The sequence below is a fragment of the Podarcis cretensis genome (assembly GCF_951804945.1).
Source record: "Podarcis cretensis genome assembly, chromosome: 5".
Classification (NCBI taxonomy): Eukaryota; Metazoa; Chordata; class Lepidosauria; order Squamata; family Lacertidae; genus Podarcis; species Podarcis cretensis.
In genome coordinates this window covers 76,148,698-76,220,786 of record NC_137174.1, presented here as the reverse complement: position 1 = coordinate 76,220,786, position 72,089 = coordinate 76,148,698, and the positions used below count along the sequence as shown (strand labels likewise).

The following is a 72,089-nucleotide window of genomic DNA, read 5'->3' as shown; positions in this document are numbered from 1 at the left end:
CAGCAATGGGATAGGACAGCCAATCATTGCATAAGAAGTAGTGTTGCAATTGGAGGGACAGGTGGACTGTTGGAGGGATAGGTTGACTGTGACGTCCTGATTTGCATCAGAGAACAAAGCGCTGCATCATCCAGCTGGATGGGGCAACACAAACAAGAGCAAAAGATGGAAGTGTAATAAGGGTAATAGCTTAGTGGTAGAACCTCTGTTTTGCATGCAGAGGGTCCCTGGCTCAATCTTCAGCATCTCCAGGTAGGCCTGGGAGAGGCGCCTTTCTGAAATGCTGGATAGCCACTGCCAATCACAGTGTTCTTCTACCTTAGGTTCCCCAGATGTTGTTGAACTACAATTCCCATCATCCCCAATCAGCTTAGCTAATAGTCAGAGTCACATCAACATCCGGAGACCTAAGGTTGAAGAACACTGTTGTAGACAATATATGGCAGCTTCCTATGTTCCTAAAGTATAATGAAATGGCAGGACCGTCTTGTATGGAAATTCCTCCTTTGGCTGGCATTCACCAGCTTTTGGAAGGATTCAGTGGCCTAGATGAGCACTCTGCTCCAGCATTGGTGTGGTCATTGTCCCATCAGGTTTCATCCTGCATACCATCTAGATCAACGCACGTTCATGTAGTTTCACTCTTAGGGTTCTATGAACGAGATTTGGTTGTGCTCAGCTTTATGGATCTAGCGAGTGGAATGTGTACCTACCTACCACAAATACCTGAAAATCTAGGCATATTGTCCTCCCTGTCAGAGCCGTACATCAGTGGGACAGATTGGAATTCCTTTCCTTGATGGTCTTCAGTGAAAGCTTAGAGGAATGCATCAATAGATTTTGTGATGGAAGCGCAGCATCTGCTGCTGGGGAAATTGTACTGCTTTAAAAGAAGGAAACTATGCAGCCTGATAGGGATCCTCAGGACTGAAAAGTGGAAAATGGAATGGCAAGATGTTCTAGGAGGCACTGTGAAGTTTAGTGGCAGGATGGCTAAAGGGAGGTGGCACAACCCTATACATATACTTCCTAGATGCAGTGTTTGGAGAGGCCCTCAGTGTGTTATGATAAAGTTGTCAGACATTCCTGTGAAGAATTATAATGCAAAGAACATAATGTGCCAACTTGATGCACATATAAAATTTGCTTTTCTGCAGCCATCTTTAATTTATGGTAGATTTGTACCTGTCAAAACCAGAGTTATAATAAATTGTCTGATGCTCTGAGTGCTTAAAATGTGCCACTGCATCAAGAAAAACATTTATGTCTGAGATAGGGATGGAGGAAAAAATTGATTCAGTTTTCATTTAAAGGTAAACCTACCTAAACCACATTTTCCAAAGCAGTACACAAACTGAAACAAAGCCATGCTTTCCAAATTGACTTCTCAGAATTTTGCGATACCAATCCCTACCCAAGCAATGTGAGCAAAAATGGAAACATATATATATATATGAATGAGAGATAACATACACAAATGTATTATACTTGGGGAAATTGCATTGCAAAAATATGTAAATTAAGCACCCAGTGACCTATGACTGACTGGCATTTGAAGCCTGGTCTCTCAGATCTTAGTCCAACACTTTAACCACTACTCCACATTTTCTCTCTGCTGTTTCAAGGGGAGAAAGAGACTGCTCTCTACATGTTCCTGTTCATCAAAGCACATAATTAACTTTATTAGATATTATATAGAGATCTAGCAGAATACTGGCTTTTCCTTAAAAGCCATTCCACTAGAGGGGGTAAGTGGAAATGTGTAGAACTGAACTTATGGTTGGAAAATTGAGAATCCGACAAGTTTGTCCATCCTAAGTCTAAGGTCACCTATGTTGGCAAGATCTGTTTCTACTTAAAGCTGCAATACATAGGAAAGTGGACATTTGCCAGCTACATATCTAGTAGGCACCTCCAGTTTCTCAGCTCCTTAAAATCAATTACTATCCTAAGGAACATTCCCCCCTTTGATGTTAACACACACACAGTAAAGCTGACTAAGATATAGAAAGTAAATGGCAACATCACTTATCATTACTTTTTCTCTCTTTTTACACTACTGTGGTACCTCAGGTTACAGACGCTTCAGGTTACAGACTCCGCTAACCCAAAAATAGTACCTCGGGTTAAGAACTTTGCTTCAGGATGAGAACAGAAATTGCGTGGTGGCAGCGGGAGGCCCCATTAGCTAAAGTGGTACCTCAGGTTAAGAACAGTTTCAGGTTAAGAATGGACTTCCAGAATGAATTAAGTTCTTAACCTGAGGTACCACTATGGTAATAAAAGAAAGACCTGGTGATATATCTTTTATTAGGCAATGTCATCCAATCTAGCTTTAGTCAAATAGACTAGGAAAGTTTTCAAATCATGAATTTCAGAGAGGAAGACTGGCAAAATTCTAGGGTTGCACATATTTTGTTGTTGTTGTTTAGTCGTTTAGTCATGTCCAACTCTTTGTGACCCCATGGACCAGAGCACGCCAGGCACTCCTGTCTTCCACTGTCTCCCTCAGTTTGGTCAAACTCATTTTAGTAGCTTCAAGAACACTGTCCAACCATCTTGTCCTCTGTCGTCACCTTCTCCTTGTGCCCTCAATCTTTCCCAACATCAGGGTCTTTTCCAGTGAGTGTTCTCTTCTCATGAGGTGGCCAAAGTATTGGAGCCTCAGCTTCAGGGCCTGTCCTTCCAGTGAGGACTCAGGGCTGATTTCCTTCAGAATGGATAGGTTTGATCTTCTTGCAGTCCATGGGACGCTCAAGAGTCTCCTCCAGCACCATAATTTCAAAGCATCAATTCTTTGGCGATCAGCCTTCTTTATGGTCCAGCTCTCACTTCTATACATCACTACTGGGAAGACCATAGATTTAACTATACAGACCTTTGTCGGCAAGGTGATGTCTCTGCTTTAGCTTCAGGTAAATAAAGCCAAAATGACATTTAAAGTGGCTTACAGTGAAAATAACATCAAGAACAATAGTATATTCCAAATATTGCTCTTCACTGTATCCCCAGCAAAGCAGTTTCTGGGACTCAAATTCCCCTTAAGGATCACCCAAAGTGTTACTTTCTCTTTGGCATCTCCCTGAACAGAACCATTTTCCAGGTCTCTGCTCTTCTTATCTGTGACTCCTTCAGGCTGCTCTGGACAACAGTCTCTATGATAGTTCTAAATGCCGGTTGATCACCCCATAACCTTCTGAAGCTCCTTGAGAGTGTAACAAACATAGAGACAGAGGTGAACCAGGTCACATTGGATTCTTAGACTTTCAAAACGTTTCAGCTAACGTACCACACCAAATATCTTATGGATCTGGAATGTGACCATCTGTCTATCAGCTGGTCTTTGCCACCAGAAGGCGACTCCAGCAAGGCCTCTCTTTTTTGCCAGCCTGACAAGCTTCTTGTGGTATGAGAAGAAGAGCAAGAGTGGGATCCTTTAATTAATGCCTTTAATTTCTCTCTCTTGATATCCTGTATTTGATGCATCACAGACCTTAAAGGCAGGGAGGCATAATACCAAAATAGTCCCCCTGCCTCCATTTTATATGCGTAAGCTGTCTGGAATGAAACCTTGTCTATTAAACTGGTTTCTCTTTTGTCAGTTCCTAGAAGCAGGGCTCTTTGAGTAAGCAGCAGCAAACAGTTGGCCATATGAAGTCACACAGGTGCTTGGTTCATCTGATGTACTTGTCTGTTGTTAAAGAAGAAGCAGGAAATTCAAATACAATATAGCTGTCATTATGATAAATGCTGTGGTAAAACGCTATTGAGTAGCAGAGGACACTAGGTGCTATTATGGCCTATTGTTGCTATGAATAGAATCACCCAGACACCAATTAATGTCTTACTGCTATGATTATTGCTGGCTTATCTGCTCCGCTGATCATGCTTGCACCTTTTGAGTCCACATTTTGATTTTTAAAAGTTATAGACAAGAGATTACGTTTAGCTCAAATGGAAATTAATGTGAAGCTTAGGAAGCTAATTAAGTTTTTAAGCCACCGAGAATAACATTTAAAAAGAAAATTGAATTGCTTAGTTTGGAGGAAAATATTTAAGGAAGCATTTGTAGAATATGCATAAAAGATGTGGGATTTCCCCCCCCCAAATGGTCTCAGAAGTAAATAACACTCTGTTTATATTTTTCTATGTATGCCCATCATGCATACTTTTTAAGTATAATGTCTCGTACAAGGGAGATGCATTTCATAAGCAAAGCTTTAGGAAGAAAGCAAACAGCACTGCTCAGGTTATTTATACAGAACTGATGTGGTATGGGTGACTTGTAGCACAATCCTATTCTGAGAAGTGAGTCATTTGCAATTAAATGGGGTTTGATGGAGCCGCATGACCACTGGGTGCCCCAGTGCTCACAATGGTCAAGGCACCCAGTGAAAAGGCCTAGATCACATGATGGCAGCAGGCTCACCACAGGATCTAGTAGACCCTTTACTAGCCCAATGTCTTCTCTCCCTGCCCTCAACCCCCAGATAAGTCATTTGGGGAGGGTTATTACAAGCTATGGTTTTCCCAGTAGTGATGTATGGAAATGAGAGCTGGACCATAAAGCTGGCTGATCGCTGAAGAATTGATGCTTTTGAATTATGGTGCTGGAAGAGAACATGCTCAGTCTTTTCATGAAACAGGCTAAATATGATTAAACGACAAAACCAATTCCATCCAATCCATTTAATTTAATCAGGAGGTGCTGGAGGAGACTCTTGAGAGTCCCATGGACTACAAGAAGATCAAACCTATCCATTCTTAAGGAAATCAGCCCTGAGTGCTCACTGGAAGGACAGATCCTGAAGCTGAGACTCCAATACTTTGGCCACCTCATGAGAAGACTCCCTGGGAAAGACCCTGATGTTGGGAAAGATGGAGGGCACAAGGAGAAGGGGATGACAGAGGATGAGATGGTTGGAGAGTGTTCTCAAAGCTACCAGCATGAGTTTGACCAAACTGCGGGAGGCAGTGGAAGACAGGAGTGCCTGGCGTGCTCTAGTCCATGGGGTCACGAAGTCGGACACAACTAAACGACTAAACAACAACAATTACAAGCATGGGTAACATCAGCAGCCCCCCACCTGGTCTTTGGGTGTATGCATTGGGTGCACCTTGTCAGTGGGTTTTCCTCAATGATAGTACAGCTCCCCAATCATGGAGGCAAGCAGAGCATTTGTTTCTTTAAAAGCATTTCTAAGCTGCTTAATATTTTAAAACTTTCCAAATGCTGTATGCTGTGTACAGTATTACAGTATTAAAAACATCATCGGTTAAAACAAAAAGACAACCTAAAGTCAATAAAACAATATAAAACATACAAAAGCCTGCAAAATAGACATTTGGGGGATTCATATATGTAAATCAGGGTCCAATCTTATGAGCCTGGGAAATTGGGCAAAAGAGATGCATCTTTTGAAAACATCTGAAGCATCTGATGGTTGCTGCCCCATGCATGGCAGAGGGAAGGCAGGGCATTCCACAAAACAGGAGCAACAGCAAAAAAAATAATATGCCCACTTTGGGGTCACAAACACAATCTAAGTGATATTACAGGTAACCTGTAATATCAGGTAACCTGGCCCATGAACATGGTCTGGTAGCTGATCGGCAGCTGGTGTGATTCTCTCAGCACAGGTGTAATATACACCTGGCCAGGTGTTCCAGTCAACAACCTGGCCAGGTTTCTGTACCAGTGACAGCTTCCAGACCAATCATCAGGGAGCTGCTTATAGAGCATATTTCATAAGCAAAGCTGGTTGATGCATATATCACAGTGGCTAAGATAAACCTAGGATGATAACCTAAGCTCCTTATCACAGAGGTCACCTGAGAATCCAGTGACAGATATCACAGAAAACCAAATGAAATGTTGTGTGAAATCCCATGCCATGTGATTCTTCCTTTCCTGGAGTAATCCATTCCTGAATTAATCCATCCCGTGTTTCTGATATAGAACATATGGGCAAATCCTGTGGTCACTGGGTCAGTAATGAAGATATACTTTACAATATGTTTATTGTCAGAAAGGGTACCCAACAGGCGCTGTATGTCCTGGGAGATGCAGTGCTATTTTTCTAGAAAAAGAGGTGCCGGAACTTACCATGAATGCCTTCCTTGTTCTCTTATAATGGCAATGATGCCCACCTGAGAGTTCCAGCTGAAAGAAAGCCCTGGGGAGATGTTTTGCTGATTTCAATGAAATGCCGATTTTTGCCCATTGTCTCTAATAAGTGCCCTTTGGTGTGACTAAATGTGGAAGATAAGGGATAGAATTAAACCCTGCACTCTTCCAGTTGTTTTGTCTGTGAAAGCTTGCCCCATGGAAAGTTGTCTTCTGTCCTCCCTCTGAACACTGTCTTGGGGGTTCCTCTGCTTGATCTCCTCCCCCCCAGCCAATGTGGGGAGGACATGCAAGACGAAGCCCAATTACATAAGCAGAAATCCTTGTGCAAGGCTTCCATTCACAGAACTGATTAGGTGAATCCCACCCATGATTCTTGTTCCAAAAATTAGATTTGTAACAATTAAGCTCTTTGTGATATTGCAATTAATCCCCAGTGTTACTTCTTAAATCCATACCTCTTACGTGAGGAAGAAAAGCACTTAACTTGGAGCTATGATATAGAAATAATCTTTGTATATAGAAGCTGACAGGTTTGCTGGATTAGTGTTTATAGCACTTATTGATATCCCATGATAGCTTTCCATAGCTGAACAGAGTTTTAGATTGACTCTGGAGTATTAGTACTTGATGAAGGTAATCTGTTTTCTTGGCTGAGGCTCACAAACAAAGCTGTTAAATCCCCATTACAAATGGCTAAACTGGGACCCATTAAACTTCTTATAGCCCTCTCCTCGTTTCTATAGCCCCTGCAACATTTATAAAGGGCAATGTTAAAAATTTACAGAACCTTGTAATAATTCTTTAAGCGGAGGCTGTGTGTGTGTACACGTGTGTGTGTGTGCAGAATCTAATCTTTCTTCAAAGTGTAAGGACATTTCCCAAGGTTTAAAATAAAATAAAATGTTAAAAATCAGGATTAAAATAATGGTCTAACATGGTTTTAGATGTACAGTTAATTGCTTTCATTTTGTGCAAGTTGCTTTAAAAGTGTTGTAGTATATTAACTAAGTGTGAGAGATCTTAATTTAGATTTCAGTGCTGGTACAAATGTGTTTGTTATTATAATCCACTTCATTCAAGAGATTATTTCTTCTTCCCCTTTGTTTACACAAGGAAATCACTTTGGAAATTGTTGGGGCTGAATTTGTGATGGAAATGTCGATATAGGATGTATCCCTTTAATAAGGCATTCATGACACATATTATTTTAATGATTGTGCTGGCATCAGACTATAGGAACCAGATAGTTATTATTTTAATGAGAAAAGCCTTATAGGCCTAAAATAATTTGGGGTGGGGGGTGGGGGAGAAATCATTAAGGCTCTCTCATTATAGCATAACACTTTCCAAATGCTAATGACAGATTTCAACTCCCCCCCCCCCCCGGAGTGTTGCAAGGACGACCAAAAAAAAAAAAAAAATGGTCCCAATGAATGGTTGAGAAGTCATCAATGTTGTTACATTGCTGAAGCCAAGTAATGTGGATCTTAGAGATGCAGTGGCGTAGCGTGGGTTGTCAGCACCTGGGGCAAGGCAAGTAATTTGCGCCCCCTAACCCGTGAGCCTAACCCGTGAGCCAGGTAGGGGCAGAGAGCTGCTGCCCCCCCCAGATGTTGCGCCCGGTGCGGCCGGCCCCCCCTGCACCCCCCATGCTACGCCACTGTAGAGATGCTTCAATGGGACATCACTGGGAGCTTCATGTTAGGTCTGGAGCTTTCTAGAGTATGACATAAGCATAATATAAATAAATAAGATTTAGGCACAGACAGTGCTGCACCAAGACATTTTGCTGCCTGAAGCAGAGCACCAAATGGTGTGCCTCCTCCCGCCCCAAAATGATAGGACCAGTGCTTAGAAAATTCTCCCTGTGACCTACTCCCCTTGTGTTATTTTCCTGTATGAAAGACCCAGGCTTGGACCCAGATAATGACCTGAAGACATGTGACACAGTGCTTTGATTGACCATTTGGGAACTATGGATGCAGGGCTGGCATCAAGGTGGTCAAGCACATACCAAAGCCCAACACCTGAGCAAGTTGTCAGTGGGAAGGGACCCCTGGACCTACACCACCACTGCGAATTGCAGTGTTCACCTGCTGCTCACTCTGCCCCAGAGGAAAAGAGCAAGCAACCAACAGTGGGGGTGGTTGATTTATATTTTGATAAGGAATTGGAAAGAAACTGGAGTATAAACATGATAACCATATTCATAACACTAGCCACCACAGCAAAATGTCAACTTGTTGTCCCTTCACAGTGTAATTGCCTTATGGAAGATATATGTTGCATACCCTCCAACATTTCTCCAATGAAAAAAAGGGACATCCCATTCCATAATGATAATTTCACTATTTATACCCAAAAACATCTTACTGGGTTGCCCCAGCCACTCTGGGCAGGTTCCAACATATATAAAAACATAATAAAACATTTAAATAAACTTCCCTGTACAGGATTGCCTTCAGACAGTTCGGGGGTTGGATAACTGCATGCCCTCCAACATTTCTCCAATGAAAATAGGGACATCCTAAGGAAAACTGGGGCATTCCAGGATCAAATCAGAAACCGGGACGGCTTCTCTAAATCAGGGACGCCCCTGGAAAATAGGGACACTTGGAGGGTCTGCATTTGTATACTTAAGTACTCTTGATTGCTATTCCTAATTCCTAGAAAGTCCAATCATTTCCAGTTGGTGCTTTTGAGGTGTGTCTGTGAGTCTGAAAAATAGTTTTGCTAGAAAAAGTATAAAGCAAATTCCATCATTGGCTACTGAAAACTCAATAAACTGGAATCTTACCATCCTTTCCAATGTTGCTTTCCCCCCACTTTTCTCACTTCTTGATTCAACAAACAGAAGCATGAAACTGTATTTTTTTCTTTGATTGATCCAGAAAATATATGCTAACTCATCTGTCCCATCTGCAGGAGAAAAGTGAGGGCCTCAGCTGCACAAGCAAAGAGTATGTCCTGGGAGAGTTAATATTTTATATGAACTGGAGCTAAACTACTTTCTCTCAAACCCTTAATAAGATTCATGGTCATTGCCGAAACCCATTTATGTATGTGCCTTTTCATATTGTTGTGGTTTTTTTTTTTGGGGGGGGGGGAGGAATGCAGAATCTGTTTCCCAAGTATCTCAATTAAGTTGTGTACAATCTCTCAGTTGATCCCATCTCTAAGAAATGCAGGTGGTCACATTCTACTCCTCAATGGAAGTTGCTGTAGATTTTGGTGGTGGTTGGCACTCTTGGAAGAAACTGATTATTTTGGCTCATTCCTGCCTGGTTTGAGGCCTGGTTTTGGTACGAAATCAACCTTGGCCACTCGGATTTATGACCTTTATTTCAAGAAGAATGGAGGATTGGGGTACAACCCTGAAGAAACTGTGTTGAACTCTCTGCAACCGGTCCTTGCTCCTGCCAACCTAGCAGTTTGAAAGCACGTCAAAGTGCAAGTAGATCAGTAGGTACCACTCCAGCGGGAAGGTAAACGGCGTTTCTGTGCACAGCTCTGGTTCGCCAGAAGCGGCTTAGTCATGTTGGCCACATGACCCAGAAGCTGTACGCCGGCTCCCTCGGCCAGTAAAGCGAGATGAGTGCCGCGACCCCAGAGTCGTCCGCGACTGGACCTAACGGTCAGGGGTCCCTTTACCTTTACCTTTACAGTGGTAGCTTGCTGTATCAGCTCTGAGGATTAGGAGTGGGAGGCACTGTGTTTCAGTAGTTTGCCTCCTTCTTACAAGACTGATTCAAGAAACTGGCACTGGGAGACTGCCTTACAGTTATGCCATGGAGTGCCACAGATTTCCAAATTGTCTCCAGTACTATTTATCACCCATATGAAGCCATTGGGAGTGGCCACTGGGCTATCTGGAGTGAGATGTCACCAATAAGAGAAGGGCACTTGATTATATTTCACTGTAACATATGAGTCCAATGAAGCTGTGCAGGTCCTAAACTGGTGCTTGGATGCAGTATTGGGCAGGATGAGGGCAAACTGAAAATGAAGCCTAGTTAGATGGAGGACTTACGGCTGAGTGATTCCAGGTCTGGGAATCAGGCAGGGTGCCTGTTCTGGATGGTGTTGCCCTCCCTCTGAAGGAGTTATGTAGTCTGTGAGTTCTCCTGGATTCATCATTCTTACTGGTGGTGTGTGAGAGAGAGAGGGTTTCAATCCTGTCACACCTAGTTTGGCCCTTAGCTGGTGACCTGAGTGAGTTGCTTATTTTTTCTAAGTTTAAAGGGTTGTGTCTGACTGGCAAAGCAACCCAGACTGCTTCTACACTGAGGAGGAGGAGGAGGAGAAGATGAAGAAGAAGAAGAAGAAGTGGAGGAGGAGGAAGAGGAGGAGTTTGGATTTGATAATCCGCCTTTCACTCCCCTTCAGGAGTCTCAAAGCGGCTAACATTCTCCTTTCCCTTCCTCCCCCACAACAAACACTCTGTGAGGTGAGTGGGGCTGAGAGACTTCAAAGAAGTGTGACTGGCCCAAGGTCACCCAGCAGCTGCATGTGGAGGAGCGGAGACGCGAACCCGGTTCCCCAGATTACAAGACTACCGCTCTTAACCACTACACCACACTGGCTCTCCTGGAGGGGCAGGGTGGATTGAGTAGAGGTGTCCCTCCACCAGCCCTATCTTCCTCTGTTGGCCTCCCATTGGCCGCCACCTGATGACCAGTGCCACTGTCATTCCACTGAAGTTCCCCCTTCCGCCCAACAAATGTGTGGATGGGAAGAAGTTGATGCCGTCAGGCTTCTGCAACTAAGCTGGCCTGGGATTTGTTGGTTCCCAAGCTGGCCTCACTGCCATCCCATCATGGCAGCAGGTTCCATTCAGCCATGATCATTGTGCCAGTTCCATGACTACCTGAAGTCCAGTTTTTTCCCCCCATGGCTGTTTTCTATGTCTACTTTGAATACAGCCCAAAGTGCTTTTTAAAGCATATTTAATGTCAATATCTAAATACTGAAGCACCAGTTTCATGCGCATGTTTGTCAATCTCTTTCCATTCATCATTCCACTAAGAGGTTTGACACTGAGGAATTGTTTAAAATGGGAACGTTTTGCAAAGCGGAGGTGACTAATTGTATTGCTACGAAATACAAGGTGGCTGTTCTTAGACTATAATACCTATTTGCATGAGAATTATGGCTGCCTTTGGCAGACTTGCTAAATATTACAGCTTAAATCTATTACTGGGAAGCACAATTTTCTGTAATTTAATTTACTAAGCTTAATGAACCTAGTAAATTTGTTCTCATGTCTTCCCAAGTTAATATGTTAAATCCAATTTATTTGGCAAAAAAGGGACAAATTTACTCTTAATTGAATTAATCTAGAAATGAAAATACATGTATTGTTATAGAAATCTGTGATTTATAATTCACAGATGTGGAAGTCCTTCATTGTTGGTTTAACGTCAACTTCAAGGTAGCTGCCTGAATTGGTTTGCTTCCTAGCACCTTTGAAAAGTTTGTTAAAAGGTTTGGTGCTATGTTTTAAGTGTTCCATGCTTTTATGAAATCTTGTAACCCAAATGACTAATGTGATCTTTCCTTCTGATGATGATGCATCACATTCTATTACACGGTACAAATTTAATACAGCTCTATAGCACAGGGCTTTCTGTTTACTCTTAACAGGCTATTGATCTGCCTCCCCCTCCCCTCTTGAAAACTGTATCAAGTGCAATAACAGTCTTAAAACCTCATCCATGGAGCTCAAAAATAGAGTTTATGACTGTTTCAAATGGAAACAAATGAAGTAAGATTCTATTATTCTAACCCAGTTAAAATGATCATAGGTTAGAGGTCTGGAAAAGTTTACCAGCTCCATCTGGTACGCAGGCTGAGACCCTAACTGCCCGCAGACTGTCTTGCCAGAGTGGCATATGCTCTGGTTATCTCTCGCTTGGACTACTGCAATGCACTCTATGTGGGGCTACCTTTGCAGGTGACCGGGAAACTACAACTAATCCAGAATGCGGCAGCTAGACTGGTGACTGGGAGCGGCCGCCGAGACCATATAACACCGGTCTTGAAAGACCTACATTGGCTCCCTGTATGTTTCCGAGCACAATTCAAAGTGCTGGTGCTGACCTTTAAAGCCCCAAACAGCCTCGGTCCAGTATACCTGAAGGAGCATCTCCACCCTCATCGTTCTGCCCGGACACTGAGGTCCAGTGCCGAGGTCCTTCTGGCAGTTCGCACTCTGCGAGAAGCCAAGTTACAGGGAACCAAGCAGAGGGGCTTCTCAGTAGTGGCACCCGCCCCGTGGAACGCCCTCCGCCCAGATGTCAAAGAGAACAACAACTACCAGACTTTTAGAAGACATCTGAAGGCAGCCCTGTTTAGGGAAGCTTTTAATGTTTGACAGACTATTGTATTTTAATATTTTGTTGGAAGCTGCCCAGAGTGGCTGGGGAAATCCAGCCAGATGGGCTGGGTATAAATAAATTATTATTATTATTATTATTATTATTATTATTATTATTATTATTATTACTATTACTATTAGAGAGCTAGTGTTGAATCAGGCTGATAGCCCATCTAGTCCATCATCCTGTTCTCCCAGTGGCCAACCAGATGCCCAGGGGATGCCTGCAAGCAGGACCTGGTTGCAACCAGCACTGGATTTAGGGTGGTGGAGGTTGTTCCTCCCAACAGGGCACTGAGCAGAGGGGGCACAAAAGTACAAAGCCCCATAATTGAGAAATTCCATTTGGAAGTGCCAAATTTTGGCCTCACAAGGGTGCCATATTGCTAAATATGCAATATTGCAATATTTGCAATATATGCAATATTGCAAAAGATTACTAAAGTCCTCTCCTGGTGCAGTAGCAATTTCCCCTCCTGTGGTTTCCAGGAACTAGTGTTGAATGGAGGTAGAACATATCCATCGATCAGCTTATCTTCCATGAATTTAGCTAATCCTTTTTTAAAGCTGTCCACGTTGGGGGCTGTCACTGCCTCTTGTTAGGGCAAATTCAATAGTTTGACTGTGCACTGTGTAAAGAAAGCCTTTCTTTTGTCTGTCCTGAATCTTCAAACATTCAGCTTCATTGGATAAACATGAGTTTTAGTTCTATAAGAGAAGGAGAAAAACTATTCTCTATTCACTTCATCCATGGCATGCATAATTTTATACTCTTCTATCATGTTTCCTCTTAGTCACCTTTTATCTGAACTAAAAAGTCCCCAAGTGCTGCAGCCTTTCCTCCCAGGGGAGGTTTTCCATTCCCTTGATCATTCTGGTTGCCCTTTTTCTCAACACTTTCCAACATCATAATATTCTTTTTGAGGTGAAGCAACAAAGGTCCGTATAGTAAAAACTATGGTTTTCCCAGTAGTGATGTATGGAAGTGAGAACTGGACCATAAAGAAGGCTGATCGCCGAAGAATTGATGCTTTTGAATTATGGTGCTGGAGGAGACTCTTGAGAGTCCCATGGACTGCAAGAAGATCAAACCGATCCATTCTTAAGGAAATCAGCCCTGAGTGTTCAGATCCTGAAGGACAGATCCTGAAGATGAGGCTCCAATACTTTGGCCACCTCATGAAAAGAGAAGACTCCCTGGAAAAAACCCTGATGTTGGGAAAGATGGAGGGCGCAAGGAGAAGGGGACGACAGAGGACGAGATGGTTGGATAATGTTCTTGAAGCTACCAGCATGAGTTTGACCAAACTGCGGGAGGCAGTGGAAGACAGGAGTGCCTGGCGTGCTCTGGTCCATGGGGTCACAAAGAGTTGGACATGACTAAACGACTAAACAACAACAACAACAAAATATGTGCAACCCTAGAATTTTGCCAGTCTTCCTCTCTGTAATTCATGACTAAATGACTAAACAACAACAAGAAGACATGACTAAATGACTAAACAAAAAGAAGAAGAACAATACACAGTATTAAAAGCGAGGTCATGCCATAAATTTGTACCATGACATTATTACATTGGAAGTTTTATTGTCAATTCCTTTCCTAATGGTCCCAAGCATGGAATTTGCCATTTCCACAACTGACACACACTGGGTTGACATCATCATCAAGCTATCTACTACAGTCCCATGATCTTGCTCCTGGTTAGTCTCTGCTCATTCAGATCCCCCGAGCATATATTTGAAATTAAGATGTTTTTGCCCCAACACTTACTACTTGTTTACATTGAATTGATTTTGCCATTTTGCCACCTGATCCACTCATCCTGTAGAGGCCCTTTTGAAGCTCTTCACAATCATTTTTGTTTTAATGACCCTAAACAGTTTAGTATCAGCAGCAGACCCTAATTCATAAATGAGATCAAGCAATAAATAAATAAATAAATAAATAAATAAATAAATAAAGTGCTATACAGACATGCCCTTCGGAAAAAAAGGACACAACCTTCTCCCATGTCACACTATTTGTACATTTAGCACAGTTCCACAGTTCTGGCTCATCTGACTGCAGTAGATGCTGACTAGGGAAATTGAAAGTGTTGGTGCTGACCTTTAAAGCCCTAATTATAGGTAGGTAGCCGTGTTGGTCTGCCATAGTTGAAGCAAAATAAAAAAATTCCTTCCAGTAGCACCTTAGAGACCAACTAAGTTTGTCATTGGTATGAGCTTTCATGTGCATGCACACTTCTTCGATACCATCTGCACACTTCTTCAGATACCATCTGGAGAAGTGTGCATGCACACGAAAGCTCATACCAATAACAAACTTAGTTGGTCTCTAAGGTGCTACTGGAAGGAATTTTTTTATTTTGTTTTGACTTTAAAGCCCTAAACGGCTTCAGCTCTGTATACCTGAAGGAGCATCTCCACCCCTATGGTTCAGCCTTGATACTGAAGTCCAGCTCCAAGAGCCTTCTGACAGTTCCCTCACTGCTAGAAATGAAATTACAGGGAACCAGGAAAAGGGCCTTCTCAGTAGTGGCACCCACCCTGTGAAGGCCCTCACATCAGATGTCAATGAGATAAAGAACTACACAACTTTTAGAACACATCTGAAGGCAGCCCTGTAGAGGTAGGTTTTTAGTGTTTTATGTTTTGGTGTATTCCTTTATACTTTGCTGGAAGACACCCAAAGTGGCTGGGGCAACCCAGTCAGATGGGTGGGGTACAACAAATGTTGTTGTTGTTGTGGTGGTGGTGGTTGTGGTTGTTTTACTGCAGTGGAGGCTGGTCCATTAGGTGGATTCTCCTTCCTTGGAGGTTTTTAAATAGAGGTTGTATGGCCACCTGTCATGTATGATCTAACTGAGGTTCTACATTGCAGAGTTTGGGCTAGATGACTCTTCCAACTCTCAAAACAAAATAAAAAAATTCGTTCCAGTAGCACCTTAAAGACCAACTAAGTTAGTTCTTGGTATGAGCTTTTGTGTGCATGCACACTTCTTCAGATACACTGAAACAGAAGTCACCAGACCCTTCTATATAGTGAGAAGGTGGGGAGGGGTATTACTCAGAAGGGTGGTGGGATTGGGTGATTGGCAGATAGCTGTGATGAGCCTGTTGACTACTCTTAACGACTGCAATAGGTCTTACAGGAAAAAGCAAGGGGTGAGAAGGTGAAAAATGGCTTTGTCATGTATAATGAGATAAGAATCCAATGTCTTTGTTCAGACCAGGTCTCTCCATGGTTTTAAGTTTGGTAATAAGTTGCAATTCAGCAGCTTCTCTTTCCAGTCTATTTCTGAAATTCCTTTGTAATACAACAGCTACTTTGAGATCTTGTATAGAATTTCCTGGGAGATTGAAGTGTTCTCCTACTGGTTTCTCTGTCTTGTGATTCCTGATGTCTGATTTATGTCCGTTTATTCTTTGGCGTAAAGTTTGGCCTGTTTGTCCAATATAGAGAGCTGAAGGACACTGTTGGCATTTGATGGCATACACAATGTTAGACGATGAGCAATTAAATAGTCCCGAGATGGTATGTGTGATGTTGTTGGGGCCAGTAATGGTGTTGTCCGGGTGTATGTGGCAGCAAAGTTGGCATCTGGGTTTATTGCAGGCTCTGGTGCCAGTGTCCGTGTTAAGTCTGGTTGTAGTATTATTGTGGGTTAGGAGTTGTTTAAGATTGGGTGGCTGTCTGTAGGCAATGAAAGGTCTTCCTCCCAGAGCTTGAGAAATTCTTTTCACTGGCGATTAATTCACAACCATTCTGTATGCAAAAGCGTGTTTTCTCCCACTGCTCAATGATCCATCCCCTTAGACTGCAATCCTCAATTTTTTCCCTCCAGACATGCCTCAACAATTTCACTGGAACTCATTTGAAGAGACTACAGGCATTCTAAACTGAGCCAAAGAAAACCGAATCCTTGGTTCTTGTCCTTAAATCTCACATTCCCTCCCATACACCCATCATTCCCATCCAGCTATCCTTCCAGAAGAGTAGCTCTAGATCAAATTATTTTAAGAGGTAATCCAGAACCAATAAAATGAAACGAAAATGTCAGCTGGCTGTGGGCTGCAGCTCTGAGCTATAATTTGAAACCAGGATGGGACTATTTAACCTGCATGTCAATATAGAAACAAGATCTGAATATTTGGCACAGAAATTTTGTGGAAGTCGTGCATTTAAAAGGCTATCAGCAGCAATTCTTGAGATTATTTAGGAACACACCAGGAGTTTCCCTCTTGCCAGCGCACACCTAGATTTCATATATTTTCAGGACAACAGCAATCGGAAGGAAACATGCAATATGAAGGTCAACAATTTTAGTATTAAAATCAATTTATGTTTACTTGATGTGTACATAAATTCAAAGATACACTATGTACAAACAGAATGGCTGTTTCCACCAAGGCACTCCAATATAATTATAGCTATCCACCCTTGGTGACTCTCTCTCTCTGTGTCTTAAAGCTATATCTGTGCCTGGTGATGCAGCAGCAATGTATTTCTACATGTGCCTGTAATTGATTGTAAAATGTTAAACCTAGCAAACATGAAGAAAGATACATTGCTAACATATTTAAAAACTGTATAAATAAAATCAAATGGACTGTAGGGGGAAGCAGTGTTTTTCTTTTATATTTTGGCAGTAATACCATCTATCTCACAGTACCAAAACCTTGTTTGCCTTTTCTGGATTGGAAACCAATATCTCTCAAAGGTTGTGTTTCAAAATAGTAAATTACTAGTAGGCAATTACAGAAAATCATCAATCACATTTATTGCAAACACCTCATAAAACATTAAAACATTTATATGGCATTGGAAGCCAAAAATATTGCCACATAATGTACCAATACAGGTGCATTGGGAACAGCAAGCACCAAAGGATTGTCCTTTCATTGAAAAGAGATATGTGTTTCCCATGTGAGATTACTATGTATATTGTTATGTTATGTTATGTTATGTTATGTTATGTTATGTTATGTTATGTTATGTTATGTTATGTTATGTTTTATGATTAACAGGACATAAGCTTGGTCAAGCCATAGCCTACTGGAATTGGCTATAAACTATTGAAGTTTAGTTTAGTTTTCCATGCCATACCATGGCATATCATATCATACCATGCCATACCATGGCATATCATATCATACCATGGAAAAGTCCTAACAGAGCTATTGGAACAAAGCTATGATTAACTCTATGGATTTTCAGGGGCAAGCATAGGTTCAAAATGAGGGAAGGACCTAATAACCCTCTTTCTAACCTTCTGCCTATGCAGAATAGCAGTAATGGGCTGCTACAATCCAACTAAGATATCGGGGTGGAAGTAAGATACAGAGAGCTGTGCTAATCTTTCAAAGTTGTCAAACTCACTTCCAGCAACTCTCAGGCAGGCACCATTGCCATTCTAAGAGATCGAGGGAGGTGTTCATGGTGAGTTCCAGCACCTCTTTTTCTAGAAAAATAGCACAGGTCAAATAAAAGCCAAAGTTTAGCTTCCTGGAAGGATTATGTGCACATCCACGGGGCCTTCTTATTATGCACATTAAGCAGTGAACCTACATTCCCCTGAGCTTATACAAGTGAAGCTAGCAACACAGCCAGTCAGCATAAAAGCTAGAAACTAGAAAAAGAAGTCACAACCGAGAGTATTGTAGAAGACCCAGACTCCAGGGACAAAAGCTGAGTTTGAAAGCAAAAAACCACACCATTGCTGATAGAACCTTTGGTGAGATGAAATTAGTTTTGTTGCAACATCAATTTATTACTTATATCCCGTCCATCTGTCCTGGCCTCCGCAGCCACTCTGGGTGGCTCCCAACAGAATATTAAAAACACAATAAAACATCAAACATTAAAAACTTTCCTAAACAGGGCTGCCTACAGATGTCTTCTAGAAGTCAGATAGTTCTTTATTTCCTTGCAATCTGATGGGAGGACGTTCCACAGGGTGGGTGCTACTACTGAGAAGTAGGGCAATATATTAGATTCAGTTAGATGTGTTTCCCATGTTGTTTTCATATCCTGCTAGCTCTTACAGTTAACTGCTAAAAGTGTTTTAAAATCTCCTTCCCCCTCTCACAACAATATCATTACAGTAGTGTTTTCTGCTTTGTTAAACCATTAGTAAAAACAACAACATTTGTTGCTGGTTTAATCTTGTGCTGATGCCTTAGGGCTCATCCAGCTTCCATTTGTCTCATACCTTTTAGGCATGGGTCTGAGCAGTTTCCCCTTGCGCAGAGAAAATTCACTCTTTGTTGATAAGTCAGAACAAACAGCAATCCACATTTGCTCTGATTGAATGCTAAAGAGTGATTTTCTCCAGGGGAGAAGGAGGTGGCAGGACATGAGGAAGTTTGGACAAGCCCTTAGTTTTCACTCTGCTCCTCACTGCACTACTGGCGTCTTCAGTGCAGTGCATTGGCTGGGACAGTGACAAAATGAGAGAGGATCAAAGGCTGTTTTAGTTGAAACAATGAGTAAAAGTGAAGATGCTCACTTGATGGCAGGGGCGAGGTGAAGGCCACAGGATATGAAAACAATCAGGGATCTAAGTTAGCTAGTTAACCAGCCTGTTCTTTCACTCAGGGTGCAGGATATATACCCTGTGTCATCACAACAACAACACAGCAGGCAAAGAAGAGCCTCCAGCAATATGTGATAGTGGAGGGGTGGAATTTTCAGGCAGAGAGTTCTAGTGGCAGACTAAAGAAGTGTTAGATGACACAAGACCATCCCTCATTTTGCCTTTAGAAATTGGAGGTTATCTTGTACAACAGGGATGTGGAAGCTGTAGCCCTCCAGACTCTGTTGGAATACAAATCCTATTATCCCTGAACATTGGCCATACTGCCTGAGGCTGATGAGAAATGTAACGAAACATCTACAGGGCTTCAGCTTAAAATACAAGTCAAGCTAGCTTCCTGTGTTCAGGAAATTGTCCAGAGAAGGGGTTCAGTTGAATGTCTATTTTGATTGCCTGCGATGTTACCAAAAAGAAGCAATGCAGCAGCAAGCAGCAGCTACGTCAGCTGCAGGTGGCTGGAAAGCCATACAGGATGTTGATGTTTGTGACTGTTGCCATGGGAACAAAGGGGCAGTCTATTCACCCTACTGAGCGCCGGATGTTAGCTCTGTGTGTGTCATCTGACCTGTACTGGAAGTACAAGGGAGGAGCTATATGCTCTCTGCTGTTGTTGTTTGAAGAGTACGGACATGTTTCTCTGTACTGCTGCAAAGGACAGAAATAAAAGCATGTAGATACATTTCTGTCTGTCTCTGTCCCCTCCCTGGGGATAGCAGGGAGGAGAGTGAAGGAGTGGTGTGTCCTTCTCACGTCTGGGAAGGATCGCCGATTACAGACCTCACCAGTTTTCCTGCCGGGAGTCGCAGGGGGAGGTCAACAAGGAATTCAGCCGGTGCCTGGAGAGTGGCACATTCCTCTGACCGAGGCAGGATTCCAACATGCCCCCCTTTCTAATTCCAGAAATGAGTGCAGCACATGAAATTAAAAAATGGTATTCCCCCCCCATAGCTTCCTTAGTTGTTTTCCAGTGATGATGATTGTATGACAAAAGAACTGGAAATGTAACCTAATTCTGCAATGTTGGGGTTTTTTTTTGCATTCATTCAGTAATAATACTTCTATTTTTATTTTTAATAATAAAATAATTATTATTTTATTTATACCCCATCCATCTGGAAATATATTGTTCTGGCAATTTTTATCTTCAACTTGTGATATATCCCAATCCTTCAGATATTGCCGTAAATAAAGGATCAAGTTCTGTTCTGTGTTGATATCAGTGCAGGTTGGGAGTAAAATCACTGATATCTATAATGAAATGGAATATAAGGTTCAGTTCAATTTTTTGCCTCTGAATTCCTTTCAGATTGTTGTTTGAACACAATTATGTGAGAGAAAGGTAAAGTGGAACAGCACACTTTCAAATGATATACTTTTTATCCATTTGTATCTTAGTATTAAAAAGGGGGGATGCTAAAGTTTGAAGTTCTCTTTGTATTTTTATGCCTTTTTTCTTTTTACTCTGGTAGCCCCAATTTCTCATCTTAGTTGAAAGTGCACCATTATAGTGCTATTTGGGAAAATGGCTCATTTGCACAGGCATTGTGGACTTTTTAATCATTGCAAAACTGTATTTGAAATTTTTGTCCCATTTCTGTGAGTTGGCAATGGCTGGTTCAAACCTTTGCGTATAACACTAGATTGCTTAGCAGGAAGCTAAGAAATAAATAGGATCGTGAATTCTGTTGCACAACATTGTTGATGTGCATCCCAGTCCTATTCATGCTTAGGCCATGACAGAAGTCCCACAATGTCCTGTAGGGGTTGGATTGCAGGAGATGTGCTTAGGATTGCAGCTTCACCTTTTCAAACTACAGTACACTTCTCTTTTCTTCTCCAGGAGAGGACCCAAAACAATATATGTAGGAAATGCTTTAGTAGCATCACTTCATCATATAGAAACTTTATTAATAGTGTGTGTGGGGGGGTTCTTTTGAACTTGGGCGTGTGCATAACCAGGTACAGTACAACACTAAAGACATCCAGGATGATGGAAATACAGACCATTGACTCATCTAGCCCAGTGTTTCCTGGCAAGAGAAACCTTTCTCACTCCTACATGGAGATGCCATATATTGAACCTGGGACCTTTTCCATGTGCAGACATCTGCTGTACTGCCAAGCTCCAGGCATCCAACAAGAATCTAAACCATATCTTCTTCTTTTTTATAGAAGGTGGAATATCACTGATATTGGATAACTGCCCCCAAGCATCCACTCCCTATGACTTTTGGTACAAAAACTAATGGAATTTTCTGAAAATCTTGCTTTCAATCCTATCTGCATAGAATTATTTTCTAATTCCCATCCCCTGATCTTGATGAAAAATTAGCTCTTTTTTACCAGGTTTGCTAAAAAACAAACAATTTTCACATATTATATTTATTATAGTATTCATTATCATACATATAATTTTTTATGCATATACACCCCAGCACATAAGCAGATATATGCAACAATGTATAATTAATATATATTCTGCAGAAATACAGTACTGCATGGGACGTGCATAATTTTGCAAACAACTGAACTTTTTTTTTAAAAAAAAATGCACAGCTGAACCATAAACAGGCCCTCAATGCAAGAGACATTCTAAAGCTCAGTCAGGTGAAAACCACCAAATTGTGTATATAAATCAATTTACAAGTGATTCTTCATCCCTAGCTATAGGCTTGTGTTAACCCCTGCAGGTGAATTGTCATTCAAATCATGAAGGTAGCGCTTCTGTACTGTAGGAGGCTATAACAACATGCCAGATGCCTGTCTGCATGTCTGCCTCTGTGTCCCTGAACTGCTTGGCCAACCATTGGCAGGAGAGAACTGCCAGAAGAAAGCTGAGAGGGATGGGAAGGCAATAAAACTGCATTGGGGGGGGGGAATCTGTGCATTTCAACTGGGTTGTACCCCTGAGATGTTCCATTACTCTAGGAACAGCAGTAAGGAAAAGTCTGTCTCAATGCAGAGTTACAGGTTGTTGGGACATCGTGCAAGTTGGCCAACCATCCAGGCTAGTTGGGCCATTCTGCAGACATCACACATTGTTGATCAGCATCTCATTGGTGAGAACAGCAATTTTCTCAGCTACAGTGAAACACCCATGGCTTGCCCAACAGAAACAATTTTGTCCAGGCCTGTTTGTCAGATTCCAGACATTAAACAGATGTCTTCTGCTTCCTCTTCACTTGTTTATTTCTTTAAGTGGATAGCTTGAGCTACCAAAGGTTTTTGTACCAAATCTGTACCAGGAATATTGGGGCTCTCCATAATTTCTCTGGTTGGAAAAGAAGTCTTTTTTTAGCAACAACAACAAACAACAAAATGGTTTTATGGAGAGGATTCCAGCATGTTTTGCATGCTGTCTGACAGCAGCTGACCATCAGTACCTAAATCCACTAATCCTCTCTGTAATCATGCCTTGGCGTGCTGTGCAAACACTCAGAAATAATTTTCACAACCCACTTTGTATGGCTCGGAGCACGTATAGCAAAGGGCTGCATGATACAAAATGACTAACAAAATGTTAGGCTATTTATATGTCAGAGCTGGTAACAACTGTCTTTAGCTAGGTTTTTTTTTTTCTTCTCCTCCCTTCCGCCAGCCTCAGAGCAAAATGATGCAGACAATGAAATGCTGAAGAGGGAATGAATGGCATCCCATTGGAGAAATCTGTAGGGGTTTTTGACATTTGACTTTTCCACCATCATTTTTAAAGATTCTGCCTTCTATTTACTTGTCAGTGAGTGGGTTTAATTCTTAGGTTCTGCAAGGAGTTTTTCCATGTTAAGATATTGATATAACAAATTGCTGGGAGATTTTTTATTTAAAAAAGATTGATTGTTGGGCTTTCAGTGAGGAAAAAAACCCCACGCCTTTCCTCATCACTACCCCAATCCCAGAAGACACCTGCTGAGAGACACATCTGACTGCCATATATGACTTCTAGCTAGCAATTTGCAGATCTTCTCAAAAGCGGATTCCCCCCACCCCATTCCCAATGAAAATTACATTAAGGGTTTAGTGGGATAACCTTGCATAAAACGGACTTGACTATCCACTGTCAAATGGTATATTAACATACTGATTGGCTGTTATTCCTGTCAGTCTTACTTCTGCAAAATTATGACAGGCCACACAGCAGGAAGCAAATGATCATTAATACCATATCCTCTGAGACACAATAAAATGTCTTTCACTTGCATACAAATAAAATACATGAAGCTTGTCAGGCAAGGTGATGGAAGGAGAAAGATGCTTTAAAAATGTATTTGGGATATGATCATTGATTTTGTCCAGAAATATGTAATCTTCCAAGCAGCAATCCTTAGCTTTTTCTACTAATATATATATATATATATATATATATATATATATATATATATATATTCATTAAATACTGAGAATCGCTCTCTACTTTCAAAGTGCATCTTGACAGTATGCATTTTTTTTCCCTCCTGCAGAAGGAAAAAGAGAAATATATCAGGATTAATGTCTTTCACCATAAATGCAACAAAATGTTGGCCGATCCATCAATTCAGGCTTCATTCTCAAGTACAACAAAAATGGGAAACCAAAAGTGAAACTGGAGACAATGCAAAAGCATAAAATAAAATGGAACAGACAAAAAAGGGAAACATCACAAACAGAAGAGGTGGCATATTTGGATTTATAGTCACTGTTCTCTGATTTTTCCTGATGCTAAATACATTGGATTAACAAGTCTCTTTCTTGTCTACTCCACTTTTTTGTTTTGTTTCCATGTACATATTGTTTAAAATTCTTAGAAAGAAAACCCTAAACTAGTTTTCTATCACTGGTGCTGTTCAAAAAGAGTTAAATCCTCACAAAGGATATTGTATCTCCCCTCTTTCAGTGTGATAGTAATTACTCTATATCCATAGTTTTGTGTTTTTTCTCTGTTTCAGGGAATCCTTTCCACACCATCTAGCTTCCAGAGAATTGTTGTCAGAAATATAGACTATGGGTGACTGGTGAGGTAGAGCTGCTGAGAAGGAAGAGAGAATCAATGCATTTATGATATAGAAGTTTTGCATACCCAATCCTTATACAAGAAGTGTGTGTGTGTGTGTGTGTGAGTGAGTGAGTGACACTCATGTGCAAAAAAACCCCAGAAGAGCTTTTCATTTCAGAAACAGCAAAGGAGAAAGATGATTAAAATGATGGAAGCAGCAAAAGGGACTCGACAGCTATAAAATATAGGCAGACAAACAAACGTTCTAACTGTGTCAACAAAAGGCATCTTGACAATGCAATCTTGCTGAAGCTTACTCAGAAGCAAGTCCCACTGTGTTTAATGTGACTTAGTTCCAAGTAAGTGTGCATAGTATTGTACCCTTAATACATTCAATAGCTCATCAGAAGAGGTTGTATCTCTGTGTTGGGAGCTGTTATAGTTAAAGAAGATTTTGGAGATAAAAACTAATGGCTATTAAACTGTCGGCAAGATGAAATTCTGAAATCATAGCCCTGTGAGGAAAGAACTCAATTGGTTCCAAGACACCACATAGGAAGTATTTATCATCCCCTTTATTTCCAAGGTACATACAGTGGTACCTCAGGTTACATACGCTTCAGGTTACATATGCTTCAGGTTACAGATTCCGCTAACCCAGAAATAGTGCTTCAGGTTAAGAACTTTGCTTCAGGATAAGAACAGAAATCGTGCTCTGGTGGTGCGGCGGCAGCAGGAGGCCTCATTAGCTAAAGTGGTGCAGTTTCAGGTTAAGAACGGACCTCTGGAATGAATTAAGTACTTAACCTGAGGTACCACTGTATAGGAGTGTGGATACTTATGCGGTCAAAAGAGTACCACCACTACACAAGAAAGAGGAATCAGCAAACTTGGAAAAAACTCCAAGGTTTGCAGAAGTACAAATATAATTTTGATTAAAAAATCCAAAATCAGGGGACAGGCTAAGCACAGCCCACTGAGAAATGATCATTCTCAGAGTCCAATGATACTGTTGTCATAGGGATATAAGAATCTGACAATTTGAGCTTCCCATTTTAAAATTTTTATTATTTTATTATTTATTGACTTTATGTACTACCCTATATCTGGAGGTCTCAGAGCAGTTCACAGAATAATTTTTTTCCCCATTCTTAAGTCCAGTTCTCCATATTTCCATATCAGTTTCTGCTTAGTAAAAAAGAAAGTCCTCATGAAAATTAATCTGCATTTTAGTGTGAATTTCTCCACTCTTCACAATGTTCTACGCAACCTTGCCCAATCTACATCTTTTTGCAAAGTGACATTTTTGTATGTTTTTTCCATTAATACATGCATTTACACACACACTTTAGCATAGTAAAAGTGAAGAAACATGATGTGCCCTTCATGAAGAAAATGCAATATGAAATTCATTTGGCCACCTCCATGTCAAAGTCATCATTTGTAGGTCATCCCAAACATGGCAAAATTGTGGATTGAGTGATGGTTCCTCTTGAACACAAGCTTATGGACAATGGGGAAAGATCCAGTGGTACAGCACATGCTTTACAGACTGATTCAACATAAAAAAAAATAGCTAGTTTCTCCACACAGTCCCCATTCTCATGCATAGGAGTACATGGCAAAGTATTTTGTACATTTTCAGAACCGCAGTGGGATATTTTGGAGAAGCTGGAGCCATTGAAATCTTCACAGTGTGAATGTGTGCATCAACAGTGTGTGCAATACATTTTCTTTGCACTATGCTACTCATGGGGAGTAGACACCATGAAAGGGGGGGCACCCCTAAAGTTTCTTTTCCTTTTAAACTACATGAGTTGGTCTGACTTGTAGATGGGTCTTTAAGAAACTCTGAAAACATGGCTTGTAAAAATATGTAGCTTGAACTGCAATAACCCATTAGGAAAATAGTGTTCTATTAGTCTGTTGAGCAACACTATATCCTGTTTTATGAGAAAGACAGAGACTTCTCATGAGAATGTTTGAAATGTCACGAGGTTCAGTGTTGAGTTGAGTGCAGGTGGTTCTACAAAGCATTCATTTGGAGGGATATGTGTTTATACAGTTGTTGCAGGGAAATGGAACTGATTGGCTGGACAACTACTAAAACAAGCAGGTCTGCTTTGATCTTCTTACTTTCAATTCTTTCCGAAGATGGAAAAGATAGTTTTCATTGTTTATTCTTTTATTCTGCTTATTTTAATTTCTCATGCAACCACTTGCCTCTCCCCTTACTTTGCAGCCACAGAGACATCGCACTGTTAAGGAATATTTTTAATTTTTTTTGTAAATTTGCTGCTAATCTGCAGCTGTAATTGTTCAGTAGAAGTCAGGGTGTGCTGACACCTGATTCTTCAGAGATGGTATTTTGTCTTAAAGACAGGAGAGTTTTTAGAATAACATCACTGGCAATGCATCCATATGTGTTTGCCAAATAACGCTATTCACTGGAACCCTCAATGTTTTGGAACAGACAATAATATCCCATCAGCCTCTGTGGGTCACCTTGCATTAAAGAGAAGGAAGCCCCTGACCTTTCTTATTGTATTTGCATGAAACTATGATTCATGTGATGCTGAGATGTATATCTAAACAAATAGGTTTTGACTAGGGATTTGATACTAAATACATGTACTTGGAAATGAATCCTGTGCATTAAAATTGGCAGGTAATACTTGTCTAAGCAAGTGGTTTTCAAACTTCCCAACTACGGGGTCATGATTTGTCTTCTAGGCATGAGTCTGGAAGTTTGTGCATGCAGCTCACACAGGGAGCTGGCCAAGTTTATGGGGCTTCACAATTGTTCTGTGCAAACTGAAAGGGAAACCTAAAGAAGACACAGAACACCTTCAGTGATGGTTGGTCATAATGGGAAAGCCTTTCTTCAGATAAATTCATCCATGGTGATTGGTCTTCTCACTGGAGATTACCTGATAAGCTGGAAAACGTACCCAATTCCCGCAACTGTTCTTCATAAGACTTGGTTTCCAGACCCTTGATCATATTGATCGCCCTACCCTGCATGTGCTCAAACTTATCAATATACCTCCAGGTGTGGACTGACCAAGGCAGAATGGAGTGATATTATTGGTTCCCTTGATTTGGACACTAGATGCATCCTAGAATAGTGTTAGCTTTCTTTGGCTGCTGCATCACACTGGTGACTCATGTTAAGCTTGTGGCCTACTAAGACGCCTAGATTGTTTCCATATGTACTACTGACAAGCCAGGTGTCCCCCATCTTTTATTAGTGTAGGTGGTTATTCCCGCCCAAGTGCAGAACCTTACATTTGTCTCTATTTAAATTCATTTTGTTAGTTTGGGCCCAGTTCTCCAACTTGTTAAGGTCATCTTGAATCCCAATACTGTCTTCAGCAGCATTGGCTACCCCTCCCAGTTTAGTATCATCTACAAATTTGATGAGCACCTCCTCAATACCTTCCTCCAATTTGTTTATAAAGATGTTGAACAACAACGGACCCAGGACAGAACCCTGTGGCACCCCACTTGTCATTTCTTCCTAGGATAACGAGGAACCGTTAGTGAGCGCTATTTGGGTTCAGTCAGTCAACCAGCTACAAATCCACCTAACAGTTATCTCATCCAACCCACATTTTACCAGCTTCTCCAGAAGAATATCATGACTTTGTCAAAAGCCTTTCTGAAATCAAAATATACTGTGCCCACAGCATTCCCCTGACCCACCAACCTTGGAACTCTATATAAAAAGAAGAAGAAAAATACATTTTCTGGTATGACTTGTTTTTGAGAAGCCCATGCTGGGTCTTTGTAACCACACCATCCTTTTCTAAGTGCTCACAGACTGACTGCTTAATGATCTGCTCTATGACTTTTCATGCTATTGATTTCACGCTCACCAGTCAATAGGTACCTGGGTCTCCCTTGTCCCGCCTTTTTGATGATGGGGGCAATATTTGCTCATTTCCAGCCCACAAGGACCTCAGCTGTTTGCTTATAATTCTCAAATATTCTAGACAGAGGCTCTAAAATTACATCCACACACTCCCTAAGTACCCTTAGGTGCAGCTCCTCAGGCCCTGGAGATTTACCTCCTGGATGTTACAGTCACCATAGTCAGTCAGTCAGTCAAATTTATTGCTTATAGCCAAAGGCTGCTGCAATCAGTCACCATAGTAAGCTTCACCACTGTTTGTTTACAGAAAGTCCTCCTAAAAAGAGCTGATCCTTATTGATACACAGTCCTCCAGAAAATAGTTGAAGAACATAGGTGGAAGAAAACTGAGGACCTATACAGCTTATAAATATGCCATTATGCACAGATGGTAATACATTTTAGTTCCTTGCCTAAATATTGACCTTACTGTCTAACAGCCCTCTGGGAAAAGGCAAAAATGAGACAAAAGAAAAAGAAAGATTGGAGTCTCCAAATAGCTCAGCTTTTGGCCCCAGGGATCAAAACCAAATGGGGAGGGGGCCTAGGAGATTTATTCCTGTTTCTGAAATGGCCAGGTCTGAGGCTCACACATGCAATTCACATGTGGCTATATCAGGTAAAAGTTAAGAAATATGTTCTGGGCTGAAGAGGAATGTTCAGCTGGATTGATAAAAGGAATGTGGACTAAGAAAAGCACATGAAAATTCCCCCTCCCTTAAAGAAGATTCTTTATATTCTAAACTGTGTAACCTTAAAAGTTTGGGAAATGTTATTAGTAGCAAACACAGCATAAGGGAGCAGACATTTCTAACATTGTTGTTGCTTTATTCATATACATGTTCACAATTTCCAGAAATGGGAAATAAAAATACTATTAAACCATAAAATCAAAAATGTCTTTTACTACATGGATAATGAGAAGTATGTGCTACTTCATTAACTTTCCCCTAGCTTTGAACTTTCAGGTGTGCATTTTCTATCTTAATATCTCTTCAAATAAATGTTATATGCCAAGAGAGGGAACGCCAGGGATGTGTGCTTGTGCAGTTGAAGTTCATGTTACTAAACAATGGTAAGAGAGCTTTAGGAGTTTTATAAAACTGATACCAAACTGGCTTTTTGTGGAATTTCTGATAATGCTAGCTGCAGAATCTGTGCTGAAACTATGTTGTACGGTTAATAAAATTCAGGTGCTGAACCAGACTGAAAACCATTAATGGCTCATACCCAACCACTCACAGAGATTGTTTTCTGTCTCCCCAAATGGGAGAGCTCTGCTGCACATCTCAAACTCCCTTACCTACAAGGATATTTGCATTCTCTTCAATAGGATAGCAGCTCCATATGCAGAAGGTGATGTGAACACAAGGTTTTAAGAAAAGCCCTCCTGGATCAGATCAAAGGCCTATCTAGTTTAACATTCCATTCTCACAGTATCCAACCAGATGCCTATGGGAAGCCCACAAGCGGGACATGAGCACAATAGCACTGCTCATGATCCCCAACAACTGGTATTCAGAGACTGGAGACTCTATAGACATCACAACTAGCAGCTCCCATTCAGTGAGGATGTTTGCTCATTCCAATGTTCCAGGTACCCATATGGCTGCACATGGTCTTGGGAAGGGAAGCCATGTTATGTACGCACAAGGTAAGCACATATGAGCAAAGGTGGGAACCAGAGTCTTGTCTTGAAAAGCATCATTTCCTCCTGTTCTGCTCCAGTTTGATCAGAAAATATGAACAACACTTAGGAAGCGCTGCCTATTCATTTTATTCATTTATGCTTTACTCCATCCATCTTGAAGCTTTCTTTTATCTAATTCTTCTGCTGGCATCATGCAAATGATTAGTTGCATGCAAGAGGAACGAGTGCATCTGATTGCAGAAGGAGACCCACGCTTCTCCATCTCTCAGAAAAATAGACTGAAACCCATGTAAATGAGGCATGCAGTTTATAATGAATCAGCCTGAACATCATGATCTATCTGTTCATGAGCATTTCATTAACTTTATGTACTATACAATAAAGAATTGTAACATGTCTACAATTAAAGCATGAGTTTTCAGGGGTTTTTTGGGAAATACAGCAAAAACAAAAAAACCAATGTTGCCCCAGATGCTAAATAAATAAATAATAAATAAATAAATTGGCAAAAGCCCATCTCCTAGTTCCTTGCAAAGGTTTACAAATTAATAGGACTCTTGATAAATTAGTTTATTTTGATTAGATTCTGCCGTATATAAAATATACCAAAATGTTTTTTAAAATATCATTTGTTTCACTGAAGCACCAAACAAACACACACACACACACACGTCTCTGTAGCACAGATAGAACAGGGACTTTGATTTAAAGCTCCATAAATAATGAACAAATCTAGAGGGAAATATAGATTTATTTATTTTTTTAAAAAAAGAAAGAACACTCAATGTACTGACACCCAGCAACTTAAATGAGAGTGGATAGGACTTGAAACAATACTTGACCCTGTAGATGCTGCTACTACGACAGTAAAGGTTGAATGAGTGAGAGCAGCCCACAGTAGGCTCAGAATAATTCTAGGGTTAAGGCTTTGTTCTGCTTTGTGCTCAGTGCTTATTAACAAAGAAGTGGATGGAAATTGAAGAGATAAAGAGTATATATTGTGAGGCACCATGAGGCATTATATAGGAGATGTCATTTCTGAAGCTATAATCACTATTTGTTTGCCTACCCTGTGGTTCATTTTGTATACCCCTATGTATTAAGGAAGCAAAAGGAGACACTCTGACACATGCACTGGCGTACGAAGTTATATTTGTAGAAGAGTCTTAATTGAGAGAAGGGGGGGAAATTATGTGAATTGGGGAGAAGAATTTATCTTAAAGTCAAACTACAAACAGGTGGTCTGTACACTCAAACAAGGTTGTTGTTTGAATTTTAAAAGGTCTGATGAATTAATTGCTCAGGGTGGCTCATTAATGTATTGATCATTGATTCAAAAATAAGGTTTTCCGTTGGAATAGCTCTTTGTGAAAGCATATTCAGCAAATATGCTGTTTTAGACAGCTTTTGATCTGCACATAACCTCATTCCAGAACCATCTGTGAACAGAGCCTGGGGTGTGGGGGGGGGGGAGAGAAAGAATATGACTGAAAATGAGGATCATTTCCTTTACTGAAATGTGTATGGTACAGCCCTTTTAGATCTGGGAATGCCATGCGCATACCAGAGATTTCATACCTGTGAGAAATAACTGTATCAGGAGGATGGGCTGTAAGAAAGAATATGTGTGCATCATGTTCAGTGGGAATATCGCTATCCCAGCCCCCTCAGGAGTAGTCAAAAACATAATATTCCAGCTCAATTTACTTTTGAAGTCAGTGGAGTTCCCAAAGCACTTTGGATGCTACTTGATAGTGACTGGGAATTGCATTCTATGAAAAAAATTCTGCATGTATCTAAAAGGTGTTGCTAGCTTGAGATACTACATAAGGACCTACGAAGAATGCTGCTAGATCAGACATCATCATCCTTATCAACAGCGTCATCATATATTACTTATTCCTCCCCCCCCATCTGAATGGGTTGACCCAGATACTCTGGGCATAATAACAGCACAGTAAAACATCAGACATTAAAAACTTCCCAATACAGGGCTGCTTTCAATCAAGTTCAGCATTCAGTTATCATAGTGACCAGCCAGATGCAACTGGAAGCCACAAGCAGAACATAAGAACAAGAACCTTTGCCCTCTCAAGATACCCAACAACTGGTATTCCGAGGCATACTGCCTCTGAGAGCCAGTGTGGTGTAGTGGTTAAGAGCGGTAGACTCGTAATCTGGGGAACTGGGTTCGCGTCTCCGCTCCTCCACATGCAGCTGCTGGGTGACTTTGGGCTAGTCACACTTCTCTGAAGTCTCTCAGCCCCACTCACCTCACAGAGTGTTTGTTGTGGGGGAGGAAGGGAAAGGAGAATGTTAGCCACTTTGAGACTCCTTCGGGTAGTGATAAAGTGGGATATCAAATCCAAACTCCTCCTCCTCCTCCTCCTCCTCCTCCTCTTCTTCTTCTTCTTCTTCTTCTTCTTCTTCTTCTTCTTCTTCATCTATCAAAGGAACTATATAACCATTGTGACTAGTAGCCAGATTTCCTTATTGTCTTATCCCCCTGTAAAGCCATCTAGTGTTCATGGTTTATATCTGATGTATCTTCAGCAGCTGCTTGAAACTTGGTTTCCTCCACAATGGATCCATGTCTATAGAATTCCCTCTCTTAAGGACCCTGGCAAGTGCCTGCCCACCCTTCCCTAGGTATGGCAGGTTAAAAGTGCAATCCTACACATGTCTTCTCAAAAGTAAATTGCATTGAGTTCAGAGGGACTGTGGGAGGGTCTAAGGCATTTTGTCTTCTCTAGTCATGGCCAAGGACAATGAGCACCATTAAAGTTGGAAGGCAATGCACAAATACGGTAGGCATTGTTGTGGGGAGAAATATATGCAACTCCATAGGGGAAGAGTGGAATAAATGTGTTTTCAGTAGAACGCATGTATTCATAAGTGTGCACACAAACACACACAGTGCTCAGGAAAGTTAAAATGTGATTGCAAATGCACCTTTTCCATCAACTGATTTAGAAAACAGAAAGTGCATTTAAAATTGCATTTCTTTCTTTCACACATGCACACCAGCAGCAGGAGAGAGGCTCAAAAGTGTTTTAAGTGGCACGTGTGAAATCTGTCTAAAACAGGAGCATCTACAATAGTACTTTCTTAAAATGTCTGCCATTATATGGGATGCCAGGAGACCACCCCCTGCTGCTCCCTATACAAATGAATGGGAAACCCAAAGATAAATTACCACCCACAGCGCATGATAGCGGACATTGTAAGCAGCTGTCACGGCAACTCTATAATTATGCATGTATTCTTCCAATATTATACAATTAGATGGCCCCATCTCTCTTTCTTCCAGTTGATAATGTTTTCGTAGGTGTCAAGAGCATTGAACTATCTACTTGTTCACTCACTTATGGATTAGTGGAATACACCCAGTGTCTTGCTGGATCCTACCACTGCTGAGAAAAAGGCTATTTGATGAGGGGAGGGGAGGGTGTTCACTCTCCCTTTACCAATGTCAAACAACAATTTAGAGAATGGCATTCCCTTACTAATTCATCTCTTTGAACATGTTTTATGTTCATTCTAGGGTGCAAATAATAGAGTCCAACAAAGACAGCCCCTTACTTTTTGGCCCTCCCCACAAGCTGCTTGTTTATAATATAGTATAATATAATGTAATGTAATGTAATGTAATGTAATGTAATGTAATGTAATAATATAAAATAAATATCATGTTTTCCATTGAAAGCTAGGCAACAAACTGACTGTTCCATGGTTAGTCTTTGAGTCTGGTATAGTCAAGATTCAAGAAATGGAATTATCATAAACTGCATTTTATACAGCCAAATTTCATCTTTATCACAGAGGGGGCAGGCACAAGTATGAATAACCACAGAAGAATAGCAGTGAACTATCATCTTGTGCTGACATTTCCTTGCCAAAAAGAGTCATGCAAACTCAGCCAAGCTCTGTTGGTGGGAATAAATAGGCTCAAAATATATATAAGAAAGTTAGCTCCTTGATGAATGTGAAGTGAAACTAACATGGAAGATACCAGTAAGCATATTCACTAGCAACACAATAGAAACTTGACTATTCCCCATACTCTGTGTTCGCACAGAGATCATCTGGGAGAAGACCAAGAGCTTGTCCATACCAAAGATTACTGCTGATTCAAAATAGCATGGGGTGTAGATTCAAGATGATCTATGAGCAGATACATACTTTAGCACTAATCTGAAGCAGGAAATTTCTTTACAATTCAAGCACACAGAGAATAATAGCCACTTGTGCATGCTCAAAGGGGATTAATAAAATGGAAGTCTGGTATTGGGCAGAAACATTAAAAAAGATGTGTGTAAGCAGGTAAGCAAAAACCTACATGCACTCCCATTTTGCGCCGCAACAGAAGGAGTGGAATTAACTAATGAGAAGGTGTTGGCAAACACGCAAAGTGCAGACAGACAAGGAAACATTCGTAGGGAGGGGCAACAGTGGATTGGGTCATATTCAAATGTGCACATATAGGGACTACTGCGGCCAAATATGAACCACAAAACTGGATTCTCAGCGTGTATACAGAACGGATGAACTCTATGGGCCAGAAAATCAAATCTAAATATAATCAATGGTGCTTTTTGTGAGCATGCTCTGAACATTTTCCTTGGCCATGTTGGACTTTGGAAGCCTTGAAAATAAGATTCAGTCACTACAATGGGTGTGTGAGAGAGAAATGGATTATTAAAAAAAAAAACACTATGGCCTCTTAATGCCCCATATGGTTTAAGATGGCATATATACAATTAGATCTGGCAACCACAGTATACTTTTTATATGTGTTGTGCTTTGACTCTTTTAAGTCAATCAGATTTATATGTCCTGCAAATCTATATGTCCTAGCATCCTGTCTACCTTAGCATTGTTAAGTTAAAATGCTCCATTGTTCCAGTTGATCTCTGACGATATGATTTCTGGGCTTTAGCATAGTCTACTCAACATGGTTATGTCAAAAAAATGCAGGCCCTTTCAGGTCCTTCCACCCTGTTAATTCTCCTCCAACACAGCAGACACAATATCTTAAAGCAACCACTTGGTGGCATCATTTTGCTTAGGGAATGGAAACCACAGCTGTATTTGACTGTAGAAATTCTAAAATTTCAAGACAAATGATAAGCTTAGACATATTTGTATCTCAGGGCATTCCAGAACAGGATACTATTTTGTGCCTTACTCACGTCTAGGTTTCCGCTCTTCCCCTCGTTTTTCTCCCATGTGCTCTGCCAATAAACAGTCTTGCCTTTCTTTAAAACTAAAATAAATAAATAAATCAAAATTGCAATATTTTGTATTCCTATATTGTCTGAGAAAGAAGAGCAGCGGGTTGACTGGAGATAAAAGTGGGCAGGGCTTCTGTACCTTTAAAAAGTCAATAGACAAGGGATGGGGAGCACACAGTCGCACTGGTTGGAGCTCTGCCACCAACCTGGTACTCCAGCCTTTGCACCCTGCTCCACTCCAAAACCATCCAGGTAAGATGCCGAGAGAGCAGCTCTGCCCTGTCACATGCAACACTACAGTGCAGCCTAGAGCATTAAAATCGAGAATTCCGATGCAGCACTTTTAAGTACTGGGCCAATAGGATGTCTCTGTTTTCATCAGAGAAATGTCGGAGGGTATGCAAATGCAAAGTGTTATAGCTTGGGACCACTTCATTGAAGGTATCGCCTTACGTTACATGGGTGCATCTGATAGTTTCAGACTGTGGAACTGGCACGTTTACAATGTTCGTTCTGCACTTGCAAGTAATTGATCCGTGCATGTGGCAGCCGCTGCTGTCTGAGATGCCCTGCCCATTCATATTAGACAGGTGCCCGCAATTCATTGTTTTTGGTAACTGTGAAAAACTTATTTGTGTAGAAAAGCCTTCCCAGACATATAATTTATTAATCTAGTTATTACTGTATTTTTTCGTGTATACAACGATGCTTTTTGCTAACAAAAATAACAAAAATTGGGTGTTGCCTTATACAGTAGTACCTCGGGTTACATACGCTTCAGGTTACATATGCTTCAGGTTACACACTCCGCTAACCCAGAAATAGTGCTTCAGGTTAAGAACTTTGCTTCAGGATAAGAACAGAAATTGGGCTCCAGCGGCGTGGCGGCAGCAGGAGGCCCCATTAGCTAAAGTGGTGCTTCAGGTTAAGAACAGTTTCAGGTTAAGAACAGACCTCCGGAATGAATTAAGTACTTAACCTGAGGTACCACAGTACACAGATAGTGAATGCAGAGGGGGACATGCAATTCATGGCAGCAGCAAGCAGGAGATTGGTGGCCTGTGATTGGTGGCTGTGGCAAGGCCTGCTGGTGATTGGCTGTGGCTGTGGCAGTTCGGAAGGCAATTGGCGGCTGTGGTGAGGCGGGCAGGCAATTGGCAGCTGCAGCAAGTGGGCGGGTGGGCTGTTGGTGGAGGCGAGTGGGCAGACAATTGGCTATGGCAAACGATTGGCAGTGGCGGGCAGGTAGGTGAGCGATTGGCGGAAGAGACCTCCCCCACCCCACAAAAAGCCAAACAACTTAATTTCTTAATTTGGCATTAAAAAATTAGGGGTCGTCTTATACATGAGGGCATCTTATACATGGAAAAATACGGTACATTTGTTTTAAAATGGCTGTTTTTATCTGCATCTTGATCAATTTTATTTGTCAACTTGTTTTCACAGGTTAGCTATGAATTGTATTGTCGATATTTTTTAGTTATAAATATTACATATTGTTGATGCAAATTGCTTACAGGTTTTTAAGCACTATCTAAATTTTGTTAAATAAAAGTAAATAAATATTAGTGCAGTGTTTTGCAAGCCCTCAGCTTAATTAACAGTTTCTTGCCTCAAGGAGATGCTCTCTGCCAACAATGCCTTTCCCATCCATGTCAGTGCAATGAGAAGCTTAAAAGGAAGATGATGTGCAGAATCAGGGCTTTTCCCCCCATCTGGAACTCACCGAAACTCAGTTCCAGCATCTCTCAGGTGGGTGCCATTGCCATTCTAAGAGAACGAAGGCAGTGTTCATAGTGAGTTCCAGCCCCTCTTTTTCTAGAAAACAGCACTGTGCAGAATTATTCTCTTCCTCTCACAAAATATCACAATATTTTAAGTGGTTGCTGCAGTGATTGTAAACTGCCTTGATATCTTGTTTGATATCAGTGGCGTATAAGGTTGGGGGAGAAATGTGAAGCCAGATTTATCAGATTTGCACTTTCCAGAACAATATGCCAAAACACAACCATCCTTCAAAATAACACAAAAATGCATACTCTTGGGGAAAATGTGTACATTAGTCAACACTGCATATAGAAATGTGTTAATTTGGAGAATTTTTTCCTTAAAAATAAAGTAATAATTACTGCAAAATATGAAGAACTGAAATTAAGAATGGAAAAATGAGAAACCGAGGGAACCAAAACTAGCTGACATGTAAGTGTATGAACTAAATTAAATCAAATAAGTCATCACATCCTTGTATATAGGTGCAGGAGGCTCAAAATACAAAAACAAAACTGTGCTGCCTTTCATTCTCCTTTTACATCAATGGAGGGAGCAATACCATCCTATTGGTCTGCCATAGACCCCTCAGAGTGCCTACGGAGCTCCAGATTTGAGGAGGAGGAAAATGTCATATTAATATATTTGCATACCACCTAGGATTTCAAAGTTGAAAAAAAAAGTTTCCATAGCTATAATGCCAGAGTTCTGAGATGAGTTGCGTGGTCAATGGGAGCCCTGAAGCTTATTTGCTTTTCTTCTTTCTTTTTTTTTATAAAATATTTATTAAAATTTTTCATAATAAAACAAATATTCAACATAAACACTTAAACACAATAAAAAGCATAACAGAAAAAACAAACAGAAAAAACATAAAAATCTAGTTTTTTACTAACCATGTTCATAACTCTCTTTCCTGACTTCCTCACATCTCCCTTTTCTGTGTTCCCCTTTACACAATCAAATTCAGCAAAGACTCTCCTCCCTGAAAGAGAGGGGAGTGGTTGTGGGCGGGAGCCTGAACACTGCCCCTAGCAGGGGGCGTAGCCCCCTGCCTCCAGCTCACCTGGCTGGCGCTCACGCCCCCCCGGTGGCCGTCCAACCAGGTGCCGTGGGGGGGGCGTGTCCAGCAGCCTTGATGCTGCAGCGTCAGCCTCCCCCCGGCCTCATTTCTCTTCATCGTCCTGTGCGAGTCACCCACCCTCCACTCCCATTGAGTTAGGGCTTAGGTCATTGGCCTTGCTATGGACCTTAGCTTGGTCGCCCCAGTTGCACGGGGGGCCTGGTAGGAGTTTTTCCATTTGGCATTAGGCTTTTTGGTTTTTTCGCCTACCTCGTAGCAATCGTCACAACTTTTGTGGTATTGGTGGGTAGGTTAGGCATTGGAATAATGTGCTGTGGTGTGTCAAAGTACTAGGTGTGGCCATCGCCTATGCCTTCAATGTTTAGGGGTATTCCGTTAAAGGAATCTGGCGGTCGTGTATTCTGTCCGATGCCTGCTTGGCGGGAGGCCATGGCACGACCCTCAGTGACAGCAGGGGTGAGCCTATAGTTGGATTAGCATCAACAGGTGATGAACCCCTGGTGAATAAACCCACTTGTTTCGCGATCCAATGCCTAAGCCAATACCTTTTCATGGCTGTAATCAATAAAGTTGTGGCCTTTTCTAGCCCATTAACCTTATATCACGTGTCCCTGTGTCTTCTTTTCACGTCGCGGTGGTCGGGTCCTCAAACCACAATTCCTTACCCTCTTTCCGATCTTATTTAATATTATACATTTCAACCTGTTATGTCTTCAGTTTTCCTTTCCTTTTAAATCCATTTATCACCTGTTCTTTATAACTTAATCCTTTATATCATTTATTTAGCTTCGACATAATTTTGCTCTGGTCATGCCCTTTTTTCTTAAAACTTTTTTGCATGTTTCTTTTTACTATGTCACTGATGCCATATTATCTTTATATCCAACATCATTTTAACATTCAAACATTTTACAATGTTTTTGGAGATATTCTTTGAACTTCTTCCAGTCCTCTTCCACCGACTCTTCTCCCAGGTCTCGGATTCTGCCAGTCATTTCTGCCAATCCCATATAGTCTATCACTTGCATCTGCCATTCTTCCAGAGTGGGCAAATCTTGTGTCTTCCAATACTTTGCGATGAGTATTCTTGCTGCGGTTGTTGCATACATAAAAAGTGTTCTATCTTTCTTTAACACCAATTGGCCGACAAGGCCCAGAAGGAAGGCCTCTGGTTTCTTGGGGAAGGTATATTTAAATACCTTTTTTAGTTCATTATAGATCATTTCCCAGAAAGCCTTAACCCTTGGGCATGTCCACCAAAGGTGAAAGAATGTTCCCTCAGTTTCTTTACATTTCCAACATTTATTGTCAGGCAGGTGATAAATTTTTGCAAGCTTGACTGGGGTCATGTACCACCTATAAATCATTTTCATAATGTTCTCTCTTAAGGCATTACATGCCGTGAACTTCATACCGGTGGTCCACAACTTTTCCCAGTCAGCAAACATAATGTTATGACCTATGTCCTGTGCCCATTTAATCATGGCTGATTTAACTGTTTCATCCTGAGAATTCCATTTCAGCAGCAAATTATACATTCTTGAAAGAATCTTAGTTTTCGGTTCTAACAATTCTGTTTCTAGTTTCGATTTTTCCACCTGGAAGCCTACTTTTTTATCCAAGTTAAAGGCCACTCTAATTTGATAGTAATGTAACCAATCTCGCACTTTGTCTTTTAGTTTCTCAAAACTCTGCAATCTCAATGTATCTCGATCTTGTTCTAATATCTCCCAATATTTCGGCCACCTGGCCTCCATATTGAGTTTTTTCAAAGCCTTAGCCTCCATAGGTGATAACCACCTTGGGGTCTTGTTTTCCAGTAAGTCTTTATATCTTGTCCAGACATTAAACACAGCTTTCCTGACAATATGGTTTTTGAATGCTCTATTAGCTTTTACCTTGTCGTACCACAAGTATGCATGCCACCCAAAAGCATTGTTGAACCCTTCCAAATCCAAGATGTCAGTGTTCTCAAGAAGTAGCCAGTCTTTCAACCAGCAGAATGCTGCTGATTCATAATACAGCTTCATGTCCGGCAGGGCAAACCCCCCTCTTTCTTTAGCATCAGTCAATATTTTAAATTTTATTCTGGGCTTTTTGCCCTGCCAGACAAATTTAGAGATATCTCTTTGCCACCTCTTGAAACAGTCCATCTTGTCCACAATTTGCAAAGTTTGAAACAAAAACAACATTTTTGGCAATACATTCATCTTTATAGCAGCGATCCGACCCAACAAGGAAAGCTTCAATTTTGACCAAATTTCTAGATCTTTCTTAACTTCTATCCAACATTTCTCATAATTGTCTTTAAATAAGTTCAAATTTTTAGCCGTCATGTTAATCCCTAGGTATTTCACTTTCTTAACCACAGTTAAGTCTGTCTCCTTCTGAAACCTTTCTTTTTCCATTGTTGTCAGATTTTTCTCTAAAACCTTAGTTTTTTGCTTGTTCAATTTAAATCCTGCCACATGACCAAATTCTTGAAGAAGCTTATTTGCTTTTCCATAATCTAGGAAGCTTCTTCAAAATCATGCCATTAGCTTTCTGAGGGTATTGCACAGCAGAACTAATAATGTAAAAAAAAAAGTTCATGTAGTTAAACATGCTATTGATATTTTTGTTTCCCAGGAGGCCTCCTTGTCTAGTAGCCATAATCATCTTCATTGTAAAACTGTATGGATTCGGCATTTCACTTAGAAGGAAATAAAATGGCACATAAATACCAAGGATGTTTCCCTAATGCTTTTGTAAATGCCTAGATTTAATAACCATTTACCAAATGCTAAAGCCTATACAATCTATTGTTCTTTGGGATATATATTTATGTCTGAATTATCCAAGTAAATCCAAACGTTATGACTGCTTTTGAATTGGATTGACGGGTGGTAGAACTTTGGCCATTCTTTGGTAAAAATGGGAGCTGCTCTGTTTTCTGATCATCACCTCTAAAAGTTAGCAGTCCTCTGCCAACTGCTTTATATGCAAAATGAGCTCACTGAGAAGCAAGGAAGAGATTTCTGCATATCCAAGGGAACCCTAAGGTATGCAGAGGTGTATTTCTTTCTTTTAAAAATAATAATAATAAGCACACATGGAATTCTTTTTTTCTTTTTTTTTCTTTCTTCTTTTTGGAGTTTTATTTATTTATTAACGTTCTTATGTTACATCGGTAAATATTATCATATTACATCACAAGGCTTATAATAATATAATTTTCAGCATGTATACAAAGTTTATATACAAAGTTTATATACCTAAAGAAAAGGACAAAAACTATTCCAAAATCATATATGTACCAACACTTTGGACTTCCTGCCTATCACATTGTATATTCCTTTTTTACAAATGAATGTACTCTTATTATTGTATATTTCTTTACATTTTATCTAATACATTCCTATATCTTATTTCTCAACTCAGTCTCTCTCCAACGTCACACGAGCACACATGGAATTCAATTTTTTGGCTGCACTCAACCACCTGATCTTTTTTGCATTGCTTAAGATACTATTAAAGATGTCATCAATTTCACGCCATGTTTTCCCTGCGGGGTGTGTGTGTTTGTGTGTCCTGAGGATGAGGCAGAAAGGAAACTGATCATGACTGGCTATTAAGGGAGGATGCAGTGAGAAGAACACCGGTATGATAGGAGTCTGGCTGCCAGTGAGTGAGATTCTCCCACACTCCCCCCAGGCTTTGAAGCCAGTGGAGAAATCTCACTCACTGGACATTCCCAGGCAACTTGTTTATTGAGCATGCATCCGTGGAGGCTGGTTCATACAACCTTTATCATCCTCAGCCAGCCCCCGTCTGCCTGCCTTCTTAAAAAGGTAAAGGTAAAGGACCCCTGGCAGTTAAGTCCAGTTGCAGGCGACTCTGGGGTTGTGGCACTCATCTTGCTTTACAGGCCGAGGGAGCTGGGGTTAGTCCATAGACAGTTTTTCCAGGTCATGTGGCCAGTGTGACTAAGCCGCTTCTGGTGCAGTGGAACACTGAAACCAAAGCAGCGCACGGAAAAACCGTTTACTTTCCCGCTGGAGCAGTATCTATTTATCTACTTGCACTTTTGGCGTGCTTTCAAACTGCTAGGTTGGCAGGAGCTGGGACCGAGCAATGAAAGCTCACCCCGTTCCATTGCGGGGAATCGAACTGCCGACCTTCTGATCAGCAAGCCCAAGAGGCTCAGTGGTTTAGACTACAGCACCACCCGCATCCCTTACTTACAAGCAAGTCCAGGAGGTGGCCCTGGCTGTGAGTCTCTGTGTTGCAACTTGTAGAATTCAGAAGGGAGGAGGAAGATGGGGACAAAACAAGAATTTGTTGGCTTTGCCTGTCATTGGCTCTGGCGCCACCTACTGCTGCTCTGCCTGCCTTCCAATAGGCACAAGCCATCGCTGATGTTCATCCTGAACTCTGGAAATGGCATCAACTATTTAATGAACAATAATATTTGTTTGCGGGGACGTTAGTGCTACTCCATGCTTTCCAGTGCATGTCCCCATCACTTTCCTTATTGCAAATAGCCCGACCTTTGGGGAGAACTGAGTTTGTTGCACAGGAGATCCAAATCAACAACAGTTGAATTACCCACATTTGCAGGTATGTGATTGAATCCCACCCAAAATAGCAAAAGTCTAGAAGCGCCCACTGGCAGCACTCCTTTCCCATATTATTTGTGAATGGATTTATTCTGGAAGCAAGGAGCATGGAAATGAACCCTAATTTTTTTGTAATATATGTCCATTTGCATTTCTTAGTACAGAAAGTATTGATCTGATGGTTAGAGATCTTTCCTATTCTAATTAATTCAATAGGGTTCTGGAAGCTTCTCTGTGTGAAAGAAACAAGCAAAAGGTTCGTGATATTTGGGTTATTCCTTCAGAGAAGTTGAGTACAGCTGGCTTAAGCTTCTCTTTCTGTCAAGGTCATGCTGACTATAAAAGTAAGGCCAGAAGGAGCCTGGGTTTCACTTTATCTTTCTATTTCTTTTCATTCTGGTGTGGTGTTCTGTACATGATGTGCTTAGTGTTAAGGTTTATAATTATTATAAGTTATTGTAAGTTTAAGTTAAGTCTGCTGCAACTGGATTACTTATGGACAGTGCCAATCCTGAATGTACAGTGGCTAAGTACTTAATTCATTCCGGAGGTCCGTTCTTAACCTGAAACTGTTCTTAACGTAAAGCACCACTTTAGCTAATGGGGCCTCCCGCTGCCGCTGCGAGGCCGGAGCATGATTTCTGTTCTCATCCTGAAGCAAAGTTCTTAACCCGAAGTACTATTTCTGGGTTAGTGGAGTCTGTAACCTGAAGCGTATGTAACCCAAGGTACCACTGTATTGGATTTGTGACCATTATGCTCATTTGCCTTCAGCAGCAGTAAAGCTATGCTGGATGAAATACAATTGCCTCTGGGAATCCTGCAACATGTTTCAGTTTTTATTCTGCTAACTATACATTGGAAACTGCTCTGGATCAATACTGAGTAGAATTCTACGACAATATATTCCATTATACCGGTAGTTCCAGAAAAGGCTTTTACACCAGCTGAGTTATTATGTTAACAGTTAGGGGGAAAGTCATGGCAATGGAATAAACTGCCATGCGAATGCAGCCTTGTGTTGCTAGTGTGACATGGCAGCATGTGAAGGTTTTCTCTCTCGATGATGAATATAAAATTTGATCACGATTAAATGTGGAGGATGGAAACGGGGCACAGAGGCCGGGTGAGGCCAGCCTTGGATGGTGCTTTTGGCTCACTTATAATTGATGGCATTGTTAGCAGATGGGCAGTGTAGAATTCCACTGAGCACTGCTGTGAGAAATACAACACGCCAGGTGAAGGCGAGGGAGAAAGTATTCTGCAGGTGCCGTGGTGCACAAAGGCAATTCTTTTCCTCAGGGTTTGCTTTCCAGCCTCAGCAACTTAATACACAGCACAGGTGCTGCAGCTACATATACCAGCACAGCATGTGTATAGAAACATAGGAAGCTGCCTTAAACTGAGTCAGGCCTTGGTCTGCCCAGCTCAGTACTTGTCTACACTGACGGACAGTAGTTCTATGAGGTTTCAGGTAGGACTCCCAGCTCAGCCCTCACTGGAGATGACAGGGCTGGAACGTTGAACCTTCTGCATGTAAAGCTTGTAGCTGGATTGAGGGACTAGATTGGGTTTTCTAAACTCTGGCTCTCCAGATTGACTCCAGCTCACATCATCTCTGATCATTGGTCATGGTTTCAGAGGCAGATGGGAGTTGGAATCTAACAACATTGCAGGGTCACAGATTAGCCGTTCCTGGAATAGATAGACAGGTTTTGACCTATCTAGACTTCTCTTAATGAGAGCTTCCCCTAAACCAGTGGTTCTCAGCCTTGGGTCCCCAGATGTTTTTGGCCTACAACTCCCATGTTCCCTAGCTCACAGGACCAGTGGTCATGGATGATGGGAGTTGTAGGCCCAAAACATCTGGGGACCCAAGGTTGAGAAAGGCTGCCCTAAACAGATTTCTGCTTTCATGAGAGAATGGCATGAGAGAGAGTAGAAGTGCCTGCAGGGAGAAAGAATAATCAGCAATAAATTGCCTTTCCCACTTCCGCTGGAAGGATCCTCTTCTGTACCTCAGTCCATGCATGGAAGAACCCTTGTTTGCAGATGCCGAGTTAGGATCCAAGCTTTACAAATCAGGTTGATGGCAGAAGAACTTAGGAGAATGACATTTCCCATAGTCTCCTGCACTTCATTACTCTCTGAGGAAATCAGACAGGGCAATAGAGACTGAAGTGGAGGGATCTTCCAAGCTTCTTTTTTTTATATATATATTTATTAGGTTTTTAGGTTTTACAGAAAAAAGAAACACATAACAACCACAGAAATAAAGAAAAACAAAAACAGTCAAAAATACATATAAAACAAATAAGAAAACCAAAATGTAGAAAAAAGTAAGTTCCATCCATCAAAAAGAAAAAATTTAAAATAAAAACTCCAACCTTTAAATTCATACTTGCAGAACTTTCTTTCTTGACTTCCTCACGCCTCCCTTTTTTGTGTTCCTCTTTACCCAATCAGATACAGCAAATCCTTACCCTCTTTCATAACTCATTTCTAATTATTAAAGTCATTCTATTATGTCTCCAATCTTTCCTCCTTATATTTAAACGCCTTTAACATATTATTTACTTTTGACATAATATTATTTCAGTCTTTCGCCCTTTTTCTGTTACATTTTTACATAGTTTTTAAACCTATATCACTAATGCCATATTGTTTTAATCTCCAGCAACATTTTAGCATTCATAAATTTTGCAGTGTTTCTGCAGATAGTCTTTAAACTTCTTCCAGTCCTCTTCCACCGCTTCTTCTCCCAGATCTCGGATTCTGCCAGTCATTTCTGCCATCTCCATGTAGTCTATTACTTGCATCTGCCATTCTTCCAAGGTGGGCAAATCTTGTGTCTTCCAATACTTTGCAATAAGTATTCTTGCTGCTGTTGTTGCGTACATAAAAAACGTTCTATCTTTCTTTAACACCAATTGGCTGACTATGCCCAGGCCAAGCTTCTTTCTTCCGGTGGGTAGCAGGAACAGTTCTCGTGGGTGGGAGGGGGGAAAGATGCCAAAGGCAGGACGCATGGTCTAAAATGAGAAGCATGTCACATTCCAGAGACAGCAAGCAGAGGTCTGAAGAACCAGAGTATATCACACTGTCTATGGCTGGATCTAGACACATCAAAGAAGTGATTCAATTAAACACGTTGTAAACTTCATACAGGGAAGCTACAATTCCCAGCATGTTTCACAAACTACAGTTCCCAGGATCCTTTGGGGGAAGCCATGTGCTTTAAATTGCATACCCATGTTAGAGCATCAGACTAACAGCATAGTTGTCAATGTTTTCCTTTTTTTAAGGGAAATTTCCTTATGCCGAATAGGATTCCTTGCAAGAAAAGGGAAAAGTTGACAGCTATGACTAACAGGCAATTTGGGGGGAACAAGTACAGCTACTTGCATCAGTGGATCAATGACATGGAAGAAAGAAGATGGTGGAAACGAATAGCCAACTAACACTACAATTTAAAATGGGGTGAAGAAGCTTTGACCCTCCAGATGTCACTGAACTACAACTCCCATCAGCCTCAGCAAATGTGATTATGGGTGCTGATTTTAAACAATATCTGGAGGGTTAAAGCTTTCCCACATCTATTTAACTAAAGGTAAAGGTAAAGGTACCCCTGCCCGTACGGGCCAGTCTTGACAGACTCTGGGGTTGTGCGCCCATCTCACTTAAGAGGCCAGGGGCCAGCGCTGTCCGGAGACACTTCCGGGTCACGTGGCCAGCGTGACATCGCTGCTCTGGCAAGCCAGAGCCGCACACGGAAACACCGTTTACTTTCCCGCTGGTAAGCGGTCCCTATTTATCTACTTGCACCCGGAGGTGCTTTCGAACTGCTAGGTTGGCAGACTCTGGGACCGAGCAACGGGAGCGCACCCCGCCGCAGGGATTCGAACCGCCGACCTTTCGATTGGCAAGTCCTAGGCGCTGAGGCTTTAACCCACAGCGCCACCTATTTAACTATGTCCCCCCAAATGGGATTCCCTTTCAACCCATACCTAACACACAGACACAGAGTCAAATACAGAGAATTATTCAGAACAGTCTTCAGCACCACACTAATTTAAATGCCCCCTCCCAGAGATGCAACTTTTTCCCCATTTGGCAACTTAACCAGTTTTTCTCTTTCCAGTGGAGATTTCTTTCTGTGGAGATTATGCTCTTGGCCTGCCTATCAATGGCACTTGGATGAATTTTGTGCTGAAAACATCTCCGGCCTTCGGCAGTCCCATTGACGGCCCACCAAACTGGGGAGGTGTTTTCGTTGCACTCTGCGGAGACTTTGTTGGTAAAGCCTGATAAATAATCAGGGGCAGAATCATAGGAGTAGCTGCTGTGTTTCAGCTTGGATGTTTGAAAATTACCGATCGCATTTGAAAATATCGCTGAGTACAGCAAGTATTCCCTGTGGGTTACACATGGGGAAAAGAAAAACTGGATGCATTCAAAGATAAATTAAGGAGATAGGCTTGCCTCTTGTGCATTGCACAGTATTTAATGGGCAAGCCTGCTCTGTGCATTTAAAAAAAAAAAATGTTCTGGGATTTGTCTGGTAATTTATCAATTGCTTACTGACCACTGAATTTACCAGGTATCATCAGACGTAGAGAACATGCTGTGCAGGGAATGCATCTGCTTCATCCAAACCTGCTATTCATTCTAATGGAATGTTAATGGGAAACAGCCACTTGAGTTGATCAGTGCAAAAGGTTTTTTTAACAACCTTCTTTTTGGTTATCTATGTTAATAGCAAGGAAAACAATATGAAGAATGAACTGATTTGATGCCTAGCAGAAATAACGACTGCTGGGGGGGGGGGCAGAATAATGTCTGCATCCATGAGCAAGATATTTAAAAGGAATTAAGTACGCACAAAAAACTTACATGAATTTTAAAAAAGATTACTCGGCAGCTATACTGAATAGCGCCTCTAAACATTGCTATTAAATGTAGAAAATAAATTGGATTGAGACCCTTACTTCCTTTTATTATTATTTTTTTAGGAGATGAAATGCTTTATTACAATTAAACTCATCTGAAACTTATTATTCTTTCAGTATGCTAATTAATAGAGTAAAAGCATGGATTTCTTAATTAAAATACGATACCTCAGGGAAACTGAAATTAATTTTGATGTCCTAATAGAGCTACCATTATGTGATTAAATCTTCCCCAATACTTTATGTTTGTGGGTTGTTGTTTCTTTCTTTTTCTTTTTTTTTAAAGAGAGAGTAAATGTTTTTATTTAGTTTGCATTTGTAATAGATTTGTGGAATGACACCACTGCAATCTGTGCAAATGTGATGAGTCAGGAGAATTGCAAGAAAGGAAATCTGGATAATTCAGGGACCATAATCCACTCTTGACAGATTCTTGTCCTGTTGTTGCTTCATCTCCATGCTCCATATAGTGCCAATGTTTTAAGGAGCTTTCCCACTCAAGGATACTGGTTGGATAGATATAATCAATGCTATTTTTCTAGAAAAAGGGGTGCCAGAACTCACCATGAATGGCTCACTTGTTCTCTAAGAATGGCAATGGTGCCCACCTGAGAGGAGCTGGAAATGAAGATGAAGAAGAAGAGTTTGGATTTGATATCCTGCTTTATCACTACAGCCTCAGCGCCTAGGACTTGCCGATCGAAAGGTCGGCGGTTCGAATCCCTGCGGCGGGGTGCGCTCCCGCTGCTCGGTCCCAGCGCCTGCCAACCTAGCAGTTCGAAAGCACCTCCGGGTGCAAGTAGATAAATAGGGACCGCTTACCAGCGGGAAGGTAAACGGTGTTTCCGTGTGCGGCTCTGGCTTGCCAGAGCAGCGATGTCACGCTGGCCACGTGACCCGGAAGTGTCTCCGGATAGCGCTGGCCCCTGGCCTCTTAAGTGAGATGGGCGCACAACCCCAGAGTCTGTCAAGACTGGCCCGTATGGGCAGGGGTACCTTTACCTTTACCTTTAAGGAGTCTCAAAGTGGCTAACATTCTCCTTTCCCTTCCTCCCCCACAACAAACACTCTGTGAGGTGAGTGAGGCTGAGAGTGAGGCTCAGAGAAGTGTGACTAGCCCAAGGTCACCCAGCAGCTGCATGTGGAGGAACGGAGATGCGAACCCGGTTCCCCAGATTACGAATCTACCGCTCTTAACCACTACACCATGAGTTACGGTGAGTTCCATCTTTAAAAAACAACACCCTGGATATAACAGTTCTGACAGGTCTTGAGGTGGAAACAGCTAATGGAAAGCTGTCAGGCTCTTTGTCCACCATTTGCCAGACTGTTTCCCGACTAGCCCAGTAAACTCTACTTTGACTAGCAGCAGCTCTCCAGAATCTGTCAGGTGGTGCCACAATATTAAAAACTGCTTAAAAACCACAAAAAAGCAAGGTGGTTCCTAATAACGTACACTCCAGGTATCCACAGCAAAGAGGTGCATCTTCAGCGTTCACCAGAAGCTGTGGAGAGGGATTTCCACAGTGTAGGGGCTGCCACAGAGAATGCCCTCTCCTGGGCCACCAGCCCCGAGGCTTTGAGGGTGGGGGAACTATCAAGGGGAGGCCTCTCTGCCCATCTCAGCACCCAAGAGGGTCTGCAGAAAAGGAAACAGTATTTCAGATATTTGGGGCCTGGATTGTTTAAGGCTCTCATGTGAGCGCCTTGAACTGGGCCTGGAAATGAACTGGCAACCAGTGCAGTTTTTTAAAAAATAAAAATAAAATAGTGGTTATATGAGAATATGAGGACTAGTCACCGGAAACCACAAGAGGAGAGAGTGCAGTTGTGCTCAGGTCTTGCCTGTGGGCTTCCCAAAGTGTAATGGCTTGGCTCTACCACAGAAGCGAGACACCGGCAGTAATTATCTCAGGTTTATTGCTCAAACACATAAATCACTCCGGAGCTCCTTCACTCCGTGTCTGACTCCAAGTTAGCAGTTGCCGAGTCTAAACTCCGCCCCTTCCTCTTCTTTCAACAGAGGAAAAAAACCCTTTCACTTCTGCTCTTTTCCCCTCCTCTCACTGACCTTTTCGCGCCTTTGAGTTTTTGGGCTGGCTCTTCCCGGCCTCTCCCCTTCTATCTCTGAGCTATCTTCTGCTTGCTCTCTGAATTTTTCTGAAGCTATGCCACTCGGCTTCCCCTCCTCCCTCTCACATTCCAGTTCACATTCCAGTGTCCTTATCTCCCTTGGCTTGCTTAGATTCCCAGCCTCTGTCAGCTCCGGAAGGAAGCTGACACAAAGGTATTTGGGTGGCCAGTGTGAGTAAAGGATGCTGGACTAGATGGACCCTTGTTCTGACCCAACAGGTTTTTCTTATGTTGTTATGATAACTAGGTTTCTTAGGCTCCTGGAATGTCCTCATCCACCAAGGCTGGTCATTGGCTCCCCCTAGACAGCACAGAAAGCAAGTGGGTGTCCTCTTCCAACTAAAACTTGCTTGAGGTAATAAGGCCTTCCTGAGATCTGGCAGGCACCTGCATCCTTTGGTTCTGGCTGCCATCTTGCTCCTTAATTCTGCTTCCTGGTTTGTCTTCTGGTCCTGACTCTTGCTCGTCATCCCTGACTTGTGGCTCACTTCCTCCTCCTAGTTTCTCCTCAGTTGGCAACTTAGTGGATTCTGAATATAAAGGAGAAGTTGCTACAACCCAACAGAGGGCTTTATTGTGGTCAGTGCTAATCTGCTGTGCTGGTAGAATAGTGCTGGTGTTTAACTGGATGAAGGGGGAAAGTGAGGAGATTTCACCCCTCCCATTCCAAGAATCTGCTGATGTTCTCTGCTGATTTTCCAGAGAGGAGGGGGCGGTTTCTGCTCTCTACTTATTCCGCTCCAGCCTCACATCAAAGAGAGAGAGACAGACTGAGTGTTAGAGAGAGACTGTGTGTGATCTCTGTAGATAAGGTTGCTGCTAAGAGCAGCTGCAGACACTCAGTGCAGTTCAGCATTTTCATTTAGACCTCATTTAGCTCTGTATATAGTTTGTATTATAGTTGTAGATAGAATAAAGAAGATATTCTACAGAGCTGCTCTCCGAGTCATTTATGCTCTGCTATACTCTGCTGTGCGACGACTGTCTTCTTGTGGAAGTGAATCTGGTGCTCACAACTCTAAGCTGTGAGTCCACAGCACTTTGACCTGTTCCTGTGCAGAAGGTGGTCTCTGGAAGTGCTACCCAGCTCGCCTAGCCCAGTCGGGGCTGAAGTGGATGAGTCCAGTTGGTGGCACTGGCTCAGGGGTGATGCTGACAGAAAGGCCCTTTTCACTTCTGCAAGAATTGGACGCAAAGTGGGCACCTGGTTTGGCAGGGACCCCATCAGAGTGCCCTTCCTCCCCTTACCTTACTATCCTCAGGCATACACAGCAGCAGCAAAAAAGACTCGTCTAGACAACCAGTGCTACCCGTGTCACCCACCATTTTAATACTCCCACAATGCCTATGGAGTCGCTCCGGAGTGACACTAGTTTAGGGCCCCAAAGGAAAGTAAAAGAGTGTGTATCAACCACACGACCAAATGGAGGAAAAGTCTATCAATGGTTACTAGCCACAATGACTATGTCCTTCCTTCAGCATCAGAGGTGGCATCCCTCTGAATACAAGTTGCTGAGAATAACAAGTGAGGAGAGTGTTGTTGCACTCAGATCCTGTTTGCAGGCATCCCATAGGCATCTGGTTTGCCACTGTAAGAACAGGATTCTGGAGAAAATGGGTCTTTGGCCTTCTTGTGTTCACAGCTGCCCAGCCTCCAGGGAAAGTATTGCTGACAAGCTCAGGTGACCTAGGTTTGTGACCTCACTCAGGGCTTGAGTCATTGACCATTCCATTCCTGATCATTCCAACCCCTGGCGCCAGGTCTGATTTGCTGGGTATTCTGTGTGGAATAAAAGTAAATGGACAATTGATAAATTGCCCTGGAAACTCTAGAAGCTCTGACAAAGCCATTTTCAGATTGCAACCCTCCCAGGCCATTACAGAAGATGGAAAACAAAGCTTGCAAAAAGTTTCCCTTATCTAAAACTCATTACTATAGGATATAGGATTTAAACATTTGCTCTCGCTCTCTCTTTTTCCTGCCTTGCCATTTGAAATCTATGGTTAAATTATTGTCATGACCTAGTTCTTCATTTCAGTTAATTGCTAACATAAATAGTGAATTAGCTACTGAGAAAATTTGCAGTAAACTGTTAATTGTTATTTTAAAGATTTTCTGCTTTATGTTTTGCAAAAACTCCTGATTTCAGTGCCAAAGAAGAGCAAGGCAGACTTTTTCTCCCCGTGATGAACTACCCAGGACTTGCTGCACAAGCAGTGTGTGTGACTTGTGTAGTTGAAATGCAGCTGAAGGAGAGTCAGCATAGCAGTGCCGCATCTTTAGCTATTACTGGGCTAACTGCAGTATCTCTGCAAACAGGCTCACATCAGTGGAGTTACTGTGTGGGTACCAGCTGTAGCAAGACACATCAGACAAACCAAAATTCAAGGTGAGTCACAAAAGCAAATGTCACGTTTTTGGTACATTGATGTTTTTGACAGAAAGATGAGGATTAGATGCAGAGGGAGGGGAGGTTGTTTAAGATCTCTAGGAATAAAAGAAAGAAGCTTCCAACTTGCATGTTGATTCTTAGATTCAGTTCATACTCTGCATTTTCAGCAGCAGAGAAGCCTTTAAAATGAGATGACTATAATGTGGCATATGGGTAGGTGATGCCTCTTGAGCTGATCTTATATCTTTATTTACTTGACTCAAATATTAGTGGATGCATTCCTTCTTCCCCGTGTCCTGGAAAGCCAGAGAGTTGTGTTTCCAGATAGTGGTTGGTCTCACTGATGTTCACATCTGCCTGCCCAAAACATTCATGATCAGGCCTTGTGAAGCAGGGTAAGTGGGGTGTTGGTTGCTAGGCCTGCAGATCGATATGAATGGAAGCTGGGGATTGGAGCATTTCTTGCTGATATAATAATAATAATAATAATAATAATAATAATAATAATAATAATTTTTTATTTATACCCCGCCCTGTGGGATATGACTTAGGAATTGATGGCACTCTAAAGCAGAGTTGTTAGGGGGAAGGAAGAACTGAGGAGGTCCTCTCCCAAGCATAAGACTATATATTTTCTAAACAGATACTCCTCTCAGTTTTCAATTTTTCTTTGGTATTGGCAAGGCAAATTGTGAACTGACAGCAAAGCTTTGTTAACTGGTCTGAACAAACCCCAGTTTGCCAAGTTTGGACATGACAGCAAACTATGGGTGGAATGAAATGTCAGACTAATACAGTTGTCCCACCAATGCAAGTGTTTCTGCTTGCCAGATGGAACAACCTGCCTTCTCCTCCCTATGCATGCCATTCTGGAGTTCTCCCAGCCCTCCAGAGCAGAACTGTGGGGGTGCAGGGGGCACATGAGGAGACAAAGCACCACAGCACTAGCAAGAATCCTTGCACTAACCCCATGTGTTAGCTGAATCTGGCCCTATGATTCTTACAAAACAGAAATGGTGAGCTAAAAAAACTTCCATGAGGAGGATGGGTGGTGTGGCTTCCCCAAAATGGCTTCATGGGCCAAATTGGGAGGCCTAGCAGGCCAAGTTTAGCCTGTGGGCCAGAGGTTCCCCATCCATGGTCCAGGCCAACAGCATTTCCTCTTGCCAGCATTCATGCCTGTGGCAGAGAGGTTCATCCAGAAGCCCTGCATCCCTGGCACCAAGGAGCAAACTCCTCCCATCAGTTCACTAAGATCTGAGGCATTGTTCCCATCTGTGAAGTTTGTGTCATTTTTGGCCTGCCCTCTCTCTAGAGGTAGCTGTTGCCCTTGAAAGCTGCATCATTATTGTCATCACACAGAGCTTCTTGGATTGTTTTTGCCTTAGGTATTTTCCCCAGCATATCACCTTCATGATTTACAAAATAACTAAGTGCACGGTTCTGTTATATTCCACAGATTTCAGAGGGACACTGTTATTTGAATGGTCCAGACCATTTAAATTAATCAAATAACAAAATAACTGATCTGTCTGTAATCAGTTTCATGAACAATGGCAAGTCATTGGCCACTAGTTCTAGCTTACTAAATATGATAATATTTGGCATGACTATAAAAGTAAATTCTGGGGAAACTGACATTATTGTCAATAAAAATAATTATCTTCCACAAAAGAAAATTCAAGTAGGTTTTGAGGGGGGCTTTTTAAATAGAAGAAATATTGTAATTTTATACCGTCATATTTTCTTGCAGAATATAATGATTTAAAGTATTTCCCCCTGTTTATTATTGTTAATAATTATCAAATGATATAATAATAATAAAAAAACCAAAAAAAAAAAAAAACCAAACTGCAACACACACACACCAGCAATGTTTGGCTTGTCATTCATCAAAATCAATGCAATTAACTACTAGGGTAACAAAGTGTATAGAAATTAGTTATATTATTTTGTGTGTGCAAGTACAAATTGACCAAACTGCCGTTACTGTAAGAAGAGAATTTGCTTTAGCGGATAAACATCCTGTGCACATTGTTCCAGTATGGAGGACTATGTGCTATGTATTAATCTCATGCTGCTTCTACTGTTCATAAGGAGCATGGGGAAAAACCAGCAGGAGATAAAAAGAGACGTGGCATTCTTTGATGACCATGAGAAAGACCTGAGGAAAAGGAAAAGGTTCTTACACAGGGCAGCCAAGGATTTCCAGTCTGGTCAATCCAAAGGCCTATCTGATTCACCAAAGTCCTATTTAGCCAAATATTTTGTCTCCAATGCTACCAATCCTGATTGCTCTGGAAAGTCCACAAGCAAGGCATGATGGCAATAGCCTTTTCTTGTTCCAAACATGTCTTTCTTTGAACACAGCCATTCCATTTAACTACCATGCCAGATAGCCCTTGTCTGCTCTGTCCTCTGTGATGCTGGCTACTTTTATGTTTAGAAAGGATATTAATCTCATAGCCGTAATAACCTTTCTCCCCGAGTGAATTCCATAAATGAATTGTGTATCCTGTGCAGAACTATGTGGGAACATACCCAGAAAACTGCCTTGTAGATAGTCAGATAATTTGTTTACCCAGCCCTTGTCTAACTGACAGCAGCTCTCTGGGACTTCAGTCAGAGATCTTCCCCATCACCTGCTACCTGAATCACAGAATCATAGAAGTGTAGAGTTGGAAGGGACAACAAGGATCATCTAGTCCAACCTCCTACAATGCAGGAATCTTTTGCCCAATGTGGGTCTTAAACCCACAAAGCTGAACCTACAATCTCTGGCTCTACCTGAAGATGCCAGGGGTTAAATATGGGACCTTCTGCATGCTCACCAACTGAGCAATGGTCACTTCACTCATTCATTCATTTTATTTGTACAGTGGTACCTCGGATTAAGAACTTAATTCATTCTGGAGGTCTGTTCTTAACCTGAAACTGTTCTTAACCTGAAGCACCACTTTAGCTAATGGGGCCTCCTGCTGCTGCCGCGCTGCCAGAGGACGATTTCTGTTCTCATCCTGAAGCAAAGTTCTTAACCTGAGGTAATATTTCTGCATTAGTGCAGTCCGTAACCTGAAGCGTATGTAACCCGAGGTACCACTGTATGTCACTTTCCCACCAAAAAAAAGAAAGAAAAAGAAACATTTGCAAAGTGGGCTTATAACAAGGAAACACAGATGCATTTCAAACAAACATTATACAATTTCATAATAACAGCAAAACCAAAATATAATAGCATAAAGCCCACATTTCAATACCGTAAGTTTAACATGCATCATCCAATGACAAAAATTACAAGGGAGCTTCACAGTTTCACCTTAATCCTAGAAACACCCCTCCAACAATGTTGCTCACAGTCTCTCGCCTGCAGTAGCTTCTTATAACGCTTCCAAGGGCAAAGGGTGGGGTAGCTAAAACATCCCTCCCATGATGTTGTAGCTACATGCAAAGCAGACGTTCTTCCCATTGTACTTCCTGTGCTCTTGCTCACATGAAAAACAGCATGCTTTATCATTAACAGAGTCCCATTATGGGACCTGGAATCCTTTCCTATTAATACAACCATGAGCACAGAGGTAGAACCTAGTGATCAGTCACAAATGCATAGAAATCTGCCACTTGGATATTGCTTGGCTTGTGGGCGTCATGGTTTTTACATCGGAGAACTATTCCACATCCTCTGTTGCTTTTTCAGGATCAAGCCTAAAGGTAAAGGGACCCCTGACCATTAGGTCCAGTCGCAGACAACTCTGGGGTTGCGGCGCTCATCTTGCTGTATTGGCCGAGGGAGCCGGCGTACAGCTTCCGGGTCATGTGACCAGCATGACTAAGCCGCTTCTGGTGAACCAGTGCAGTGCATGGAAACTCCACTTCCCTTCCCACTGGAGTGGTACCTATTTATCTACTTGCACTTTGACATGCTTTCAAACTGCTAGGTTGGCAGGAGCAGGGACCGAGCAACGGGAGCTCACCCCATCCTGGAGATTCGAACTGCCGACCTTCTGATCGGCAAGCCCTAGGCTTGGTGGTTGAACCCACAGCGCCACCCCTGTCCCTTTTAAGATCAAGCCTAGTATGGTGGTAATGTGAGCATTAAGGAAGAAAATAAGCACATTTTGTAGGAAAGAATGAGCATCCGGTGCTTCAAATTTTGCTTACTAAAATAATGCAAAAATATGCAAAAGCTAAATTCTTATTACTCATTTCCATGCTGGCTTTCATTTTTACATTATTTTTTTTGCTGGAAAAAAAGAAACCAGGTTTCCAAACAATCAAATGAACATTAGCCACGAATGATAACAAATCATATTGACACTTCAAGAGCAAATCACTCCATTAGTAAAACATGTTTGAACTGCAAATTTTGTAGATATAAGTATTCTGTGTCAGTGGTGAATGGTTTGATAGCTGAAAGGCCTTAGCAACAAAGCTTACCAAACTTACTGATGTTCCTTGAATTATAATAATGAAACTAAGGTCGGATTTTGAACTGAGTGTTTTTGTTAAGCCTATACAAGTTCATATACAACTTCTTGTTTGATGAAGCCACTTTATCAAAGTCACCGTGATTTTATTCCATGGATGGCATTGCATTGTGCAGGAAGTGAAGTTCTGGGGCATTTTCCTCATTTGAGAATTTTCTTCATAAAGAACTTCCATTTTAAAAAAAGAACTCTTGCTTTATACAACTTCCTTAACTCAGCTGCATAACTACAATGATTCCATCTGAGATATGCTGATATCCTTCCTAATCTGCAGTATACATTCTAGCTCTCTTACTCCAATAAATCATAGAATTGTAGAGTTGAAAGGGACCCCAAGGGTAATCTAGTCCAGCCCCTTGCAATGTAGGAATCACAACTAAATAATCACTGACAGATGGCCACCTGATAAAAGCCTCAAATGAAAGAGAGTTCACCACTTACCAAGGTAGTCTGCTCCATGATTGTACAGCTCTGTCTCAGCCAGCATGGCCAATGGTCAAGGGTGATGGAGGTTGCAATCCAACAGAAAGGCTGAAAGTTTCTAGCTAATCTTCTGTTACTAAAGCTTCAGTTAAATGATATTGAAACATCTTGGAATGGGTTGACGTGGGTCAGCAACAGAGTCCTTGAATCCCCATGACGGGGTGAGCTCCCATTGCTCTGTCCCAGCTCCTGCCAACCTAGCAGTTCGAAAGCATGCCATTGCAAGTAAATAAATAGGTACCACTCCGGTGGGAAGGTAAATGGCATTTCTGTGCACTCTGGTTTCTGTCACAGTGTTCCGTTCCATATTTTTGCACAGTACGTCCTTGAGATCAAGGAGCAAGTTTTAATCTATATTGTGACACAACTGGGTGCCATTTTGAATCATGATGGTAGCAGGAACATTTCAAAACTGCACTGATTTTGTTTATTTGTTTCTTTCTTAGAATGGTGAATAATAATAATAAAGGAATGTGCCACCCTGTTATCCTAAGCTAGCGGGCATCTTGTGCCAATGAGTTCAGTAGGTTAAATAAATTACGCACTGGACTGGGTAAAAGATGAATTCCATACTATTTTATGAATAAACAGGAAGAGGGGAGAGCAATATGAGCTTGCCATATCATCTGCAATGGGACTTCAGTTTAGATATAATGACCTTGAAAGGGAACTAAAGGTACAAAGAGATATGAGGATAGATAACTATGAATGATAATTACTATGGCTTTCAGTCTGCCAGGTATTACATGACAGCCTTTTCCTGCGTTGCCCTTTTTGTGGTCACTTAACAGTTGTGAATCATGCCTGTGTGATTCACACAGATACGATACAATCTCCATGGCAACTTGGTCACTTGAGTTAGAAATACGAGCTGGCACAACTCAAGGTTACTCTCTCCCAATGCTTTTAGAGCTACCATTAGCTTTTTGATTTGGTCTCTATTGTGAAGCCAGATCTCCATACTTAAATGCCATTTCCATAGCAGTTTCTTGAATTCCAGTGTGCAGGGCATTTTACCTTGGAAAACAATTTCATTCCGTAAAGGATGACAGGAGGATGAAACCTCCCATCTTGCACATATGTGCCACATGCTTCTGTACTATTGAAAACATTGTGTTTAGCTTTGGGTAGACATCAAGTCACCAACCATGCTTCTTTTGCTGATGCTCCTTCTGGAGCTAGACTACTGAGAGCTAAAAACAAACAACACACGGAATCAAAAGGTTGGTTTGAATTCCAGGCGAATAAAAGCACAGAATCGGCCAATTTAATTTCTTTATGTGCTCTGTTTATTTTTCTTGCTCCTGTGTGTGTGTGTTTGTGTGTGTGTGTGTGTGTGTGTGTATCTTGATTGCAAGCATCGTCTCCCCCTGTTGTCCATACCCATAAAATGCAGTGATCAGAAATACGAGAAAGGCAATGTGTTTCTTTGCCGTTCTTTTGTAACCTGACATGAAGTAGACAGACACCTTCTGAAGTTTGTGCATGCTGTGCTTTCCCCCCTCCCTTGCTGCAACAAGAAAAGCCTTTTCTTTTAACCTGGCTTCCTTTGAAGAAGTGAATCAGGCAGCTTCATGGCCTCTCAAGGTAAGTGATTATATATAACCCATAAAGGGATGTTTACTAAAAAAAGGGGGGGGATAAAAAAGAAACCCACCCCTAATGGTATATAGCAATCAGCCGTCTGATTAAATGGGAAAGTGACAACTCCAAGGAGTGTTAATTTCTGCTCTGACTATGCTGCAACTGAGGCGGAATAAAATTGAATGTCAGCTATAATATATAAACTTCAGAGTGCATTTCTTCACAGATGTGCGGTGTTGGTTGTATCCTTACACCGGCACCTGTCTGCTTTTGCATACATGCTATTTATTAAACAATAGGAAACATAGAAAGGTCATGCTTCCATTCAAAGTTTCACATCCTTCAAGCACACTTCACCGGAGAATTATTGCGTCAGCAAGTACTGATCATTTGGAACATGGTTGACAAAATCCCCACTAACAAGCATCTGAAGGACAATTGAGTGCAATCAGACTGAAGGGGCTAGTTCGTGCCATGTCTTCCCTTTAGTTTGAGACAGCTAACTCCTCATTAAAGGTGAAAATTGCCAGCAACTGGAAATCCTTTCAAACCGTTTCCCTTTAAAAAGAATAAAAATGAAATGTTATACTTAAAAATGAAGTCAAATTCTTCTCTCACATCTACCAGCCCGTCTCTTCAAATAGCACAGGTGTTAAAAAATTTGGCAAGAGGGTTCTCTGGAAGTACTAACAAGATCACACGCCAAAAAATTATACATGAAATGCTATTTTAATATGGATAGTTTTAATTTCTGGGTAATTTTTATGGCACTTCTTGGCATATGCAATTAAGTAGATTGTAATCTTGGGGTGTGTGGATGTAGGTACTTTCTGATGCAGTAAAAAAGGTCAGTTGTCCCATCTGTAAAATGGGAGGGGGGAATGCATTGTTATTGTGAAGACAACAGGAAAACACTGTGCAAAATGTAATGTTCTGTTTAAATGCTATGGAGTAGAATGGTGTTTAATGGAGTTAGCAAAATCATTTGGAGCAAAGTATCCCAAAAGAAAAGGAACATAAAGCATAAATATACATCTAATCAGCAGCCAGTGGTTTAAAATATTGCAATTTATATGCACAGCACTTATCTACAGCACAGATAAGTGTGTGGAAAACTACTGGAATAGGGATCCCTTCATGTACCACCTTTGCAGATGCAAAAAATAATGTATACCACTCCTCAAATTGCCTTAGATTTCCATGAATATTTAGTGCACCTGCTGCTTGATTTTCTCTAGCTTAAGTCTGAGTGACAGGGCAGACTTCACTTTCCCCCACCAGCCCCTTCTTTAAAAATGACACCTGTACTTGGCCAATAAAACTTCACGGCATTTCAGGAAACACAAGTTTGGCCAACGACAGGATTCTGTGAGGTAAAATGATGCAGGAGAGCATATGAAATATTTATGCCCCGGTTATGCATTTTTCAAAAGCCAGATAGAAATTCAAAGGGATTCCTCCTTCTTCCTGGGGTCTCGAGCTTTTGAAGGAAAGCTGTGGCTGCAATGATAAATTAAGATCAAAATACAATTACACGATGAAACAGGCATGCTCACAATGGAAAATAATGCAAAGGGGCCTCTTCTAAACCCACAACAGCCGAAAACTGTAACTTGGTGGTTTATGTCCAAATTGTAAAAGACACATCATTGTCACACAAGGTTTCTTCAGATGGGCTACCTTCCGTCTCTAAAAAGCGAGGTGAGCATGATCAGAGAAGGCAGAGATGAAGCTTCCTCTGACATGAAAGGAGATAGAAGAGAGTTGGTCAAGCCGTGAAAATAGAATGAAGCAGGACTGGCAAAGATAAAGATCCTTTACAGGCTATGCAGGTTGTATTCGGCACCATCTGCACTATACAATTAAAACAGTATCATACCACTTTGATGACTCCCCCCAAAGAATTCTGGGAACTGTAGCATGTTCCCAGAGTTGTTAGGAAACCCCTATTTCCTCCAAGAGCTACAATCCTCATAGTGGTTTAACAGTAAACGCCAGACCCACCCAGTGTCCCTATTTTCCATGGGCAATCCCAGATTCAGAGAAGCTGTCCTGGTTTTTGATTTGACCCTTGAATGTCCCGCTTTTCATGGGAGAAATGTTAGAAGGTATGGAGTTATCCAACCCTCGAGCCAAAGGCAGTGGCGTAGCTAGCTGCTCAGGTGTCCGGGGCAGTGTGCTTGCCCTGCAGCCGGGGGCGGAGCGAGCCGCCCATGGGGGCAGGGCAAGCCAAGGCTGAGTGGAGCCTCTCTGCAGCCTCCCCCTCAGCTGTAGGGCAGCTGAGGCGGTGGGCAGACGCAAGCCCCACGCTGCTTGAAAAATCAGCGCGGAGCTGGCAGGCAGTCCGTCTGCCTCCTCCCCCTCAGGAGAGACAAGTGGCTCAGGCACGCTGCAGGCCCCGCGGTGTGCCACCCAGTACCCCCCCCATCTCACCTAGCTACACCTCTGGATTAGGCAGATTTATGGAGGAGACAGCTGTCAAAGGCTACTAGCCTTAAAGGCTGTGCTCTGCCTGCAAAGTTGGAGGCAGCAATGCTCCTGGTTTCTGGAAATCACTCAAGAGGAGAGTGCTTCTGCAGTGGCATAGGAAGGGGCATGCGGTGGGTGCGGGAGTTATTTTTTCAAAACACATATTTTTGGCATTTTGTCACTCTCCTCGGTGATTACACCCGGGGCGGTCTGTACCCACCGCACCCCCCTTCCCACGCCACTGGTTGAAGGCAGCCCTGTATAGGGAATTTTAAAAACGTTTAATGCTTTAATGCTCTAATGTTATGTTTTTTATATATGTTGGAAGCTGCCCAGAGTGGGTGGCACAAGCCAGTCAGATGGGTGGAGTATAAATAGAATGATGATGATAATGGAATAGGACATCCCTATTTTCATTGGAGAAATGCTGGATGGTATGCAATGCCTTTTCCCAGGGAACACTGGGATTCCCAGGATTCTTTGCCTGCCTTTGACTAGTAGGGCAGAAGGCAGAGAGGCCAAAGGCAGATGGAGCAAGAGCAAATGACAGGCAGAGTCAAATAATTTTTGGTTTTGTCCGCATCCTCTTCCTTGCTAAGTTCAACGAGGGCAACAGTGAGACTAAGGAGAAGGAAGTTGACTGCTGGTAGTACTGTACATCCTGGAGTGGATGTAAGTAAGAAGGCAGGCAGTTGGGGGTTGGCTGAGGTTTGCAGAGCTGTGCCCCTTTCACCCTAATGGACCAGTCTGCATGATTGACCATGCTTCCTGCTTCAGACTTTTCAGCAACAAAGCTACAATGCAGCGTGAGGTGAACTGAAGATGTCACAGAGGGCGTGTGACCAGCGGATGTGAGACTCACATGATGGAGGTGGAATGTCTCAATCAGGCTGCTGTTATTGACCAAACTAGGACCTATTTTCATTAAAAACTTTTATAATGTTTTCATGCAGCTATTTCAGGCCAAATTCAGAAACCAATGCAAGATCCTCTTCCCGGTTCTCCAGAGCCTCCAGCTCAAACAAAGACTTCAGAAACTACCGCTGTCTGGAAACAAGCCCAGCCTCCTGCCAGTTTGCCTCCTGGTCTGGAATACCTCAGCCAGGTCCTGTTCCACTTCCAACTACTGTAACTGTAAAATTATATATTAGATGTGTTTGAAGGGCCCCCGTTTAGATTTACTTCCACCTTTCCAAAATGATCTGTTGTGCCTTTATCTTTTTGTGCTTCCGTAAAATGCAGTAACAGATTATAATAATTTTCACTTTGGGATTCCCTGAGATGATCTGTCTTCCCTTGAATTTACTCCACATTTCACTCCAGATCTGCTCAAAACATTTTTTCTCTCTCCTCAGAAGCATAGCAATTCCAGATGGTGCATTTCCCCCCCTTTGGGGTAGTTATGAATTACCTTTGCAAGTGCCTCAGGGATGCCACACATCAACACAGCATGAACACTGTGTTGGCCGGTGTTGCTTCCTCCACTGGGGATGGAGTGGTGGTTTTGCTATTGGACAATTCCATCCTCTGCTTGACCTTTCCTCTGCAGTAGGTAACTAAACACGTGCTCTCATTTCTTGGTTTGATGAAGTGTCGTAGGTAGGTTGCGCAGATGCATGCAAAATTTTTGTTTTATTTCTTTTCTGAAATACGACTTTTTCTAGAGTTGCCAAATCAGGGACAGAGGAACTGTGGCTCTCCAGATTCCCATCTGCTGAAGCCAGCACAACCAGTGGTCAGGTATGATGGGAAATAAGAACTGATGGGAATTATCCATCAATGTCTGGAGGGGCACAGATTCCCTATCCCTCTCCCCACCTCACAAACACCCCAAGACCTGGATTGCTCTTGAAGCTTGTCTGCAAGCCTTCTGCAATCCACCTGCAGACTTTTGAGGTATAGATTGTGCCCTGCTTTTTCTCTCTCCCCAATTTTGCTGAACAGCAAGTCTGATGAAGAACTCTGAATAAATTGAAAGCTCTTGGTTGATCTAATAAAGATATTACTATCCCGTAAATTTTGGGTTTCGCCCCTCCCATAATGAACCAACACCACTACCTACATTTGTGTTTTTTTGCTTGTTGTTTTGAGTTGAGCAAATGTTTAGGGAACCATCTTTCTTAGATATTTTGCTGTTGTCTAGCTAGTCTTGCAAAGGACCCACTTATTCCATCTGATATTCTGCTGCAGGCTCAGATTTGTAGAATGAAAGAAGTCAGCTTTGAGGTTTTCTGAAAAGCAAAACTTTTGATTTCTAGCTGGACCCTAACTCTGGTGAAATCAAATCTAAATTACGGAGCCTTAGAACTCCTGTCACACCATCACTGTACTTAGATCTGAGGCTTCTTGCCTGGAAATATCATATGTGATCAAACACTTCCAAATACTCCATGAAAATTGTTAATAGAAAGCCTGTTCGACAACAAGGGCAAGAGCTGCTTCAGAGAGCAAATTTTTAGAATTGCAATTGGAGGTTGCCCCAATTTTTCTCCTGCCTTTTCTGTATCATAAAACGGGGTGAACCTAGAGACAACAAAAGGCACAAACTTGCATCTTGTCAAAAGTGCTTGTGCCAAGGGCATTACTGGAAAAGGAATTGCTATTCTTTGTAACCATGTGTTTGATTCTGATGTGGTTCTGATGTGGACATACAGTGGTACCTTGGGTTAAGAACTGAATTCGTTCCAGAGGCCCGTTCTTAACCTAAAACTGCTCCCGCTGCTGCCGCATGATTTCTGTTCTCATCCTGAAGCAAAGTGCTTAACCCAAGGTACTATTTCTGGGTTAGCAGAGTCTGTAACCTGAAGTGACTGTAACCTGAAGCATATGTAACCCGAGGTACCACTGTACATCAAATTCCTTACTTTTGTGGTGTTGTTTTTTCAATGCTCATATGTCCCATATGTGGTTAGAATGGGATAGAATTGAGTTCCCTACTTCTCAGACTGCACTGAGGAATAACTTCAGGTCTTAAGGCAGGAGTAGGGAACATGCTTCAGCCTGAAGACCACATTCCCTTCTGGGCAACATTACTGGAGTCAAGTGCCAATGGTGGGCGGGGTGAGAGGCAAAAGTATATTTTAATTAGACAAGGAATGTAAATTTTCAAAGCACTTTTTGAAGGAACAGCTTGCTGGATCATCCCAGTGGCCCATCTAATCCAACACCCTACTCTCGCAATGACCAGCAAGCAGGACAAAAGCATACATTCTAACTTTTTCCAATGCGAAACCAGGACTTGCGTCTTCTGGGACGTGCTCCAGGGTGAATCATGTAGACATGTGCCTCGCTCCTGCCCTGAAAAACTGCTTTTTGGGGTGCAAGAATTTGCACAGCACCCACAAATGCCCATTTGTGTATTGGGCGCCACACAAGATCGTGGTTCCAACAAAGCACTTTTAAAAGGGTGAGAGTGTCGCGCAAGAGAGTGTGAGATCATGGCACCCAAGACAGCCGCTAAGATCCTGGGATGTCTCATTTTTCCCCAGGGGACTTGGGAAATATGCATAAGTGGAAGAGCACTCTGCCCACCTGCTATTTCCAGAAGGTGGCATCCAGGGTTGCCGCTGGCACAGGAGGCAGAACATAGGCATCATGGACAATAGCCTTGTCCTTCCTGAATTTATATAATCCTTTTAAAAAAGCCATTCAAGATGGTGGCCATCACTGCCACTTTTGGGGAGCAAATTCCATAGCACATGAAGAAGTGCTTTGTTTTATCTGTCCGGAATGTTTCAACATTCAGCTTCATAGGATGCCCATGAGTTGTAGTGTTATGAGGGAAGGAGAAAAACTCTACCCACTATCTCCATGAGAGGCATAGGATGCCCTGCTTCCATGTGAACGTGCCTGGACTTTAGGATTGGCCTCAGGGGTGCTGCTCCAGGTCAGTTCGCTCCAGTTGCAGCCTCTCTGTGCTCCATAGCTGTGGTGCATTCTCCATGCCGTGTATAATTTTATAAACTTCTATCATGTCCCCTCTTACTCTCCTTTCATCTAAACTAAGAATATCCCAATTGACCATCCTTTCCTGGTAGGGGAGTTATTCCATTTCCTTGATCATATTAGCATTTATTTGTTTAATAAAAAAAAATGTGTACAGTAGGCCAGTTTACACACACACACACACACACACACACACACACACACACACACCTCTGTTCTCCACCCCGGCTTGAGCAAACTGTAATATTACCCTAAAAGCACTTTCAGCCCAAATTTAAAAGCAGAAACCCAACATGAGGGATATTGAGTTTAGCAACACTGCTGCCATATGTAGATTTTATTATGGTTTTACACTGCTGATGTATGTACTGGTTATACTCATTTGCTTTTGTTGTGACTGTTTAGGTTTTGCTTGTCTTTTAATTTTGTTGGGGTTTTTTAAATTAAATACATAAAGGTATTAACAGCCCAGGGGACATACTGTAGTTTAATTGGGTGCTGTATAAATGCCAGATACAAATAAATACTATACTATACTGCATCTAGTATTTTAGGCAACACACTATTATTTATTAGTGTTTGATGCTGTTGAGTATGAAAATCTCCAGATATTTTCAATGTTCCACAATTCTCATGTTTTCTTATTTATTTTCATTTCTGAACAGTTGGACCAGATCATTATTCACCAGCAAGTGGAGCTTCTCCAAGGTACTGAACATTCCAGCTCAGCCCTTGTTAGAGATGCCAGATCCATTTACTTCTAACCCATATCACTTTTGCTTATGTTGACCCATCCACCTGGTCCCTCATTTTTGCACCTAGATGCAATGTCTATTTCTACCTCTATAAAAACCGCATGTAACAATATTTTTGAAGACATTCTCTCTCAAAACAACACACCTTATAAAACGTATTTTCTGTTGTTGTTGTTTTTAAAAAATAAAAATAAAAATCTAATCCAGAAGGAATTAGCCTTGGATCAAATTCAAATGAATCACAACGGTCATCAAAAATATCTCTTTTTTAGGCTAAATGCATTTCTACCTGTTTGGCTTTATTTAGTTATACTTGGGACAGAGACCTGCAGCAAATATGAGATTAAAAACCACCTGGGACAAAGAGTTTACTTTGCAGTGGAAGAAAATGGTTGCTTTGATCGTAACTTCTGCTCGCCGCTGAGGTCTTTTACCATAAGGATTACAGACAACACAGGTCAAGAGGTGATCACAGTGAACAGACCTTTAAGGTGTAATAGCTGCTGCTTTCCATGTTACCTGCAAAAGGTTGGTTAATCCTAGTAGCAACCCCTTTTATCAGTTTGCACGTTTCCTTTACATCTGTATGCGCATTCTGATGGCGACAGTTTAGAACTGCGCCTGAGTGTGCATTCATCTGAAAGACGGAATGCGCTTCAGAATAAGCACCCCATTTATTCCCTTTATATTGCATTTGCCCTTCTTTAAAGGAATCCTGCAGAAGGGGGATCGTGCACAGGGAATGGGTGCATGAGATTGTGCTTTTACTGAGTGTGCTTTTTTCTTCCTCCATGGTCTTTCAGACTGAGAAGGGGCAGCCTCACTTGCAGTTTCCAGGTTCCTTTGGTGTTGGTGACAGGATTCATGTCCAAACTAGGCATAGCTTCAATTGCATAGCTAGGAAGCACACCAATATTTATTCCTTCCTTTAATTATGGGCATGGGGAGGGGTGATTTGCATTGGGACCAGAGCAGGGGGCTGGGAGAGCTAACCCAGGGGTAGCCATCCCCGGGATAGCCAGATATTGCTGGACTAAGCTCCCACAATCCCTGAGTATTGGCCATGCTGGCAGAGGCTTATGGGAGTTGTAGTCCAACAACATCTATAGGGCACCATATTGGTTGCCCCTGCGCTAATAATAACAATAATAATTTATTATTTGTACCCCGCCCATCTGGCTGGGCCTCCCCAGCCACTCTGGGCGGCCTCCACAGAAACCAAAAATACAGTGAAATATCACAGATTAAAAACTTCCCTGAACAGGGCTGCCTTAAGATGTCTTCTGAATGTCAGGTAGTTATTTATCGCTTTGACATCTGATGGGAGGGCGCTCCACAGGGCGGGCGCCACTACCGAGAAGGCCCTCTGCCTGGTTCCCTGTAGCTTTGCTTCTCGCAATGAGGGAACCCATCAAATGTCATTTTCTTAAAACCTTCAGCAATTATCTTCGAAAGCCACTGGTTAGATTAACTTCTTATTTTCACTGTCCAATAGTTAGAAGTTCAGTCTCCTCCTGGGACTACAGTTGGCTACGTGGTGCAGAAATGGGACCCTCTCCTGCCCAAGTTCACTATCAGGAATGAAAGCAATGAAGATGTGTTGAAGATAATTGGCCCTTGTGCAACATGCGGTTGTTTTGGAGATGTTGACTTTGAGGTACTTTTGATAACATTGTGATTTGTGTGTGTTTTCAGTTTGCAAAATACTGGGAGAGGTGGAATGAATTAAAATGACAGCCCTCACTAAACCAATTTATTTGTCTTGTGTGCTGCATTTTCAGAGGGAGGGGAAAATGTCCACGTCAAAATAATGTAATTTATTTATTTAATGATTTTCTAGTCCACCTTTTAGGAGTATAAAAGCAGTTCACAAAAGTCAGTAAGACTTCAGTCCTGTGCCTGAGCCCCACTGAACTCTGAATGTGCTGTAAGACACATATTTCAAAAAAGCATTAAAAATAAGACCAGTAAATTAAGTACTAAAGCAGCAGCAATTAAAATCATGAAAGCTATCAATCAAGTGCCAAGCAGAACAAAAACACGTTTAAAATCTGCTATAAAGCTATCTATGAGGTTTGCTTTTTTTAATGTTCACATTTTCAAAATATTTAAACTAAGCTGACTGCAGTTTGCAGCCTCTGAATGTCACTTAAATTATTGGCTTGTGCTTCACTCCCTTATATGCCTTGTTTTCTACTGCTTCCATAAGCGGCTCTTGCAGGAGGGGATGTATGGGGGGTGGTTGTGGTGACAACTGCATAAGGGTTCCATGGTATTCACACCACAAATGCATTACATGATCAGTGCCATCAGCTCTGTCAATAAAAAAGAATTTTGTGCATTGATTTGAAGAAAGCAGATAGAAGGAAGTTTTTCTTCCTCCCTCTCTCTCTCTCTCTCTCTCTCTCTCTCCCTCTCTCTCTCTAGAATCAATGTATTTATTGTATTAAATGGCTATGTCAGTTTCAGCCCAGATTAAAATGTGGTTTGTATTACTTGATAAGGTTTCATTGGAGATAAAATACCTATATTGAATTTAAGCCAGCTGGCAATTAAATACTAGACATTTAACTGAACTCTCCTTTTCTGATGTTCAGTTATACGCAGCTTCTCATTTCTGAAATTCATTTGCTCTCTTAAATAGCTCCAATGTCATAGTTAACCACCACTTAATCCCACTCACCCACACTTCCAAATATTTGAGGAATGTTCTCCATTTATTCCTTTCAGTTCTCATATGTTCTTTTCCTTTCCTGCAGGTAAAATCTCTAAACGGAATGTCAACTATTGGCAAGATTTCCAAATATTGGTCTGGATTTGTCAATAACATCTTTACCAATACAGCCAACTTTGGTATTCAGGTTCCTGTAGACCTTGACGTAAAAATCAAGGCTGTAATGATTGGTGCTTGTTTCCTCCTAGTAAGTATACCAGCAAAGGCAAAGCCCTCTCTTTCCTCAGTCCAATCCTTCTTTCTTTAAATGTCTACATTTTAGAAGCAGTCCTGTAAGACTGGGCTGAACGGATACTTGAATCTTGCACCATGCCACATTTGTTTATGATTCATCATATTCTCTACCCACACAGACAATTCTGTGTATGGCACACAACTGCATTGAAAAACAATTATTTTAATCCTATAGCCCACTGCTCCTCCCAAAGGAGCCCAGAGCAGCAAAATGCAACACATTTATTTAGATACTAAATGCATTAAAAACATCTAAAACCAGTCAAGTATCTTCCTAGCTAATCATTTCAAGGTTGCTGGGAACAGTATGTGTTAGCTATCAAAGTCTGGTTGAACAGGAATGCTCTTAAATCCCCCCTGAATGCTAGTAATGGAGACAGAGACACCTCACCAAGGAGGGCATTTCATAAATGGGGAGCCAACACCAAAAAGACCTTGTCATGAGTCAGTGCTCTCTGGGTAGTTCCCACAAGTGGCACCACCACACGCCCGGAACCTACTGAAAGCCTAAGGCGACACTCACCTGCTCTTAGTATGTCGTATAATTTGCCAAGGATTTTCATTATCTTAAATTCAGACCTTACCTCATTCTGGATAGTGTTGGGTAGTCATAGTATCTTTTGATCTAAAGAATCGTATGAGGCAGAAGCAGCTTGCTGAAGGAGGCAGAGCATCATTTGCCCTGTACCAACGCGGGTGGCACTGTGGGTTAAACAACAGAGCCTAGAGCTTCCCGATTGGAAGGTTGGCAGTTCAAATCCCCGCGATGGGGTGAGCTCCCGTTGCTCGGTCCCTGCTCCTGCCAACCTAGCAGTTCGAAACCACATCAAAGTACAATTAGATAAATACAAGTAGATAAATAAATTCTGCTCTGGCGGGAAGGTAAATGATGTTTCCGTGCACTGCTCTGGTTCACCAGAAGCGGCTTAGTCATGCTGGCCACATGACCCGGAAGCTGTACGCTGGCTCCCTTGGCCAGTAAGCGAGATAAGTGCCGCAACTCCAGAGTCGGCCACGACTGGACCTAATGGTCAGGGGTCCCTTTACCTTTAACCTCCTCATTGCCTTTGCTCTTCCTTCTGATAAGCAACCGCAGCCCACCTGCTTAGAAGCTAGCATAGTGGCTCCAGACCATTTATTAGGCAACTTCTGATGAGAACTTGCAGTTCATTGGAGTTGGTTCTCACATGCATGTTTGTACAGGTTTGCCCTAAATGTGAACCCTTCATACATGAACTCACAAGTGCCCAATCAGTGCTTGAGCTGGCAGTGGGACCATGCTAGTTAGCCATGCCTCCATGTTCCACCCCATGCTGACCCGACTTCCATTTCCATGTATTGACACAGACATCTGCCAAGGGGAGTCTTCCTGTATGTACAGGAAGGCTTCCCCTTTGTGGACATCCTGTGCTCCAATTTGGGAGGAAGGGTATAAACACATCCAACGATAAGCAAAAGCACCAGCAATATAAACCACGCTTTAATCTCAAAACCAGCATAAAAGGGATGTTGGATTCAACATAGGGATAAACAGATAGTTGCATCAGTGCGAAAATTCCCCCTTGCTCAACAGAAACAATCTCCCCCTCTTCTCCCCCTAAGTAAAGGTAAAGGTAAAGGTACCCCTGCCCGTACGGGCCAGTCTTGACAGACTCTGGGGTTGTGCGCCCATCTCACTTAAGAGGCCAGGGGCCAGCGCTGTCCGGAGACACTTCCGGGTCATGTGGCCAGCATGACATCGCTGCTCTGGCCAGAGCCAGAGCCAGAGCCGCACACGGAAACGCCGTTTACCTTCCCGCTGGTAAGCGGTCCCTATTTATCTACTTGCACCCGGAGGTGCTTTCGAACTGCTAGGTTGGCAGGCGCTGGGACCGAGCAGCGGGAGCACACCCCGCCGCAGGGATTCGAATCGCCGACCTTTCGATCGGCAAGCCCTAGGCGCTGAGGCTTTTAACCCACAGCGCCACCTGCGTCCCTCTTCTCCCCCTACACAGCCCTTAATTCTGTTTTGGGGTAATTCCCCCAACCCTCTAGAACAGATTTGGGGGCATGTGGGGGGGAGGAGAGGGAAAATTCAACTGAAATGTTGTTGAGGTTCACCCAATTTATTTATCTGACAAAATTTATAGGCTGCTTAATAAATAAATCTCTAAGCAAGTTACATAAAATGTAGATATAGGCCAGCAAACGTCTCTCATGTATACTCCATGAAACATTAAAAGGCTTAGATAAAAGACATGCTTTTAAAACGTTGCTTTAAAAAAAGGTAAAGGACTCTTGGATGGTTAAGTCCAGTCAAAGGCGACTATGGGGTTGTGGTGCTCGTCTCGCTTTAGGCTGAGGGAGCCGGCGTTTGTCCACAGACAGCTTTCTGGGTCATGTTGCTAGCATGACTAAACTGCTTCTGGTGCAAAAGAACACTGTGATGGAAGCCATAGCGCACAGAAATGCTGTTTACCTTCCCGCCACAGCGGTACCTATTTATCTACTTGCATTGGCATGCTTTTGAACTGCTAGGCTGGCAGGAACTGGGACAGAGCAACGGGAGCTCACCCTGTCATGGGGATTCAAACTGCTGACCTTCTGATCGGCAAACACAAGAGGCTAAGTGGTTTGTCCAATTGCTTTCACTGACCACTCCTGAAACAAGCCCCCTGAACTAGATCTTAAGGTACAGGGAGGACCATATGAGTACAGATGGTACCAAGCCATTCAGTGCTTTAAAGGTAAAAGCTAACTAGCATGTTACAAAAATTGTAAAGGTGCCTAATGATTCAGTTGTTAGCCTAACCCTTTAGTCCAACAAGGCAAGAAATAAAATTATCTTTATACTTTAAAGCTGTCTGATTTCTTCTGATGCAAAACTGCCTTTCCTCAGAAGAACTCCTTTAAAAAGGCTTTAATGAAACCCTACAAGTCAGCCTTTTGATATTAATTGTTGCCTTTTTGTATCTTCCTCATCATTCACAGTTTATTTATTTGTAGGACTTAATGTTCTTTGAGAACTCCTTGGATGGATTGTAACAAGGAAGATGATAGGAACAATAAAATATGCAAACTACAGTTCAGTAAGTAAGAACGAAACATAAATTGGTCGCCTTTGCTTTGAAGACTTATACATAAGACACTTTCTAATTCTTTTTCATTTTCTTCCAGCAGTCCCTTGAGCTCTGGATATTACTTTTGAACTGTACAATCCTATGTTTTGTTTTGGGGGATTTTTTGTAAGAAGAAAAAAAGCGGGGGAGGCAATGACCAATGTTTATTAAACTATAAGTTACGTAAATAATTATTTTCTCATTTTTATTGTGTAGATGATTGCTAAATATACAGTTTACAGAGTTTACTCAACATTGCTTTGGAGTATTGCAGTTCTCTTTGGACTCGTTTGATGTCTTCGCGTCAGAAAGCATGAAAGATTAGAACTAAGACTTGCAGTGCCACTGATGAAAAGTCTTTACTTACAGAGCCCTTTGAAGTTTGGGAAACGCTGGCCCCAGCTATTAGCTGAAAAGGAAAAAGCAAAAGAACGAGGTTTATTATTATATCACAAGAAGCTTTCAGATTTAGAGTTCAATTAATAGTAACTAACAGAGACATCATCC

General features: G+C 41.9%; 1 protein-coding gene across 2 annotated transcripts; it reads left to right on the top strand.

Moving 5' to 3' along the window:
- Nucleotides 1–51,164: 51,164 nt before the first annotated feature.
- PLSCR5 (phospholipid scramblase family member 5) lies at nt 51,165–71,773 on the top strand. 2 transcript variants are annotated; one of them, XM_079978236.1, is made up of 10 exons: nt 51,165–51,198; nt 51,554–51,793; nt 58,319–58,350; nt 61,770–61,921; nt 65,427–65,469; nt 65,824–66,044; nt 67,012–67,173; nt 68,276–68,437; nt 71,470–71,552; nt 71,641–71,773. In XM_079978236.1, the coding sequence occupies exons 2-9, from the start codon at nt 51,591–51,593 to the stop codon at nt 71,506–71,508; spliced, it is 1,014 nt and encodes a 337-aa protein (XP_079834362.1). In that variant the 5' UTR covers nt 51,165–51,198; nt 51,554–51,590; the 3' UTR covers nt 71,509–71,552; nt 71,641–71,773. The 2 variants fall into 2 exon arrangements, with proteins under 2 accessions (XP_079834362.1, XP_079834363.1); XM_079978237.1 differs by lacking the exon at nt 51,165–51,198 and having other exon boundaries at nt 51,721–51,793; nt 58,284–58,350.
- The last annotated feature ends 316 nt before the right edge of the window (nt 71,774–72,089 follow it).

Coding starts and splice junctions, on each gene's coding strand:
- PLSCR5 (XM_079978236.1), top strand. CDS start 51,591: ATGAACTACCCAGGACTTGCTGCACAAGCAGTGTGTGTGACTTGTGTA. Junction 58,351..61,769: donor CAGCTTCATGGCCTCTCAAG/GTAAGTGATTAT, acceptor GTTTTCATGCAG/CTATTTCAGGCCAAATTCAG. Junction 67,174..68,275: donor TTGGAGATGTTGACTTTGAG/GTACTTTTGATA, acceptor CCTTTCCTGCAG/GTAAAATCTCTAAACGGAAT.